Genomic DNA, 70,612 nt, shown 5'->3' on the forward strand with positions numbered 1-70,612 from the left:
AAAGAGTTGAGGAATTAGAACCCGTTTCTCAGTGAAGACTGTTGTTGATGACCGAGTTCCAACTGCTGTGACAGTTGTACATCTGGTTTGGAGCAGCTTGGTATTGAAACCAAAGGACACCCAGTCCCGGGACACACAGTCCCTACCGTATTCTCCTTGAGCTAAGGACACACAGTCCTCGCCCAACACTCGTGGTAAGTCTTCAGGGCAGACTTCCAAACCCTCACAAACTTGGTCACCCGGTGATCCACAATTGACTGCTGGATTGCTCTAGACCTTGACGCCTAACCGTCTGGAGGATGCACAGTCCTCAAAGTTAAAAGGCTTCAGTCCCACCCAGGAACAACTTCTTCAGTGATGCTCAATCACTAGGTTTGGTTTGTGGTTTCGGTGGGTGGTGTATTTCCTCACTGATGAATTACTCTCGAAAGCTCTGAGGAATTTGGGTTGCTCTTATGACAAGTGTCAGTTTCTAATGAAGCAGCCAACCAGCTAGTGGTTGTGGGGGTGGCTATTTATAGCCTGGGAGCATCCCGACATGATTTGACACTAATGCCCTTAAATAATATGACCGTTGGAGTGGATAAGACCAATGACTTGGCGTGGTTATCGAAACGGTCGGAACCCTCAACTGTGAGAGTCCTCATGTCACTCATATTCCTCACTTGAGGCTTTTGATAGGATTAGGCTTGGGTTGAGCATCATGAGGAAATTCACTACATAGTGTAACTTCGACCCCCTTTAACAGTACGGTGTTCCTATTCATCAATTGCGAAGAAAGTAAAACAGAAAACGTAAATCTTCACACTTCAATTTCTTCAGAACGATTTTCTTCAAGAACCACCGGTCTTCTCAATATGAGTATCTTCATGAGGAATATCAATTTCATCGCAGATTCCTCGCGATTCATTTCTTCAGCTTCAGACCAATTTCTTCAACTGAAGACATATATTTTTAGGGGTTGATATTCTTCAAAAATCTCAAACTCCTCAATGACTTATAGATCGTGTGTACACTTATAAACACATTAGATACTTAACCTATAAGTCTTCAAACCACCAAAATCACTAAGGGGCACTAGATGCACTAACAGCGCTGCCCTTCACAACGGTCCGATGGACACGGGTGGAGTAGTGGCGAATAAATGCCTACGTTACAGGTAACGTATGCCTTAAATGCTAATAATGGTGTACGAAAATGTATGACCGTTTCTCTCCAGGGAGGTTACGTTGTATGGAATGGAATCCAGTCGGTACGATTAATACGCTCCGAATGCTCGTCACCGACTGGATGATGGGGGAGTCGTCACCGACTGGATGAGGGGAGGTCCACAGTTCAGTCGGAACTATCTAAGGGCCTTGTGTTGGAATTATGCCCTAGAGGCAATAATAAATATAATAATTATTATAATTCCTGTATCAAGATAATCGTTTATTATCCATGCTATAATTGTATTGAATGAAGACTTATATACATGTGTGGATACATAGACAAAACACTGTCCCTAGCAAGCCTCTAGTTGGCTAGCCAGTTGATCAACGATAGTCAGTGTCTTCTGATTATGAACAAGGTGTTGTTGCTTGATAACTGGATCACGTCATTAGGAGAATCACGTGATGGACTAGACCCAAACTAATAGACGTAGCATGTTGATCGTGTCATTTTATTGCTACTGTTTTCTGCGTGTCAAGTATTTGTTCCTATGACCATGAGATCATATAACTCACTAACACCGGAGGAATACTTTGTGTGTATCAAACGTTGCAACGTAACTGGGTGACTATAAAGATGCTCTACAGGTATCTCCGAAGGTGTTCGTTGAGTTAGTATGGATCGAGACTGAGATTTGTCACTCCGTGTGACGGAGAGGTATCTCGGGGCCCACTAGGTAATACAACATCACACACAAGCCTTGAAAGCAATGTGACTTAGTGTAAGTTGCAGGATCTTGTATTACGGAACGAGTAAAGAGACTTGCCAGTAAACGAGATTGAAATAGGTATGCAGATACTGAGGATCGAATCTCGGGCAAGTAACATACCGAAGGACAAAGGGAATGACATACGGGATTATATGAATCCTTGGCACTGAGGTTCAAACAATAAGATCTTCGTATAATATGTAGGATCCAATATGGGCATCTAGGTCCCGCTATTGGATATTGACCGAGGAGTCTCTCGGGTCATGTCTGCATAGTTCTCGAACCCGCAGGGTCTGCACACTTAAGGTTCGACGTTGTTTTATGCGTATTTGAGTTATATGGTTGGTTACCGAATGTTGTTCGGAGTCCCGGATGAGATCACGGACGTCACGAGGGTTTCCGGAATGGTCCGGAAACGAAGATTGATATATAGGATGACCTCATTTGATTACCGGAAGGTTTTTGGAGTTACCGGGAATGTACCGGGAATGACGAATGGGTTCCGGGAGTTCACCGGGGGGGCAACCCACCCCGGGGAAGCCCATAGGCATTGAGGGTGGCGCACCAGCCCTTAGTGGGCTGGTGGGACAGCCCAAAAGATCCCTATGCGCATTGGAAGAAAAATCAAAGAGAAAAGGAAAAAAAGGAGGAGGTGGGAAAGGGAAGAAGGACTCCACCTTCCAAACCAAGTAGTACTCGGTTTGGGGGGGGAGACCTTCCCCCTTGGCTCGGCCGAAGCCCTTAGGGGTCCTTGGACCCCAAGGCAAGGCTCCCCCTCTTCCCCCTATATATACGGAGGTTTTAGGGCTGATTTGAGACAACTTTGCCACGGCAGCCCGACCACATATCTCCACGGTTTTACCTCTAGATCGCGTTTTTGCGGAGCTCGGGCGGAGCCCTGCTGAGACGAGATCATCACCAACCTCCGGAGCACCGTCACGCTGCCGGAGAACTCTTCTACCTCTCCGTCTCTCTTGTTGGATCAAGAAGGCCGAGATCATCGTCGAGTTGTACGTGTGCTGAACGCGGAGGTGCCGTCCGTTCGGCACTAGATCGTGGGACTAATCGCGGGATAATTCGCGGGGCGGATCGAGGGACGTGAGGACGTTCCACTACATCAACCGCGTTCACTAACGCTTCTGTTGTACGGTCTACAAGGGTACATAGATCACCCATCCCCTCTCGTAGATGGACATCACCATGATAGGTCTTCGTGCGCGTAGGAAAAATTTTGTTTCCCATGCGACGTTCCCCAACACCTTGTCCTTTATGAAGGGTAGTCCTTGGGTAGGACCTATAGGGCAGGCCTATGACCCTACCCTGGGACTATAACCCCATCAATACCCATCGGTACTTGAAGGGTATAGTGATGTGAATTAGATCTCTCGTGCTAATGAGATGATGGCCATGACTGGGTATATGTTTACTCTTGGAGGTGGTGTTGTTTTCTTGAAGTCTTGCAAGCAAACAATCTTAACGAGATCAACAATGGAAGCAGAACTAACAACATTAGACATGTCTGCTGTCGAAGCATAATGACTTCGAGATCTTTTGATGGATTTGAAAGTGGTTGAGAGGCCAATTCCGATTATCTTGATGAACTTTGTCAATCAGATAATTATTGTCAAAGTAGAGTGTTCACAGGACAACATGAAGTCCAACAAACATATAAGAATAGGATGAAGGTTGTGAGACGTTTATGAAACTCCGGAGTGATAGCGTTGGATTATATCCAAAGGATCTGGCAGGTCACCTTACTAAAGGGCTATATCGTGTTGTGATAGATAAGACATCGAGGGAGATGATTATGTGGCCCACATGAGTTGCCATGGCGGTAGCCTAATCTATGTGATCGAAGATCCCGTGAAGCAGGACCAACACTCTCAAATACTATGAAAGGGTCGATATGGTTGACTAGAGGGGGGGTGAATAGGCAACGACCACTTTTTAAATAATCTTAGCAAGTTAGGGTAAACAACATACGGGTTCACAAATATTACAACAATGGGGTGAACCCTAATGAAGCTAACAACAAGAGCTACTAAGACAAGTAAGAGATAGACGACAACATAAGCATACACAAAGTAAAGGTTAGAGATAACCACAAGTGGAACCGATGGAGACGAGGATGTGTTACCGAAGTTCCTTCCCTTTGACAGGAAGTACGTCTCCGTTGGAGCAGTGTGGAGGCACAATGTTCCCCAATAAGCCACTAAGGCCACCGTATTCTCCTCACGCCCTCGCACGATGCAAGGTACTGTGATTCCACTATAGGTGCCCTTGAAGGCGGCGACCGAACCTTTACAAACGAGGTTGGGGGAAACTCCACACAAAGCTTGGAGGCTCCCAACAAGACCACGAAGCTTCACCACAATGGAATGTGGCTTCGAGGTGACCTCAACCGTCTAGGATGCTCAAACACCCAAGAGTAACAAGATACGCAAGGGATTGGTGGGGGAATCAACTTTTCTCTTGGTGGAAGTGTGGATCTAGGCCTTCTCAACCAATCCCTAAAGAATCAACAAGTTTGATTGGCTAGGGAGAGAGATCGGGCACTTTTGAGCTTAGGGAGGAACAATGGAGCTTGGGAGGGCAAGAGATAGGGTTCCACAGCTAGAAGAACCCTTTATATAGTGGGCGGGAAAATCCAACCGTTTTCCCACTCACAGCCCGAGTCTAGCGGTACTACCGCTGGATGCAGCGGTACTACCGCTAGCACTCCAGCGGTACTACCGCTGGCTGCAGCGGTACTACCGCTGGCCCCCCGATAGTGCATAAGCACTACCACCGCCAAGAAAGTCTTCGCAAAAAGGTCCATCCACGTACAACCGCTAGGCAGGCGGTACTAAGCTCCTCGAGCGGTACTACCGCTGACCAGGGGCGGTACTACCGCCAGCTAGCGGTACTACCGCTAGGGCCAACGGTACTACCGCTAGTCCCAGCGGTACTACCGCTGGGGGACCATTTGCAAAGAAGAAGCAAACACAAAGGCGGGAGCCACTCCAAAGATGTCGGCAAGGGGGAAAATATGTGAAGTGTGCGCGTGCAAGATTGATTCCACCCAAACCTTTCCTCTACGGTTCCCTCTTAATAGTACGGCTTTCCTATGACTCAAATAAAGAGAATCATAGAGAATGCCGTGCTTCTGTTCCATGAACGAGGGGGCGAGTCGTCTTGTGCCGTTGACGTGTGTTATCTGAAATCTTAACACACACGGTTAGTCCTTTGCGGTACTGTCATCAATCACCAAAATTACTTAGGCATAAAGTATGCCCCAACAATCTCCCCCTTTTTGGTGGATTGATGACAATACCGGATTTGCACAGAGAATAATATGAGAACAAAAAGATAGAGATATATGACAATAAGGAGCATATGACTCACAGCATATGATGGAAATAAATCTCACACAAGTTCATGTCTCACAAAAGATAGCAAAATAGAAGCAAACCAAGTTCAAAGCAAAACACGAAAGATAAGCAAAGCAAAGCAAAGTTCGACTCTCAAAGCAAATCCAGCTCCTAGACTCTCTCTGCCTTTGGCACAAGACACCAAAAAGGGGCACACCTAACGCCACAGGTGGTTACTCCTCATCCTCAGCATCGCCAGACTCGTCCGTACACTCCGGATCGTCCTGCTCCTCTTCATTGTCCTCTTCCTCCTCAGCGCCAGACCACTGGTAACCTTGAGCCCGCATCCAAGCAGCCTCTAGAGTGATGTCGTCCTCTGATCCCTGGAGATGTCAACATCAAGAGTCCTTAGGACACGCTTGTGCCTCTCACGGTTCTCCTTCTAAGCCACGTGCGTCTGATACTGGCCCTTGGCCTGCATACAGAAGAGAGTCTTCATCTTATCATGCAGTTTCATGGCCCAAGATGGAATGGCAGAAGAGCGGGACTGAGAGACGGTTCCTCTGTCAGCAGCAGTCTCTGTGTCAGTGTCCATGTGCTGAGATGAAGTTGATGGGTTGGCACATTTGTCCTTGACGCCAAGCTTGACAGGATCGTGCACAATGTAGTCAGCCTGAATGTATAACTCCTCATGCGGATAGGTGTCTTGCCACTTCTGACGGATATAAGCAAACAGGTAGGTCCCGTAGATGGGAACCTTGCACATCATGATGCAGTTCCAGAGCTCAGTGAACATCACATCAGAAATATCAAGAGGGGCAGACTCCTTAGTCATAGCCTCCTCACAGAGCAGTAGCATCTCAGCCAGAGAGCCATGTACCTCGTCGAAGTTGCCAATGCAAGGAAAGAGAGTGTTGCGGCAGATCTGATGCATGATGTCCAGATGCCTGGGGGAGCACACCTTTCTTCACATAGAGTTGCTGCAATCTGTCCTTGACGGAAGCCCTATCAGTGGTAGCTGTAGCATGAGGACGCGACCCAAGTGGAGTGTCAGCGCCCTGGAAATCAACCTTGAGGAATGCCATGAATTCACGCCAGGTACCGGTCATCTTCTGAGTCCCAGTCATCCACACCATGGAGCGCTCGTCATCGGGAGAGAAGTGATACGTGACATAGAACTAGGCAACAACATTGGGGTCAAAGTCTGTCTTGAAAGAGATGATCTCCTTGATGCCCAGTTTGTCAATCAGAGAGAGAGCATCAACAAAATAGTCCATGTTCCGCTGAAGGTGAGCCAGGTCAATCCACTGAACAGGGACAAAGTTCTTCTTGAAATGGTTGACGATATCACGGTAGATCCTGCAGTGATCCCTTGCCCAAACATGCTCGACATTCTTGATCACAGCCCGCTCTTGGAGATAGTGGTTTTGAGTGCGGAATCGCAGAAAGTCCATAGGGGGCATGGTGCGGAAGTTGATCCCCTTGTCCTTGTGAGCGGTCTTCTTGAAGGCCTGCTTTTTGGGTTGCAGACCTGAAGTGGCGGAGCCCTCTGGAGCCTCTGGATTGCGAAAATGCTTGGACTGTGTGTCCCGTGGAGGGTTCGAGCGGCGAGCACCACCTGTGACACAAAACACGCACCGAAAAAGAGCGACAAAAAGGAGTCAAGGCAATTAACAAGAAAAGGCAGAAAAGTAAACACTCATTGCCAAGCACATGAGAAGAGTACACGGAGAATCCTCCTGGCGGTAGTACCGCTACCCCTGGCGGTAGTACCGTCGGGGTCCTGGCGGTAGTACCGCTACCCCTGGCGGTAGTACCGCTGGGGTTTGATTTTTCAGATCTGAAAATATGAATAGAAACCATAGAGATGCCTACATGGATTTTACGAGGGCCATGGGCTGTGTACGATCACTAAGAACTCCACCACAACCCTAACCACATGAGGACCACAAGTATCATCTAAATAAGCACATGCCTAGTCAAGAGAGTGCAAGTTTTAGATCTAATCCAAACATAGTTCAAGTGCTTGATCTAAAACATGTAAATCCTAGGGCATGGCAAAATAAACAGCAAAGATTCATAGGACCTACACTCCCCTCAAATATCTCCTTCATGCCATCCAAGAACAAGGCAAAGACATGGATCCAAACCACCAATGCTCCTAACCCTAGAACAAGAACATCAACCAAGAGAAGAAGGGGAGGAGCTTTACCGGGGAACATGGCACTTGGAGGAGGAAGGAGAAGTGGAGCAAACCCTCCAACTCAACAGAGAGAAGGGGCTCCACGAATAGAGATCGAAATAGGGGGAGTTCGGGGTTGGGGAGGGAGGAGCCGCGAGGAAGAAGAAAGATGCAGGAAAAAACGGGCTCCCCCTCCTTTATATAGCCCAAGGGGTATGGGCCAACGGTAGTACCGCTGTGGTCCTGGCGGTAGTACCGCTGGCTGCAGCGGTAGTACCGCTGGGTCCTGGCGGTAGTACCGCTCCCCCTGAGACAGCCCTAAAAATTTCCTAGTTAGGTCGTGGTAGATTGGGATCCTGGCGGTAGTACCGCTACCCCTGGCGGTAGTACCGCTGGGGTCCTGGCGGTAGTACCGCTACCCCTGGCGGTAGTACCACTGGGGTCCTGGCGGTAGTACCGCTACCCCTGGCGGTAGTACCGCTGCAAATGTCACAACGGGACCTAGGAGAAGAGAAGAACGTGGGCAAATGACAAGTTAGTAGAAAAAGAAGATAGCACCAGAAAGATATACTGACTTGTCATTATATATCCTTTCTTCTATATGAGAGAAAGGTGGGGGGCGGTGGCCGAGGCCACCTATGTTTGAGACAAAGGTATGACACCGCGAAGAATTATCCTTGGGTTCATGACCAATGCTCGTCTTTGAAGCACAAGTGCCATTTGACAACGGCTAAAGTGAAAGACTAGATCGATTTATGCATAATGGGGGGAGGAAAGGTTCATTGAGAGAACAACACTCCCCCTATGTCCATGCATGCATCTAGAACAAGATAGAATGCATAGTGAGGTGCAACGTGCCTAGCTTCAATCCACATTACTTGAATCAATGATATTTAACTCATGCCTTAACTCCCGGAACCTTGCTTCATCTAGGGGCTTAGTGAAAATATCTGCAAGTTGCTCTTGAGTGTGGATGAAGTGAAACTCAATATCACCTAGCTTGATATGTTCATGAATGAAGTGATGGCGAATATCAATATGCTTGGTTTTGCTATGTTGCACTGGGTTGAGGGAAATCTTGATAGCACTTTGATTGTCACATATAAGAGGCACTTTGTCACAACTGACACCGTAATCCTTTAAAGTTTGCCTCATCCATAGCAATTGTGCACAACAACTTGCAGCTGCCACATACTCAGCTTCGGTGGATGATAGAGAGACGCAATTCTGTTTCTTTGAAGACCAACTTACCAATGAGCGACCAAGGAATTGGCATCCTCCAGAAGTTGACTTCCTCTCCACACAATCTCCTGCCCAATCTGAGTCAGAATAGCCAACTAGATTGAAGTTTGCTCCTTTGGGATACCAAAGGCCAAAGTTTGGGGTATGAGCCAAATATCGAAAGATTCGCTTAACAGCCATATAATGACTTTCTTTTGGTGCGGATTGAAACCGTGCACATATCCCTACACTCAACATAATATCCGGTCTAGATGCACAAAGGTAAAGGAGGGATCCAATCATGGAGCGATATACCTTTTGATCCACTGCTTTACCATTGGGATCACTGTCAAGCTTGCATCTTGTTGGCATGGGGAACTTGACCGGTTTGACATCTTCAAGCTTGAACCATTTGAGCATGTCTTGAGTGTACTTGGCTTGTTTGATGAAGGTCCCTTCTAGGACTTGTTTAATCTCGAAACCGAGGAAGAACTTCAACTCTCCCATCATGGACATCTCAAATTTCTCAGTCATTAGTGCAGCAAATTCTTCATTGAAGGAAATGTTAGGAGAGCCAAAGATAATATCATCAACATATAGTTGGCATATGAACAAATACCCTTTAACCCTCTTAGTAAAAAGAGTGGGATCTATCTTCCCAATTTCAAACCCACGATCTTGTAACAACCTAGTAAGATACTCATACCACGCACGTGGGGCTTGTTTAAGGCCATAGAGTGCCTTATTAAGCTTGTACACATGATTGGGGAGTTTGGGATGTTCGAATCCCGGGGGTTGTTTGACATAGACCAACTCATTTAAAGGACCATTAAGAAAGGCACTTTTCACATCCATTTGTTGTAATTTGAAGTTATGATGAGAAGCAAATGCAAGAAACATGCGAATAGATTCTAGACGAGCAACAGGGGCAAAGGTTTCACCGTAGTCGATACCCTCGACTTGGGAGTAGCCTTGAGCCACCAATCTTGCCTTGTTTTGAATCACAATCCCATTGGCATCTTGCTTGTTCTTGAATATCCATTTGGTCCCGATGACATTATGTTCCTCCGTTGGCCTAGGCACTAAATCCCAGACTTGGTTGCGCTCGAAGTTGTTAAGTTCTTCATGCATGGCCATAAGTCAATCCTCATCATCGAGCGCTTCCTGTACCTGTTGAGGTTCACAATACGAAACAAACGCGTGATGCTCACAATAATTCCAAATCTGTTGACGGGTGGATACTCCCCTTTTTAAACTGCCAAGTACATTCTTCATAAGATGTGACTTGACTCTCAGCTTGTTCGCAATCTTGGCTGCTCGACGCTCCAAGAGTTCTTCATTGGATAAGGGGGGATCATCGACTTGTTTACTTTGCTTGCCCTTGCGTCGTGAGCCTGCCTTGGCACCGGCTGTTGGTGTTGCAGAAGGGAATTGTGAGACAGTATCCTGAACATCTTGTCCTTCGACTTGAGCAGGTCCACTAGTTTGTTCTTGTATTTGTGGTCGCTCTTGATCTTGATCTTGTGATTCTACTTGGTCTGGATCTCGTGGTTGCACTTGATCTTGATCATGAGCAGGTTCGGAGTCTTAGGAGAGTGCTTGAATATCATGAGACACATCATTATTATTGGGCAATTTATCTTTGACCTTGAGCTTGTTCATTTTGTTGAGAGTCTTCTCTTTGTTCATCGGAAGCGTGTGGGGCTTGTGGAGGTGATGGCTCCACTTGAGTAGAGCATTGTCCTTCTCCTTCGGCCACAAGGGGTTCCTCAATGGGGAGTATTTGACCAATCCCCATTCTTCTTATGGCTCGGGGAGGAATTTCATCACCTACATCACAAAGACCATTTTGCTCCACTTGGGAGCCATTATTTTCATCAAACTCCACGTTACACGTCTCCTCAATGAGTCCGGTGGACTTGTTGAGGACACGGTAAGCATGAGAGTTTGTAGCATAACCAACAAAGATGCCCTCATGTGCTCTAGAATCAAATTTAGCTAAACGTGCACCTTTCTTGAGAATGAAACACTTACAACCGAATACCCGGAAGTACTTGAGATTGGGTTTGTTTCCAGTTAGAATCTCATACCGAGTCTTGTTCAAGCCTTTGCGAATATAGAGCCGATTGGACGCATGACATGCTGTGTTGATGGCCTCTGCCCAGAAGTTATATGGAGATTTGAATTCTGCCATCATTGTCCTTGCAGCGTCTATCAAGGTCCGGTTCTTCCTTTCTGCCATGCCGTTTTGTTGAGGGGTATATGGTGCTGAATATTGGTGTTTTATTCCTTCATCACCTAGAAACTCATCCAAGGTGTAGTTCTTGAACTCGGTGCCGTTGTCACTTCTAATCATCAAGATCTTTGCTTCATGTTGACGTTGGGCTTCATTAGCAAAGTTGATGACAGTTTGTTGAGTTTCACTCTTCTTTTTGAAGAAATATACCCAGGTATATCTTGAGTAGTCGTCAACGATCACCAAGCAATACTTTCTGCCTCCAAGACTATCAAATGATGGAGGGCCAAACAGATCCATATGGAGAAGCTCCAATGGCCTCTTAGTGTAGATAAGAGTCGTTGGACGATGAGCAGTTTCATGAATCTTTCCTTCAATGCAGGCACTACAAACACGATCTTTAGCAAAACTCACATTTGTTAGTCCACGAATATGGTCCCCTGTCAGAAGACTTTGCAAAGATCTCATATTGACATGAGCTAAACGGCGATGCCAAAGCCAGCCCACATCAACTTTAGCCATTAAACACGTCGCGGTCTTAGTGGGTCGCTTTGAGAAGTTCACCACATAAAGACCATTTTCGACATATCCAACATAGGCTACTTTAAGAGTCTTGCTCCTCAGGAGGACCACAGTATCAAGATTAAAGAATGTGGAAAAACCCATAATTGCAAGTTGACGAACCGAAAGTAAATTGTAGGCAAGTGACTCAACAAGCATGACCTTCTCAATAGATAACTCTTGAGAGACGACCACCTTACCAAATCCCAATACCTTTGACGAGGATGCATCGGCGAATTGGACATGGGTGGGCATAGATGGAGAAGGATTCACATCCACCACTAAGTCCTTGCTTCTGGTCATATGATTTGTTGCTCCACTATCGAGCAACCATGACACCCCACCGAAAGCAAACTCCTGCAATAGATCAAGGCTTGGTTTTAGGTACCCATTTTTTAATGGGTACTTTCATGTTAGAGACAAGGGTCTTAGGAACCCAGATAGCCCATTCAATATACTCATCGTAGGAACCAACAAATCTGGCATAAACATGCCCATCACTAGCACGACATAAGACATAAGAAGAATTGAGTTTGTCGGCTGTATTAGTAGGAATGGTTTTGCCCTTCTTGAGGTTTCCATAGTCCACCTTGTTCCTGTTCACCTTCTGAGTCCCCTCACCCTCTTTGACAAAGATGTCCATGAGGGTAGGAGATCGTTTGTTCCTGTTCCTCCGTTTACCTTTTGACTTGGAGGTAAGTCCAAGTCCCTCCTTTCCTACAACACCTTTTTGAGTGCTCATGAGGTCGTTCAGGCTCTTCTCACCTTGTATGCATGCCACAAGGCCCTTCTCAAGTTTCTCCTTTAACTTGGCATTTTCCTCCACAAGATGTACATGCTCACAACAAGGATTAGTTGCACAAGCATTATCAATTAACACAAAGGGAGGACAAGTAGAGATCTCCTTGGTAAGCTTTGCTTGGAGTTGATCATGAGACTCTTTCAGAGAGAAATGAACACATTTCAAGACCTTGTGGGCCTTGTCAAGTGTGTCAAACTCCTCTTTGAGTCTGTCATGGCCAACCCCAAGAGCATACTTTTCAAACTTAAGCATACGAGTAAGAACAACATCATGATCTAGTTTCTTTTGCATTTTAGCGCAGTCATCGTTATATGACTCCTCAAGAGCCAAACGAAGAGTGCGCTCCTTTTCTAGAGCAATAGATAATTCAGCAATTTCATCGGCATAGTCACGATTGTGTCCCTGAAGCTCGGAGATGGTCTCCTCATGAGACTCAATGAGGTCAGTGGCCTCACCCAGTTGTTCCAAGAGAGCAACAAAGGGCTTCTTGGATTCTCCCTTAATAGTGCACAGAAACTTGTCAAGATCATGCTCACTAAGTTCCCCAACATCACTATCATCAACATAATTTTACAATGAAGGAGCAGTAGCGATGTTGGTCTTAATGATGGGGGTTACCTGATTGATACCTTTTGCCATGAGGCACTTGGTGATGTGGTTCTCGTTGGGGCGTTGAAGAGGGACACCTTCTGGGGAGAGGTAGTGGCAATAGCAACAGTTGTCGTTGCCACTGTATCATCATCATCATCATCATCGGAAGGGTACTCTTCAAGGGCCACCATCCCTTTTGGGTGGGGTTTCTTCACAAAGTTGTTCTTGATTGGAAATGATTTGGTTTTGTCTTTGCGAATGAGCTTGCCCCCGTTGTCTTCCCTTTTCTCATAGGGACATTCGGCCACGAAGTGACTCACGTTACCACAGTTATAACATGTCCTTACTCGTTGTTTGGGTTTGAATCCACTTGAGTTGTTCTTGGTGGAGGTGGGTCTTGAGTTCCTCTTGTTGCCCTAGAATTGCCTTGATGCAAGAGCCATGTGCTCATGATAGGCATACTTTGTGTCTTCAGGGCAGCTCTCCTCTTCCTCATCCTCTTCTTCTTCTTCTTCAAGCATTGCTTTTTCTTTCAACGCAAGGTTGGGTGAAGTTGTCTTTGAGCGAACACGAGCAAGTGCATTGTCGGCTGTTTCGTTCATGATTGACATTGCAATGAATTCATCCAACACCTCACTTGAAGACAAGGAGTGGAAGTCTGGCCACTGACGAATGACAGATGACATGGCTTTGTTGAAAGGCATGATGGCTTTGAGAAACTTGCGCTTGACCCATGCATCATCCACATCCTTGCTCCCATGATCCTTGAGTGCCACAGCAATAGCAGTCACCCTCCTATAGAGATCACGAGGGTCCTCGTCTTCCTTCATCACAAACTCATCGGCCTTATCAAGTATCACTTCATAGTTGGATTGTTGAATGCTTGAGCTTCCCTTGTACAACACCATAATATGCTCCCAACAATCCTTGGCCAAAGTGAAGGGACGCAAGTGAGGAAGATCTTCAGGTGGCACTTCGGTCTGGAGAATAAAGAAATCAGAGTGATTGTATTGATTGTCTGCATCTTCTCTTGGAGTGAGGTTGCTTGGATCATGGGGATAATATCCTTGCTCGATGATTCTTCACAAGTTTGTTGAGTTGTGATTCAAATGAGACTTAATAGAAAATACCCAGTTAGCAAAGTCACCTTTTACAAGCTTAGGAGGAGGACCAACAGGATTAAGACGCGGTGCGGGAACGGATCCTCCATAGACCATGGGGGGTGGAACTGAGGCATATGTTTCAGTCCCATCCTTTTCGTGAGATGAGGAAGGTCGCATACCTTTAGCCGCTTCCTTAGAGGAGTTGGCCTCCGAATCGGTGACGGTGGGTTTAACCACTATCGCCGGTTCGGGCACTATCGCCGGTTCGGGTGGACTTTTAAATCCCTGAATTAACTATTTTAGCATGGTCTTGACTTCGTTCGTCAAGGACGTCTTGAGGGAGGCCATAGCCGTATTCAAGTCGTTCCTTGTGACCGAAGTCAAGTCCATGGCCTCGGGTTGCCCATGGTTAATTCCCTCTTCGCCTTCCATACTCTTCCGGTGGTTAAACCCTTAATAAAGAGACGTGGCTCTAATACCAATTGAAAGGATCGATATGGTTGACTAGAGGGGGGGTGAATAGGCAATGACCACTTTTTAAATAATCTTAGCAAGTTAGGGTAAACAACATACGGGTTCACAAATATTACAACAATGGGGTGAACCCTAATGAAGCTAACAACAAGAGCTACTAAGACAAGTAAGAGATAGACGACAACATAAGCATACACAAAGTAAAGGTTAGAGATAACCACAAGTGGAACCGATGGAGACGAGGATGTGTTACCGAAGTTCCTTCCCTTTGACAGGAAGTACGTCTCCGTTGGAGCAGTGTGGAGGCACAATGCTGCCCAATAAGCCACTAAGGCCACCGTATTCTCCTCACGCCCTCGCACGATGCAAGGTACCGTGATTCCACTATAGGTGCCCTTGAAGGCGGCGACTGAACCTTTACAAACGAGGTTGGGGCAAACTCCACACAAAGCTTGGAGGCTCCCAACAAGACCACGAAGCTTCACCACAATGGAATGTGGCTTCGAGGTGATCTCAACCGTCTAGGATGCTCAAACACCCAAGAGCAACAAGATCCGCAAGGGATTGGTGGGGGAATCAACTTTTCTCTTGGTGGAAGTGTGGATCTAGGCCTTCTCAACCAATCCCTAAAGAATCAACAAGTTTGATTGGCTAGGGAGAGAGATCGGGCACTTTTGAGCTTAGGGAGCAACAATGGAGCTTGGGAGGGTAAGAGATAGGGTTCCACAGCTATAAGAACCCTTTATATAGTGGGGGAAAAATCCAACCGTTTTCCCACTCACAGCCCGAGTCTAGCGGTACTACCGCTGGATGAAGCGGTACTACCGCTGGCTGCAGTGGTACTACCGCTAGCACTCCACCGGTACTACCGCTGGCTGCAGCGGTACTACCGCTGGGCCCCCGGTAGTGCATAAGCACTACCACCGCCAAGAAAGTCTTCGCAAAAAGGTCCGTCCACGTACAACCGCTAGGCAGGCGGTACTAAGCTCCTAGAGCGGTACTACCGCTGACCAGGGGCGGTACTACCGCCAGCTAGCGGTACTACCGCTGGCTGCAGCGGTACTACCGCTAGCACTCCAGCGGTACTACCGCTAGGGCTAGCGGTACTACCGCTAGGCCCAGCGGTACTACCGCTGGGGGACCATTTGCAAAGAAGAAGGAAACACAAAGGCGGGAGCCATTCCAAAGATGCCGGCAAGGGGGAAAATATGTGAAGTGTGCGCGTGCAAGATTGATTCCACCCAAACCTTTCCACTACGGTTCCCCTCTTAATAGTACGGCTTTCATATGACTCAAATAAAGAGAAACGTAGAGAACGTCGTGCTTCTGTTCCACGAACGAGGGGGCGAGTCGTCTTGTGCCGTTGATGTGTGTTATCTGAAATCTTAACACACATGGTTAGTCCTTTGCGGTACTGTCATCAATCACCAAAATTACTTAGGCATAAACTATGCCCCAACATACTATTTGGTAGGATGACTACTATCTTAGTGTATTCGAAAGCTCATATAAGCAAGGTGCTATCCACAGAGCGATTTTTGGAGGAATACACATATATGAGCCCGAGTGCTGGTCACAATCTATGAGACTGAGGTGATCTCTAGAAATCTCATGAACAGGTAAGGAGTGTGACTAATATGCTCCACCTGAGGGGTCATCCTTCGACAACCTAGTACTATTAACACATGTGGTAAAGCTTCTTTATTTGAAACTGACAATTGAAGGCATAGTCCATAGTTCAGTTGTGAAGGAGTGTAGTTGCTTGCTCTAGGTAAAGTTCAACCTTAACATGTTTTCACTGAAATACTCGTATATCAAAATAGTGATTGGAACAGAGGACATAATGGGCCCTCGAAATCTGGTGGGGGGTTGTTGAAATCTGGGGTGGGCTTTAGGCCCATTCAACAGTTTCTGAAAATCTCTAAAGGCCCATGTAGGTGTCGTGACAAGGGAGTGGTGGGAAGTGTAGTCCCATCCCACTAGATAGGGAGGAGTTGGACCTTCTTATAAGGGATTCATTTCCACATGTTATTTGAGCTTGAGAAGAGAAGTGACCCTCGTGCACTCCTCCATCGCCGCCCGCCTTGCCACACCTCATTATGACGCATTGTGGGTTACGAGAATGAGCCGGGTCAAGAATACATACGCGTTTATTTTTTCCGGTCACAAATGGACAGTCCCGAACAGAAGAGCCACAATCTAAGATGTCGGATCGTGGGCTATTGCCGACTCGGACGTGGATCCAGCACACGTCTCTCCATCCGGGCGTGCATATATATATGAGGCGTCGGCCAACCCTAGCCGCCATGATAACATATCACATCTGCTCCACGCGCACCGCCCCTGTTGTTCCTTTTTCTACTACTGTCGCCGACGACTCCATCATGTTAATGGCGTATATGGTTGATGGGAGAGCGGGCCTTCAAAACCCCGCCTCTCCGGATCCTACACTATACTCCCTAATTTTAGAGCTTTCCCCTTTGGTTGAGGTATGCAATTCTAAGCCTTAATTTTGACTCGATCAACCCTTGGTTGTGGCAATGAAATCTCTAACTTCTTTACGCTCCCCATTTTAAAGCCCACACATTCAAGTGAGGTCATTAATTTGAATTGGATATACAATTGATTGGGTCGTTAACCCGGGCTTCATGGTGTGATCTCTCTAGAATGGGTCCCTTGATAAGTACATAGGTGGTGTGGCCTTGGTTGATAAAACGGTAGTGTCACCCATGACACATTTAGCATCAGCATAACAGATGCATCCAACAATATAAGTAATTTCCCTTTGTATTTGTATTAATTAAAAGACGTCCTTCAGTCACATGGTCAAGAAAGATGCATCCAAAAACCACAATAAAAAAAGTAAAATGATACATTCAGGAACGGTTCGGTACGATTTGGTCATACCAAACATTCCTCCCACCAATCACTTCCTTGATTTCACCTTCGGCCCACTGTTCCCCTAATCTCTGACCATAAGCTCACACATCCATCCATAACCATGATTTCGCAAACTATGTCAGTAGGAATAGCATATCTGATATAAAAAACACTACATTGTATCCCCCACACGCCAAACCAAATACCATGTAAATAATTTTCACAACTCTAAAAATATTACCACTTAAAAATAAAAACAGTACAAACCGAAGAACATAAGCGGCACGGCAAAGCGCGAGATGCCCTTCTAATAATTATCAAATATGGAAGTTCATAGAAGTTCAATTACTAACTAGACTCGATAATCTCTCCTAAAAGCATCTTAGCACAATTATAACAGGAAAGTCGAGAGAGGTTTAATATGAAAGTTTAGAGAAGTTCAGGCAATGCTTGTTTCCAAAATTCCAAGAATTATGTTTTACATTTGTGAAGAATAGATATGGTATTGGTGATTCTGAGCATCCAAAAGGTGATTACGATATCCGCTACCAAATTGTAGGATGTGCTGTTAGTATCAGCTCCTGACGTTCTTTCATTGTAGTAAAATAACAATGATGCGTCTAGGCAACATCAACTAGTTACTGCACTTTGGCCAGCAACAGTATAATACCATAAGAATTTTCCTAAGGCCTCAATTGGAATTGTAGGATGTGCTGTTAGTATCAGCTCCTGACATTCTTTCATTGTAGTAAAATAACAATGATGCGTCCAAGAATTATGTTTGCATAGCATAGGAATTTCCTCCCTTTGAGCTTTCCAGTTCAGAGAACTGAATTTGACACTCCAAATCAGAAGACACCAATCAACATTACTAAGAAAGGGAACTTCAGAAATATTTTCCTATGTATTTGTATTAACTAAAAGACGTCCTTGAGTCACATAGTCAAAAAAGATCCATCCAAACACCACAACAACAAAAAAAGGAAAATGATACACTCACGAACGATTCGCTATGATTTGCTCATACCAAACATTTTTCCCACCAGTCAATTCTTTGATTTTCATCGTTGGCCCACTCTTCCATTAATCTCAGACCATAAACTGACACATTCATTCATAACCATGACTCCATAAACTATATCCGTAGGAATAACATATCGGATAAGAAAAACACATTTCATTGTATCCCCCACACGCCAAACCAACTAGCACGTAAATAATTTTCACAACTCTAAAAATATTACCACGTAAAAATAAAAATAGTACAACCCAAAAAACATTAGCAGAGCCGCAAAGTGCGACATGCCCTTCTAGTAATTATCAAATATGGAAGTTCAGAGAAGATCAATTACTAACTAAATAAACTTGATAATCTCTCCTAGAAATATACTAGCGTCTCATCACAATTATCAACAGGAAAGTACAGAGAGGTTTAATATGAAAGTTCAGAGAAGTTCAGGCAACCGCTTGTTTCCAAAATTCCAAGAATTATGTTTTACATTTGTGAAGAATTGATGTGCTATTGGTAATTCTGAGCATCCAAAAGGTGATTACCATATCCGCTACCAAATTGTAGGATGTGCTCCTAGTATCAGCTCCTGATGTTCTTTCATTGTAGTAAAATAACAGTTCAAGAATTATTATGCGTCTAGCCGTCTAGGCAACATAAAGTGATTACTGGAGTTTGGCCAGCAACAGCATAATACCATAAGAAATTTCCTAAGGCCTCAATTGACATCCCAATTCCAATAGCAGGCTATATATATCAAGAGGAAGAACAGATGTCTTGGATTACAGTTAACCGAGAACAGGCTGATCAAGAAATATTGCAGTAGCAAAGATCAACAAAGATCGCACATCAAATCCATGTCGCTCCAATGATTCCTGGACGAGCGGAAAAATAAATCGAACGAGCGCGACGATCAACCGACCTTGCAGCTTGCACCCCGCATTCACGCGTCATCCCCAATGCCCGCCTCGTCGCTGACCGCCGTACTCGACCGGTTGTCAGAGAGGCTGCAGCGCTCCAGGCCCTGCACTGCCGCGTGGTCGAACCCCGTCTGGTCGAAGAAGTACCGGCCGGCCTCCGGTGCGCCACATCAGGCCCAGGCACAGCACCGCCTCGGCGTCCACCCCTGTCTTCTTCTTGTCGTCGCCGAAAACCCTGGGGTCGGAAAAGAGGAGGCCGGTGCGCGGCAGCACCCACGGGCCCGGCCCGGCGTCGTTGTCCAGGGCCGGCGTCTTCTCGCCGTAGTCCGTGCGCTCGAAGAAGGGGTTCGCGGTGGACCTCTCCGACGGGTCCGCCTCCGCGTCGCCGAAGGCACCTGCCTTCTCGTCGCAGGGCACGCGGCGGCAGAAGATGCGCCGCTCCAGGCGCAGCACCGCCTCGGCGTCCACCCCTGTCTTCTTCTTGTCGTCGCCGAAAACCCTGGGGTCGGAAAAGAGGAGGCCGGTGCGCGGCAGCACCCACGGGCCCGGCCCGGCGTCGTTGTCCAGGGCCGGCGTCTTCTCGCCGTAGTCCGTGCGCTCGAAGAAGGGGTTCGCGGTGGACCTCTCCGACGGGTCCGCCTCCGCGTCGCCGAAGGCACCTGCCTTCTCGTCGCAGGGCACGCGGCGGCGGACGATGGGCCGTTCCAGGCGCAGCACCGCCTCGGCGTCCACCCCTGTCTTCTTGCCGTAGTCCGTGCGCTCGAAGAAGTGGTCCGCGGTGGACCTCTCCGACGGTTCCGCCTCCGCGTCGCCGAAGGCACCGGGCACCCTGGGGCGGCGCAGCAGCGGAAGAAGCGCGGGCGCCGCCGCAGCGGTGACGGTGAAGTCATCGAGCTTGCGCTCGAAACTCACCCGGCTCGGGCGCGGTAGCCCAGCAACACGACGCGGCGGCGGCGGTGGCATCGGCGGATGCATTTCTCTACTCTCCCGTCTCTCTCTCTCGCTTCGCTCCGAGGAATTGCGGCTGGTGGCGTCTGCGGTTGCGGTGGCCGAGCGGTGAGCAAAGAGGAGGAGGAGGAGGACGGACCGGGAAGATTGATTTGGGGGGGGAAATCCGTTGGTTTGACCTGGCGGTTAAGGTCCACCTTGCCACGCTGGAAGGAACCCGGCCGGAAAAAATAATATGAACTAGGCTTGCCTACTCCAGTTCCGGTGCTCCTCACCGTCAATTCTTCATCGAACGCTTTGCAAGATATTTCTTTCGAGCGTCTCTTTTCTAACGAAAACAAATCACTAAAGTCATGGGTTGGTTTGAGGACCGAAAGTCATGAAATGTCATGGTTTCATCCCAAAGGTATGGGTTGGTACCATCCTTATGTTCAGTTGACAATAAAAAATGTCATGGGTTGGTCTCGTCCCGATGTTTAGTTGGAGAGATGCAATGAGAAGAATCTGATGTCACTCACCTCTTCGATGTAAATGATGAGATTACATCTCTAAACAAATAGAGTTCTTTGCATTTGACAAACCTATAATTTAAATTTTCAACAACATTTTCTTTCTATTTTTAACACATGCAAATAAAAATATATGATCATGAGTACATACCAAATATTTACAAAAAATAATCACGAAAATGAAAAAATAACCACGAAAAAAATAATCATGAAAATGAAAAAAAATAACCACGAAAACTTTTGTTCGGGTGCGGGGGTGAGCACGGTGAGAATTGCTTGGTTATTTCTTTTTTTCTTTGCTTTCATGGACGAATGACGAGTGGATTCCTCCAAATCGACGGAATCACTTGGTGAAGCATCTGCAGGGAATATTCCCTGCATGCGGATGACTCAATTTCGGTTCCTAACCCAACTAAACACGAGAACGAATGTAGGGATGGAAACAACCCGTCCGATTCCACTTCGTCCTGAAACCAAACACACCCTAAACTCCCGTATTCTCATCCTCCCGTATGTATTCTCTTCATCCCCTTTCTCTTTCCCTTCCGACAGCCGACGCGGCGGAGAAAGCCAATAAACCACCAGCTGCCGCCCTATCGTCTCGATCTCGTTCTACTCCTGTCGACTTCCCTTCTCCTTCACCCCACCGGCAACTTTCTCCCCAACAACATGTCGTGGTAGCACGAGCTCGGGATTGAATCGAATGGAACAGTCAGTCAAGAGGAGGTGTGTGTTGTGGTGGTGTTGCTGCCTTTGAAGACCGTGACGACGGCACGACGGAGGCCGCGACGCACTAGGAGGACGACCGCCATCCAACGGCTCTTTCACGCGCGTCGCTCCGTCGCCAGGGACCCGGCACCATGCCCATGCCCGGCAAGGTCGCCCTCCTGCGCGCTATGACACGTACGTTAACTCATCTTTGTATCCTCGTCCTCTCTACTATTTTGTACGTCGTCATTTGAGCTACCTATATGTAGCTACTAGTACCAGAGCACACATGCACAAAAAGAAATCGCAGATTAATTTGATTCATGTTGTGTGTGATCTGTTAAAAGTTGAAATTTTGTTGTGCAAATTTCTAGATCGAAACTTGTTTTACCATGTCCTAGATGCTTAGCTACCTGAGTTTAGTTTTTACATGTTGAGTGCATGTAATTAGATTTTTTATGAAGATGTTTATTTTGCGCCAAGAACACGGGCACACGAATATTCTGGGTTTTGGATTAGGCGCCAACACTGCTTTGCTAACATAGCAAGGTTAAAGCTATGTAGGTCCCTAAAACCGAGTCCTCCCATCCTCTTTGGAACACACATCTTCCACCACGCCATCCAGTGCATTTTCTTTTTCAGCTCATCATCTCCCCACCAGAAACCCACAATTTCATCCGTTATAGCCTTGCAGATGTTCATCGAAAGATTAAAAACTGACATGGCATAAGAGGGAATTGCTTGTGCCACTGCTTTGATCAAAATCTCTTTTCCTCCCAAAGATAGAAGTTTTTCTTTCCATCCCTTTAGTTTTTGGCATACTCTATCAACAAGTTGCTGGAAACAATCACTTCTGTCAACTCCAACCATGGCTGGTAGCCCGAGATACTTGTTAGTTAAAGCCTCGGTTAATATATCCAGTGTACCGCAAATGTTTTCTCTTACTAGAACTGTTGTATTGGGACTAAAAAATATACTGGATTTACCCGTGGATACCATCTCACCAGAACTTTGGCGATACATATCAAGCACCTTTTTCAAAGTGAGAGCACTTTTCTGGATTGCCTTCATTAGTATTAATGAATCATCCGCAAACAGCAAATGTGAAACTGAAGGTGCATTTCTACACACTTTCACTCCCTCTAGTCCCCCATTTTCTTCTTCTTGCAAGAGCATACTAGATAAACCTTCAGAGCAGATCAGAAATAGATACGGGGATAATGGACCCCCCTGTCTCAAACCCCGGGATGGTATTAGTTCCTCTGTTTCATCACCATTAACTCTGATTTTATACCTTACTGAAGACATACATTCCATCATTAACTCTACCCAGTGCTCATGAAACCCCATTCGTTGCATCATTGATTTCAAGAAGCCCCATTCAACCCTGTCATATGCCTTGTGCATATCCAATTTGACTGCACATAAGCCATCTGAACCATGTGTTTTTTTCTTTATAGCATGGAAGCATTCATAGGCCACGAGTACATTATCAGTGATAAGTCTCCGAGGAACAAAAGCACTTTGGGTGGGTGAAATGACTTCTGGTAATATCTTTTTCAACCTATTAGCCAACATCTTTGATATGATCTTATAAACAACATTACAAAGACTTATTGGACGGTACTGCATGATTGTTTCCGGTACCTGAACCTTCGGAATAAGAACGATGTTTGTAGAGTTCCAACCTTCAGGAATTCTTATGGAGTTAATAGCATCAAGTACTTCTTTTGTTAGTTCCTCACCGATAATGTGCCAAAAGCGCTTAAAGAAGACAACATGTAATCCATCCGGCCCGGGGGCCTTTAGATCACCAATCTGGAATAGAGCTTTTTTGACTTCTGTGGCAGTGTATGGGGCCATGAGAATATCATTCTTCTCTTCCGAGACCAATCTTTTTACTGATGCCAGCAACGTTGGGTCAGGCATGCCTGCTTCACTAGAGAACAAGCTGGTGAAATAATCATAAATCAGGGGTTTTATGTTATCATTACCTTCTACCCAACCATTGCTATCATTTTTAAGCGCTTAATAGTATTTCTTTTCCGCCTGGCAGAAGCGAAGTTGTGGAAGAAAGAGGTGTTGCGGTCTCCATGACGCAGCCAGTTTGCTCTCCCTCTCTGTACCCAGAACATCTCTTCTTGTTCCAGCAAGTTTTCAGTCTTTACTGTCAGCTCTTTCATTTTCATTCTGTTCTCCATCAAAGACGGCTTGCGCGCCAAACTTTCGAATTCCCGTTGGGCCTTCCTGATACGGGCTCTAGGCCCTTCAAGCACTTTCCTATCCCAGATATGTAAATCTTTATGCACAAGACCCAATTTCTCTTTGGACTTTGGGCATAGCCCATTCTGCATGGCCTTTTGCCAAGCACATCGGACAATGTCCTCTACTGCCTCCTCACTAAGCCATCTTGCTTCAAATTTCATCTGTCTATTCTTGGTGTTCTGGATATTTGCAAGGTGTTCTGTATCTAAAAGAATGGGCCGATGATCCGATTTTCCTAGCTCAAGGTTTCGGAGCGCAGCGAAGGGATACATTTGCGTCCACGTTCCATTACATACTGCTCGGTCTAATCTCTCTTTTAATCCACCTCTGAACCAAGTAAACTGACCCCCTTCACAACCCATATCCTCAAGCGAGCAATCCATCAGGGCATCCTGAAATGCCTTCATTCTTACTCGTGGTATAGGAACACCACCCTCCTTCTATAATGACACTAATATTTCATTAAAATAACCCAAAGCAACCCACGGGCCATTGTCTCGGCTATGTAAATCTCGCAGAATGTTGTAGGTCCTCTCTTTTTGGTCCCAACTAGGTTCCCCATAAATCCTAGTTAGGCGCCAGAGATTCCCATTATCCTCCTCAATATCAACATCAATGAAATCAGAAGTCGTAGTCCGGGAGTAGATCCTCACCTCCTTCTTCCAGACTAGCATTAGACCTCCACTTCGTCCATTGCTAGGAGCCACCAGGTTGTGGTCCATTTTGAGTTTCCTCATCAAATTTTCTGCCTTGTCAACATCCAGATGTGTTTCGGACAGAAAAAACACATATGGGTTGTGCTGCCTCTGGATATCCAGAAGCGAGCGCACTGCCGGGCCTCCTAGGAGTCCACGACAGTTCCACCTTATTATTTTCATGATGTCCGGTCAGTCTCCATATTAGAGGCCGCCGATATTTTATCATCCAGGGATTGAGCAACTTCCAGACCATAAACTCTCAGTTTCTTCTTATTCATGGATTTCTGTGGTGTGGTAACCTCCTTGCCTCCCAAAGAGCTAGCTGAAGTATCATTTCCTATGTTGCCATCAAACTGATCAACTCTCCCCGCCACCAGTCCAGGTCCTGTGAGCAGAGGAACTCTAGACTCCTTTGGTTTCTGCACCAGGTATGTAGCATTCCTTTTCCCTAGCAGAGTCGACGCGCCATCCATGTTTGCATTGCTCTGTTCAATCTGTGCGTTAAAACACCAACTCCTACTTGGGTCATACACCTCAGTCTCTGTCCTCGTCGGTGGTTCATCCTTTTCCGGCGTATCATTCACATCAGGATCATCATCATTAGGGTCAGCTCTTCCTTGTCCCCCAGTTCTTCCACCTCTTTTACCACGACCTCGTCCTCCTAAGTCATTGGAGTCCTCCGCATCATTGTATCCACGACCATTACCTCATCCCCCTCGACCGCCTCCTCTTCCTCGGCGAGTAGCCATTATGAAGGGACCCCATTCGAATTTTGAGGTGTCATGCTCACCAGTCCCACATTCCTCATACCAGTGTCCCATAACACTGCACGCATGACAAAAAGTAGGAAGCTTCTCATACTTCACCAGGTATTGTTCTGTTACACCTGATTTTGTGAAACTCACCACACGAGTCAATTTCTTACCCACGTCCAGTTTAACACGCACCCGGATAAACTCACCAACAAAACCATTTGGTAGTGTCACTTGCACTTCCTAGACTTCACCTATTCTTTTCGCGAGATTTTCAAGAAACTTCTTATTCTTCAGAACACCATCAGGTAGCTTATGAATCTGGCACCATGTCTCCAACCTCTCTAGTTTAACTTTCTCCGGGTTCGAGAAACCATCGTACTCAACCAGGATTAGAGCATATCCATTAAAATCCCAAGGCCCTTGGTGCATGGCCTTATTCCAATCAGCCAGGCAATTGAACTGGATCGAAAACAGATTTGGGTTAATCCTTCTCCACATCACCGGCTGAGCAGGATTCCACGCAGCCCTCATATCGGCAATAAGGGCACTTTGGCTAAAAGTTTTCCCAGACAACAGGCGGCCGATGGCCAGCCACTTTGTTTGGACCTCTGCTGCATCCACCTCGTCTTCCCAGACGAGATCATCGATCTCATCATCCTGCAGGGTTAGACGCGCAATCAGGCTGCTGGGGTCCTCCTGCTGCGCCTTGGAACCACTTGCATCTCACAGATCAGCCATCTCAAGATCTAGATCACTCCGAAGCCTTGAAAAACCCTAAACCCTAGTTCCAACACACCAACCACAAACACCAGGGAGATGTCGGGCCCGGGGCGGAGAGGGTACGGGGGAATCACGGGGCACGATTGATAACCGGACGGGGGAACTCTCGACAGGAGTTGCCGGAGGACTAGAGAACCCTAGGTTAAACCCTAGGGGAGTATGCCGAGTACTCCCGTTTATATGGAGTATCTTTTCCCCTTTCATCTTTCTTTAGTTTAACTGAGCACTCGCGGTCTTCAAAATCTGTTTAGGGGGCATTTGATCCGGTTTTGCTACTTCATCAGTCAGGGTTATAAACGGGCGTTCCTCTCTCTATCTCTCTCGAGTTGTCGGGGTGATTGGTGAATCCTAGCCGTGCGATCATGCCGAGATATTTCTTGTACAGCGCCGTCCGGCTAAACCCACCCGACCATCCGCTGGGCCGCCAATTTGGGAGTAGCAGGGCAAAGGCCTACAGGAGGCGTAGAACCCTCTCCAGGTCTCGGCTCTCCGCCGTCGCCATGGGCAGCGCCTCCAAGCTGCTCTCCTCCCTCTTGCTCACCTCCTCCCCGCTCCGTCTCCGGCCCTCCGCCGCCGCCTTCGCGCTCATCCTCTCCTCGCGCACCGCGGCATCCCGCCGCCAACACCTGCTCTCCTCCCCCTCTCCCCTCCGCACGCTCTCCACCTCGGCCGCCGCCGCCGCCGCCTCACCCCTTCCCTACAGCTCCAGCTCCGCCTCGTCAACTCCACCGCCCCACGTCCCTTTCCCTGACTGGTCCCGCCTCGTGGACCGCCTCGCGGCCGCCGGTTACGCAGCCCGCGCCCCCTCCCCCGCCGACGAGCTCGCCGTCCCCTCCGGCAGCGGCCTGTCGGCCGAGGCGGAGTCCGCTGTGTCCTCCTGCCTGGCCTTCGCGCGCGACCGGCCCGACCTTCTCAGGTCAAGTGAATCACTTGGCCATCTGTCCTGCTTTTTTCTTTTCTTCTTCACGTTGCTGATTGATTGGGTGTGACCGCAGGTCGCTGCCCACGAAGGATGTCGAGGTTGTGGTGTCTAACGTTGCACCGGCTCTCTTCAAGAGAGGGGAGGAATCTGCGCAGCGGCTGCAGCAATACCTCGCCGGTGAAGATGACAATGTGAGTTCTTATCCATTTTGCAAGTTGGTCACATACTCACATCTCACTTGTGGAGTGGTTTTCTAGTAAGGTTACAGTAGATTTTACAAATGTGTGATCATCAGTCAACTAGTACCCCCTCCGTCCCAAAATAAATGCCTTAACTTTGTATTAGCTCTAGTACAAAGTTACACTAAGCTTGAAACACTTATTTTGGGATGGAGGGAGTAGTGGGTTATTATTTTGGTTAGCTCAAGTTAATACATATGTTTGCTCTGCCGGATTTGTAGCCATATATCGTGAACGATACAGTAGAAAATATAATTAAGAAGGAAAGACCAAACATGCCACTCAGTTCAGGGGCACTCCTCTGTATAATTCCAATAAAAATTTGAGCATTTCAGTTCATCATTTCTCACTGAACCTTTATCACACCCCTTGTTGCTTTTATGATGGATGATGTTGAATGTCAGATAGGAATACTCTATTTTCTTCAGTTCCGATTTCGCCAGGGATAAAACTGTGGTTACATGGCATTTTACAGAAAGTAATACGAGGCAGTCAGTATATATGTAGTTAGAGGAAAACATCCATCACACCTTAGCCTTACTGAATGCAACTTGCAGTCTAACGAGCTGTGAACAACAGAGCTTAACTAGCAAATGCATGACTTGTACTGTTAAACACAGCCAGAGGGGCACAGAGCTCAACTAAGAACTTATTTAACTACCAAGTCACAAAACATAACGTGCGCCAGCTAGAGGCATGAAGGCATGGCAGCTGGTGTGGGGGTTGCGTCATCGGGAGGAAGCGTTGGTGGTGATTAGGGCCTCAGTGTTGTGGAGGAGGGCGGAGGAGGCTGGAGCTTTAAGAGAACAAATTCAAATCCTTCCTTTCTGGATAGGGATTAAGGCAAAAATGTTTCTCATTACATATATAGTTAGTTATTTGACTTGGGATTTGGGTTGAGATGTTCTGTGGTAGAAGTATTCCCATTTATTTCATTTGTTGAAATTGAATTCGAAAGGGGGATTCTTGGGGATAGACCATAAGCATATCCTGTATGGGAACAACAGATTTCTTAAGAATTCTTGCAACAGATCTCAGTTGCCAATTCATAAATGTTGATCCACATTATGCAATGTGATAAAACTGTATTGGTCAAGACACTAAAGATGTGATAACTTTTGCCAGGCAATTCAATCAGTCAGAGCGGAAACTGTGGACATCGTTCGGTACTTGTTAAGTTACACATATGGTTCGTCAAACAACTATTTGGAAGACAAAGAACTCACTGATTCAGCTGTGAGAAATATCTTGGCTGAGCTAGTTAATTTTAGTGGACTTCCCCACACCTCCAGTTTTGTGGAGTCAACAGTTGATAATCAACCTGAGCGATTCTCTAGGCATCCAGGACAAAATGTTGAGATGAAACGTGGTGATTGGATTTGCACAAGGTATATTGTGGATATTTTTATTTATCAATTGAACAGTTGCATGCCACATCATCTTACTTTAAAGTGCCAACTCATTTCTACATCTTCTCTTCCTAGATGTGATACAGCTAAAATATACACACTTGTTTTCTTGTGCTGTAGAAAAGAGTTCTTGCACAAGCATGCATCTATGTAATAAATCATTTTTCATTTTTGACCGTTGTTGTTTCATAATCTTTTATCACTTGGCTTGTTTTACCTTTGTGTATGTTTTATCATCTATATTCTTAACCAACATTTAACTAAACATGGCCAGTTATGTGCTATTCTCATAATTTTGTACAAAGCGGCACAAAACTCGCATCTGTAAAATAAATTCACAACTACTTGTATTGTTGGACACATTTGAGATTATTTGCTACTGGTTTGTTCACTACTTATTTGAAATATTTTACCCTTGTTCATGTATTTGGTAATGTTGACTCTAAATATGCTCTGCAACCTACAGATGTAGCTTTATGAACTTTGCAAGAAATGCGAGGTGCCTTGAGTGCAATGAGCATCGGCCAAAGAAGATGTTGACTGGCGGAGAGTGGGAATGCCCTCAGTAAGCTTCGACTTCCTAACTTCGTTTTTGTGCTTTGAAGTGTATTTATGCTTCGAATGGCTGACTTTGTATTGTCCTTTTGCCAAGGTGTGAATTCTATAATTATGGGAGGAACATGTCGTGCTTAAGATGTGCTTGCAAAAGACCAGCGACAACTGCATCTGCTGGTGCTGGTTTAGGCGGTGTGGCGGATCTTCTTAGTGTAACCAATGCTGGTAGATCTGACATTGAGAGAAAACTTGCTGAAAATGATGAGAAGGCAGAAAGATGGTTGAGCAAAGTATCTCAACTTGACGATTCTGCTGATTTGAGTAGTCTGGCAGCTGATGAGGATTTTCCTGAGATTATGCCTATGAGGAAGGGGGTCAATAAATTTGTAGTTAGCACACGCAAGACACCATTGGAGAGAAGATTGTCAAGTGCACAGTACAGCAGTAATAATAGCCCTCAAGCAACAGCATCCGACTCCAAGATTAGTCAAACTTTAGACAGGATACTTGGGCGTTCTGCATCTACCTCTGCCCCAAGCAACCAATCTGATAATGGGGGTGTAGATGCTGGGCCTCCCAGGAAATTAACAGGCCATCTTGGTGATATCGACCCTGTTCCTTTTGTGCCATTATCTGCTGATCTGTTTACCAAGCCACAGAATGCAAACAGTAATGAACAGGCAGATACGGACTGCCAAATAAATAAGGAAACTGGAAGTTCCACACCGGATACCACACAGGCCTCAACTGGGAGGAGGGATGTCGATAAATCGCTAGATACTGCTGAGAAATGGTCCAAGAAAGTCGCAGAACTCGACAGTGTAAATGACCTTTCAAGTGCTATTTCTGATGAAGACTTTCCTGATATTATGCCAATGAGGAAAGGAGAGAATCGGTTTGTTATTAGTAAGAAAAAAGACCGGTCACTGGCATCACCGCAGTACAAGAGGCGCAGTGTGCTTGAGCAGGCTGACAATTCCGATTTCGTCCCATTTGTTCCGTTCCCCCCTGATTATTTTGCCAAGAAAGATGCGCCAGCAGAGAGCACTCCAGATACAGGAACAGTATCAGAAAGTCCTCCATCAGCTGATAAGCTACCAGAAACAAATGCTTCACCAGGAAATTCGGGAAATAGCCAAAACACCTCACAGGTGATTGGCCCTCAGCGAAGTAGCAACATGACTAATGAGAACTGGAATAGAAATTACTCTCAGCAGAGCTCGAGTACAGGTGGTTATACACAGGGTGGAAGCAGCAGCCAGCAGTATCAACAGCAACCTTATGATGTGGGTGATCGATCGAGTCGAACTTCGAATACCAGTGCTTGGAACCCAAACTACTCCCAGGGGACGTTTAATGATGGAAGAGGAGGATCTAGCAACTATCAGCATCAACAGCAACCCCAGGAGCTAGGCGATCAATCTATTAGAACTTCGAATACTGGTGCTTTGAACACAAACTACTCACAGGGGAGGTTTAATGATGGCAGAGGTGGATCTAGCAACTATCAGCATCAACAACAACCTCGTGAGATGGGTGATCGATCTAGTGGAATTTCGAATACTGGAGCTTGGAACACAAACCACTCACAGGATAGTTTTAATGATGGCAGAGGTGGATCTAGCAACTACCAGCAACAACAGCAACTTCATGGGATGGGCGATCAATCTAGTGGAACTTCAAATACTGGTGCTTGGAACACAAACTACCCACAGGGCAGGTTTAATGATGGCAGAGGTGGATCCAGCAACTACCAGTATCAGCAGCAACCTCATCAGACGGGTGGTCGACCCAGTGGCACTTTGGATACCCACGCTCCAAACTCAAACTACTCTCAGGGGAGCTTCAACGAGGGCCGAGATACATCTACTTATAATCACGGCAGCTACTCTACACAACCGTCTTATGCGCCCGGTTACAGTAATAATAGCAACAGCAATGCTTGGAGCAGCAACAACAACCAAAATTGGAGTGGTTCACATCCTGATACTAGGGCTACCACTACCGGCATTGGTTCCACAAACCCTAATCAAGCAACAGGCTACTCAAGCTACGGAAGTGGAGGTTATACTGGAAAGAGCTTAGAAGGCTCTGCTGTGAAGGACCCTGATCCTCTGGACATGTCCGAGGAAGCCAAGGCCGAGAGATGGTTCAGGAGGGCAGCCCAGATAAAGGACATCTCCGAGCTCGCCAACATCCCCGATGAGGACTTCCCTGAGATAATGCCGATGAGGAAGGGGGTGAACAGATTCGTTGTGAGCAAGCGGAAGACGCCGTTGGAGAGGAGATTAACCTCTCCTCAGTACAGAAGGAACCTGCCGATCGTAAGCTCTGAGCCGGACAAAGATGGTAGCTGAAAGCAGGTATATTTATTCCGATGCAAGAGCGAAGAGTTTACACATGGATATGTACTTCTACTTCCGATCGTGATAAAATAAGCAGCAAGGCGAAGAAATCCACGCGGAGGAGACAGCTGAACGCCCAGAACATTTTTACTGTATCCTAAAGTTTTGTTCTCGACCAGTAGGGATTTGCTGTGTTTCATTTGTTACGTGTATCAGTTGTATGCATGTGTTGTCGTACCTGAAACCGCGAGTGCAATCATCAAATAATTTGTACGGCGGATTTTAAAGGGGTTAAAAAAAACATAAGTACAAAGTTTTATTAGAGCTGCGACAATTAACTTGGATCGAAGGGAGTACTAATAAAAAAGAGCTCCATAGAATTATGGAATGGAGGGAGGACGTGTATAACTCAGGTGATATATTCTTGTAAGGCCTTGTTTGGTACTAGGGTTTTGAGTGGATTGGTGAGGATAATTGTCATAGGGATTGGGTGAAACTCCAACCTTTATCCAATCCCTTCAAATCCTCATTTATCTCCAATCCATTAGGTAAAGGTAGTGTATTGGGTATTGAGAAAAATGCACTAGAGTTCTGGGATTTATGAGAAAATATGGGGATGAAACAAGTTAAATACACTAGAATCAAACGTTGTTTTGGGATATGAGGGGGTTAAAGGTTTGACCGGGATAATCACCATTAACTCCTTAAAATACACTAGTACCAAACAAAACCTAAATAAAGGTCACTTCTTTTACCCGGGAAAAATAAAGAAAGAAAAGAAGTCGCTTATTCGTTAATATAAGCGTTTTGCCTTGTCGCAATCACGAGGTTGCATTAAGCATGACCCAACGAAAATGTAGTCGCTTATTCGTTACCGGCAAGTCTTTTTACCCGTTCCGTAATACAAGATCCTCGTGACTCACACTTGAGTCACATTGCTTGCAAGGCTTATATGTGATGTTGTATTACCGAGTGGGCCCCCAGATACCTCTCCGTCACACGGAGCGACAAATTCCAGTCTTGATCCATGCTAACTCAACGGACACCTTTGGATATACCTGTAGAGCACCTTTATAGTCGCTCAGTTACGTTGCGACGTTTCATACACACAAGGTATTCCTCCGGTGCCAGTAAGTTACATGATCTCATGGTCATAGGAATGAATACTTGACACGCAGAAAACAATAGCAACAAGATAACACGATCACATGCTACGTTTATAATTTGAGTCTTGTCCATCACATGATTCTCCTAATGAGGTAATTCCGTTATCAAGTGACAACACATGCCTATGGTCAGGAAACCTTGACCATCTTTGATCAACGAACTAGTCAACTAGAGACTCACTAGGGACAGTGTGTTGTCTATGTATCCACACATGTATTTGAGTTTTCAATCAATACAATTCTAGCATGGATAATAAACGATTATTATGAACAAGAAATATAATAATAACTAATTTATTATTGCCTCTAAGGCATATTTTCAACAAAACAATCCTTGCAACCGTGGTCACAAGCATCGTTGTTTTCTCCCTGATGGCAACAACACATCCCCTAGTCTCATGTTTCTGTCACTCAAGCTAGAGATCGAGGGCATGAACCCACGATCATGCATAATGTTCCATCTTGGAGTTACAATCTACTACTCGGCCAAATCAATAAATAGCAACGGAGAACATGCATGAATTACTAAGGAACGTAATATAAAAAGATAATCAAATATATAACTCATAACAATTTGAACATAATCTCATAATCCATCGGATCCCAACAAACCGAGCATAGCAATAGCAAGAGAATTACATAGATGCCTTGATCATGTAGGGAACCTCACAATGATTAAGCATTGAAGCATAAGACTGGAGAGAAGACATCACATAGCTACTGGTCATGGACTCATTGTCCAAGGAGGACTACTCACGGCAGGTCCGGGAAGCGTCCATGGTGGTGGAGAAGCTCCCGGAGGTCAATCCTCCCTCCGGCAGGGTGTCGGGAAGAGGTCTCCTGACGCTCCCGATCTCGGAAGCGTTGCGGTGGCGGAACGATGGAGAAATTCGTGATTCTGGATCCTGTATGGGGTTTTCCTTGCCAAGGGGTAAATATAGACGAAAGGAGGGCACCGGAGGGCGTGGGACCCACCCAGGCGGCCTCTTGGTGCGACCAGGGCGTAGGTCGCGCCCACAGGTCACCTGGGCGGCCCCTGCCCCCCTCTGACCCATCTTCGGTGACCTGGAAGTTTTCGGTACGCTGATTTTATATATTTTTCTTGGGATTTTTCGGGCTTCGGAAAATTGGGTAAAAGCCCGTGCAAAATAGACATGAGCAGACAGAAACTGGTACTGGGTGCACTCAGTTACTAGGTTAGTCCAAATATGTGTAAAATGATATAAAAATATAGCAAAACATATAATAATGTCACCCAAAAGATCATGGAACAAGCATAAATTATAGATACGTTTGGGACGTTCAGGACCCACATGAACGTGGATAGTGGGGGCAAGGCCCCACACCCCTGGTCAAGGCGCACCAAGATCCCCCCTTAGAAGGAATACGATCATATCCCGAAGGGATAAGATCAAGATCCCTAAAAAAGGGGGATAACAATCGGTGTGGAAGTGAAAGGATGGAATTTCTTTCCTCTCGCCTTTGCCAACGCCCCAATGGACTTGGAGGGAAAGAAACCAGCCCCCTCCGCCCCTATATACCATGGGGAGGCGCATGGGAGCTTAACCCTTGCCCGTGGCGCAACCCTCCCCCTCCTACACCTCCTCCTCCTCCTCCGTAGTGCTTAGCGAAGCTCTGCGGGAGAACCACGAGCTCCACCGCCACTACGCCGTCATGTTGTCGGAGCTCTCCCTTAACTTCTCCTCTCCCCTTGCTGGGTCAAGAAGGAGGAGACGTCCTCGGGTTGTACGTGTGTTGAACGCGGAGGCGCCGTCCATTCGGCGCTTGGATCGGATCTTCCGCGATTTGAATCGCCGCGAGTACGACTCCATCAACCGCGTTCTTTGCAACGCTTCTGCTTAGCGATCTTCAAGGGTTTGAAGATGTACTCCCTCTCTTTCGTTGTTAGCATCTCCTAGATAGATCTTGGTGACACGTAGGATTTTTTTGGATTATTACTACGTTCCCCAACAATGAGGTGAACCGAGTTTTCTCTTCGTCTGTCCCTCCGCGGGACCTCGATCACTCGGGCAATATAAGGAGGCGATCAGATCACCCCTACTTTGATACGAGCTGGATCCGTCCCACCTCACCGGTTGGACTGTTGGAGCTCTGAGCCTACAATCGTCCGAATCACTGGATCTATCTTCCCGAAAGATATTCGATCTTATCGAAGGCAGACATACCGGCATGTCCGGGCATTCGGAATTCCATGATCTTGAATCCATAGTGGTTATCTAACAATCCGAATGACGCAGCCCCTGGCAGCAACCTCCGTGTCCCCGAGACGCCAAGGCTACCAAAGGGAGTCATTCACTCGGCCAGAAAAACCTCTACTGATTCGGGGGCTACTGACGGGGTTGTACATTAGGGATAGGCCTACAAACCTGTTTCCATAGGCCCACCTAAGGCCCCGTACGAACATCATTGTCTTACAAGTCAATGTAGTCTCGACCTCACTCGATAACTGTGTCCTCACTCGGTTACATGAGGTCACTCGGATCGCCTAATGCCAGTCGGACGCCCTCCGACACTCGGTTTATAACAAGGCGGGGACAACGAAGAGACTGCAACGGCTAAGGACTTAAACTACCCAATGAAGTGCAGTGAAGGCCCGCTTTACCAGTAACACGCCCGAGTTATAACAACAGTTTCTAGTAACTTTCGTAGTTATTAGCATTAATTACCCTTATAATGAAGCTCGTCCGGTCGCGGCGCACTCTATATAAGCCACTCCCGGGCTCCTGCTCAAGGTTCAGCACCTTGTAATCTTTCATACCCCATAAGAAAAAACTAGCCTCAGGGCTCGAGACGTTGGGTTGTTACCACCTTCGAGTGGGGCCTGAACTCGTACATCCGCGTGTATTCTCTACGCCTAGTTAGACTTCGCCCCTTCGTTCGTACCCCTAGGTACTATTGTCAGGGTCATTCCCACGACACCGCCACACCTCTTCTGGAGAAGGTACCGTAGGCGCAAATCCCTTTTTGTAAAAATTGTTCAAGCTTGTGAGGTCAATTGTCGATATTTTACTCAAAGAAGGAATACCGCGGGCTTGAAGGGATTTAGTGCATATCAAAAAATCTCGATAGCTATGCGGGTAATTTCATACGGCGTTCCCGCTGACTATACCGATGAGTACCTTCACATTAGGGAAGATAGTACAATTGAGTCCGTGCATAGGTTTGTCGGGTACTCTAAATGATATGAATGTGTTGCAACAGTCTCATTTGCTTGCTAGGCTTGCTATCAATGTGTTGGAACGGTCTCATTTGCTTGCTAGGCTTGCTAGTGACGATGTTTCACCTTGCAACTACACTATCAATGGATATGAATATACAAAAGGTACTATCTTACAGATGGTATATACCCTTCTTGGTGCACATTTCTGAAGAGCATCAAAGACCTCCAAAGAGGAAATAGTCTGAATTCGCAAGGGCACAAGAGGCAGACCGAAAAGACATTGAAGAGCATTTGGGGTTTTGCAATCTAGGTTTGCCATTGTTCGTGGTCCTGCTCGGTTATGAGACAAGCTATCCTTGAAAACATCATGACATGTTGTCTTATTCTTCACAATATGATTCTCGAAGATGAAAGAGGCATGAACTTGAAATTCTTCTATGACAATGTGGGTAGCCGTGTCAAACCAGCTAGAGACCCTAACCTAATTAGAGCTTTTCTTCATACCTACATGGAGATTTAAAATGCAAACACCCACTGTCAACTTCAGAAGGATCTCACTGAGCACCATTGGCAAAGAGCTGGGCAGTAACACATTCCATTTTTCCATTCATTTTCGTTGCATTCATGTGTGACTTGTATACGAGACAAGTTTTGTATTGAACTTTTTAGTTTGCTACGGCGATTTGCATAATTATTGTACTTTGGATGATTACTCTATTTGTAATATTGACATTTTACTTATATTGCACATTTGTAATTCTGATTTACGGGATCTTCGGTTTGCGAGGTGGACACTGGTGCCGCCCGAGTAGACCCCGCATCGTCGACCCGTAAAAAAGCATCTTCTATGAATATCCTTTGTTACGAGTTCGATTTGCGGGATCTGACTCTCCCCACGCCCTTGTCGGTCCGCAAAACCCTTTTTTTGCAAATTGTAAACGATTTTTATGAGTTGGCTTTATACAGGGTCTGTTAGAGATGCTCTAACCGGAACAATCCACATTAACTTTTTAAAATACAGCAGTACCAAACAAGATCTAAATAGAGGTCGTTCTTTTTTACCCAAGGAAAAAGAAAGAAAGAAAAAAAGTCGCTTCTTCGCTAATATAAGCGTTTTGCCTTGCCGCAGCCACGAGGTTGCATCAAACGTGGCCCAACGAAAATGCAGTTACTGTCCAATGCCAAGCCCAGAAATGAAACCAGGGCCTGCTTTGGATCCTAGGTTGACAGGAAAATCCTCGAATTTCTGTTTTTTATACACACGAGGAGAAAACCTACTAGACGAAAAATCCGGTCCAGCAACAGTGGGCTACGATCAGCAAACCCTACTCGAACGGCCCATTAGCCCAACAACCCCACGCCCACGCCCACCCCACCCCTCGCGAGGTCATCAAAACCCTACCCGCGGCACACATTTCCCCCCACTCCCCCCATCCGCCGCCGCCTCCGCGCCTCCTCCTCGCTCAAGGTACCTTCCCTCCCATCCTCTCCCTCCATCCCTCCCTCCTCTGCTCCATCTCTCCCGTCTTCCTAGGTCAGTCCGTCCGGCCGCCGGTCCTCCTCACGCCGCGCAGCTCGTCCACCAGTTCTTCCGTTCGTTTCGCAAGGTCTGGTTGGTCTGGATCCCGATGATAGGCCGCCGCGTCCTTCGGTTCGTAGCGTAAGGTCACCGGCAGCTGCCTAGTTCCTAGGGTTTCGCCGTCATGGGTGTTCGAGTTGCGTTCGTTTTGCGCGAGTCCTTTCTTTAGATGCGGGCGAGCGCGCCATGGGACGACGCATGGTTTGTTGTTCCGTGATCTGGATGCGTCCATTACCTCAACCGCAGGTAGTTTTGTTTCGCAACCTGATTATCTGCCTGCTGTTCGTGAGATCTTGCACAGGTCCTGGGGCACCGAACACGGATGCGCTGTTGTAGTTTCGATGGCCTAATATTTACCGTGCAGTACAAGTGTCGTTGTGTTTCTGCTGCCGGCAGTTACCCAGTAATCACCCAGCCTTTTACGCTTAAGGTGTTGTGTTTTTCTATGTTTGTCTACAGTAGGATCCTGAGCACAAGTACTGAGGCACGGTAGCCGTTCTGGTTGCTCAGTTGCCATTTATTTGTTGTGCAACAGAAACATGGGAACCCGCTTTGCAGCAGAGATTGAACTCAACTTTCTGCCGCCAGTAGTCGCCCAACATCACTCGTTTGATTCTTGTGCGAGATGGACATTGTTTGTGTCCAGAGTTTCTCCTGTGAGTAGACTTGATAATCAGCTAACTTTTGTGCCTAAAGATAGTAAGAGGTCCACTATGTCGAATCTCACAACCTGTAGTTTTTTCACTTGGACCAGAGCACAAGTACTGAGGCACGGTAGCCGTTCTGGTTGCTCAGTTGCCAATTATTTGTTGTGCAAGAGTAACAGGGAACCCGCTTTGCAGCAGAGATTTACCCCACTTTCTGCAGCCAGTAGTCGCCCAATATCACACACTTAGTATCCACAAGGGTACACAATTTACACCCCGTTGGTCATTATGAGTTTTGAGGATTGTGTGTTTGTGCTTGTTCCATGCTACCGAGCCTGCTTTGTTGTTGATTGTTCTTTTGTGTCCGCTTCCTTGCTTTATGTCCTTATTATGAAGTGTTGCTAATGTTTGTTCTGATCTCATTTTTAGGTAGGAGCTTGTGAAAGTTCTCCAAGGCTGAGAAGATGGTTCTGAAGTAAGTATATACTAAGTTTTTGCAAATAAGCATGCCTTCTGTACTTAGTTTGATAGTAGTGATATCTCAAGTATGGTTTTACAATTGTTGTCTTCAGTGCTCAAATTGTTGTTTCATTTGTTCTACAGGACTGAGCTTTGCCGTTTTAGCGGCCAGAAGATTTACCCAGGGAAGGGTATCAGGTTCATTCGTTCAGATTCACAGGTAAACTTTGTTTTATATACGTCACCATATTGTTTTTGAATGGACTAGGTCATAAGTATTAAGTCTAGAAGATTTTATGTTGATTCATCTTCAAACAGTGACAACCGACTAATGATTCAAATATTTTGTACTTCAGGTTTTCCTCTTTGCCAACTCAAAATGCAAGCGCTACTTCCACAACCGCTTGAAGCCTGCAAAGCTTTGCTGGACAGCAATGTACAGGAAGCAGCACAAGAAGGTATCACATTTTGCCTGCTAAGATACTAATTTTTGGTCTAATGTTCTCCATCATGCAGTTACTGTATTATCCCTTTTTATGCCAAAGAAATGTTGCTAAAACTTACTTGCATGAACCTGGTTGTTTTGTGATTTGCATTTCGCCTGTTCTTGATTTGAGGGCAAATTCCTCCCTACAGTTTGATATGCTTTGTGCATTGGTATTATTAAGAGACAATTACATCACATTTGTTATGTTATTTATAGATGCATACACTGCTTCTGCTAGCATGCTTGTATTTATGCGTGCAATTCCTTCTGCAACAAAGGATTATTTTTTGTTTTTGGTTACTGATTTGTCCTGTCCTGCGTATTTACTGGGCTGTGCTTTGATGTGACAATGCAGGACATCCATGCTGAGGCTGCCAAGAAGAGGCGCCGCACCACCAAGAAGCCGTACTCACGGTCGATTGTTGGTGCCACACTGGAAGTTATCCAGAAGAAGAGGGCTGAGAAGCCTGAAGTCCGTGATGCTGCCAGAGAAGCCGCTCTTCGGTACATTTTCCATCTTCCTATATGATTATAGCGAACTGTACCAGCATTGTGTCTACTCATACATCTTCTGTTGCAGAAATCGATAACTTTGTATCTTCTAGCAACTGTTGGTATTGTTGTTTGCTTTTCAATCATCTTACCCTTGATTCATCATGTTGCAGTGAGATCAAGGAGCGCATCAAGAAGACCAAGGATGAGAAGAAGGCCAAGAAGGCAGAGGTGACCAAGTCCCAGAAGTCACAGGGGGGCAAGGGTGCCGTGCAGAAGGGTTCCAAGGGCCCAAAGCTTGGCGGTGGCGGCGGCAAGCGTTGAAAGTCGATTACATCATAGACATAGAGTTGTGCTGCCTAGCCTTGTTTCTTATCCTATCCTACTATCATAGACCTTTCTCAAGTTACCTTGCCCTCTTGAATTTGCACCTTTTCTGTGAGGCTGAATGGTCTTAACGTTTTGGATTGTCTCGATGAGTTTATTTACAATGAATGGTACTTGTGCTGGTTCTTATCACAAGTTTTCTCATCGCAATTGCCGTTGTGCAGAAGTGCCCAGTCTTATTTCTAATTCTGTAGCTACACTGAAACGGTCTTGCTACTTGGATAATAAATGGAAACCGATTCCTCGGTTACACTTAAACTTAAACGCGGCTGAGTTATACTCCCTCTGTTCCAAAATATAGAACCTTTTAGGGATTTCACTAGGAGACTACATACGGAGCAAAATAAGTGAATCTATACTCTAAAATATGTCTATGTATATCCGTAGTTTATAATACAATCTTTAAAAGGTCTTATATTTAGGAAAGGAGGAGCAGATTTATAAGAGCACGAGCAGTGAGCGGATAACTTGCTGCGAATACTTTAGATGACAAATTTGGCTTTGTTCCTTTGCTGGTGGTGATTCCAGATCCAGGGCTGTTTTAGTCCAAGTGTTTCTATTTCATTTGCTGGTGGCGCTCATTGTTTCTACTTGGATAAACAATGGTCTTCCAGCCCGTGCTCTGCTTGTCTGAGGTGTTGCTGATGAGAGGACGGAGATGGAGCGCGGTGGTGATGCCTGAAGCGGATTTGAGCTGAAGGTGCTCATAGTAACAATGGTATTCCAGCTCATGAGCCGGACGGGGATGCGTTGCTGTTGGAGTGCGGTGGCGATGACTGCTGCGGATTTAAGGAAGAATTGGTATTGAAGGGCCGGTTGGCGTTGGCCCTGGAGCCGGCGTGGACTGATGCTCCTTAGGCCTTGGATTGAGGTGGATATAATCCGCTACAAGTTAAATTTCATCTTAATTCCTTTTAATCCTTTTGAGAAGAGGTGGAACCGAAAAAGGCCTTATGAAGTTAGATCCAGATCAAACCGTTAGGGGTCGATCGCTATTGCGGCTTGTTAATTGCCTCCTGGCTAAAGGTTTCTTCAGCGTGAAATACTATTATGAATACAAGTAATATACTTCCTCCGTTTCAAAATACATGTTTTAAACTTAGTATAACTTTATACTAGAGCTAAGACACTTATTTTAAAAACTTTGTACTAGAGTTAACACACTTAAAACACACTTATTTTGAGACAGAATGATACGTGGTACATCTTAAAACATACTCCTTCCGTTCCTAAATATAAGTCTTTTTAAAGATTTCATAAGATGACTAAATACGGAGTAAAATGGATGAATCTATATTTTAAAATATGTCTATATACATTCATATGTAGTTTTCTAGTGAAAACTCTTAAAAAACTTATATTTAGAAACGGAAGGAGTAATCGTTTTTGTATTACTCACATCGTTATGACAAAATTGGCTACAGAATAACTGACATATTTCTCTTGGTCATGGACCCGAGCTGTAGCTACCAGGGTCAACAGTCGACGACACTGCAAGCGGGCAATTTCCTCACACGACTATCTTCCAGCCGCTGCCTGACCTGCATGGCGTCGCCCCATCTATCAGCACCCGCATACGCATTGCTCATCAGCGTGTAGTCCCCGCTGTTACCGCCGTCCAGCTCCCTGAGCCTCTGGGCGGCCACCTCGGCGACGCCCAAATCACCGTGCGTTCTGGCCGCCCCCAGCAATATCCTGTAGACGACGGGCTCAGGAGCGACGGGCATCTCGGCGATGAACCTCAGCGCCTTTGTCAGCCGACCGGCGCGTCCCAGGAGGTCGACGACGACGCCGTAGTGCTTCATCTGCGGCTCCATGCCGTGGACCGACCTCATGCTGTCGAAGTGGCCGAGCCCCTCCTCGACGAGCTCCGCGTTGGCACACGCGATCAGCACGCCCAGGATGGTGACCTCGTTCGGCCTGAACCCTTCGGCGAGCATGGCGCGGAAGGCGTTCAGGGCTTCCTCCTCGGCGCCGTTGTTCGCCAGCCCCATTATGATCGAGTTCCATGACAGGGTGTCCTTCTCTTTCATTTCTCTGAAGACCTCCAGCGCCTCCTTGGTGCTTCCGCATTTCGCGTACATGTCGATCAGACAATTGTGCAGGATGGTGTCGGCTTCGATCTGATTTCTGCTCACGTAGTCATGGATCCACCTGCCGAGATCAAGCGCTCCTAGGTGCGCGCAGGCAGAGAGTACGCTCGCGAGCACGACCGCATCTGGTTTCACCTTGGCTCTCTGCATCTCCCTGAAGAGTTCCAAAGCATCAGAGAACTGACTAGCTTGCGAATACCCAGATATCATAGAGCTCCATGAGATCAGATCTTTGCCAGGACTTTCCTCGAATAACCTTCTTGCCGAAACCAGATCTCCGGCTTTTGAATATGCGTTGATCATTGCGTTCAGTGTCACGACATTCCTATCCTTCATGTTAAAGCAAATCTTTTCTGCCGATTGCAGCTGCCCACGTCTGCCATGGTAATCTATCAAAGTATTGCCCAAATAGATATCCACCTCGATGCAGTAATCCTCTATGTATTTAACCAAACAATCTGCCATGCTCCAATCTCCTATACGAGTGCATGCAGAAACAACCTTGACCATAGTGACCTTATCAGCTCTCACTCCTTCGTCGTGCATCAACCTGAATAACTTCAGAGCCTCTTTCAATCTATTGCACCGGCTATATCCACATATCAAAGAGTTCCAGGACACCACATCCTTAACCAGCATCCCATCGAAAACAGATCTTGCACAGCACAAATCACCACAGGCAGCATACAGATGAATCAACGAATTGGAAACAAAGATATCTGAAAGAAGCCCGAATTTCAGTACATGGCTGTGCATCTGTTTCCCTTCCTTGAGAGCACTAATCCTTGCACACGCCTTCACTACGAATGGAAACGTCAGGTTGTCCGGCTCCATACCTTTTCCTCGAGCCTTCTTGTAGAAAGCAACTGCATCTTCCGGTGCATCACTTTGAGCAAGCCCCCTGAGTATGATATTCCAAAGGTAAGTTGTTGGTGCTTCAATCTGCCCATATACTTTATAAGCAAGAGCCATATCAGGTTGTAGAATAGCATAGAATCTGAGAATCTTGGACATTGCATATTGGCAATTGTACAGCCCAGAAACAATGAGATGGCCATGAAGCTTCTTTATGGCTTCCATCACTACAATGCTGAAAAGAAACAAGAATTTTCCATTAACTGTGGGCCAGTGAGGGGAAATGCAGTACTGCACATGTCATCCAACGCCTCTGCTTCCTGCAAGGGATTACCAAGATAAGTAAAAGAGCGACAAAGACTATACCGCGAACTAGTCATTTAGAAAGTGGAAGAAATGAGCATACTGTCGATGCTTATTAACAACATATTATACAAAAAAAGCGAGTAGTGGACAATGAGATGGTGGTTTCTAAATACAAAGCTCATATGATTCAACAATCATTCAGCAGCCAAGAAGAAATAAACTGAATTCTTAGTTCTTTTAACTTTGCATGAAATATATAAAAGGCAAAAGAACACAATAAACCCACCATAAAGTAGGAAGATCCAATCGCATTTGGTATAATGCAAGGAGACAATTCTAATGATGGAACAAAAACTCTTAAAACTGCGTGGAACTTCTTTCTATGATTTGGTTCTGGTTTACTGACTCTCACCAACCAAAGCAAGCCCAGGAACCTTAACAACACTCCTCTCATCTACTAGCTTCCTTGATCTTTCAGCATCACCAAACCTTCCAAGCTCAGTAAACATATTGGATACAACCACAAAATCAGATCCAGATTCTCTTTCGATGTCTAGTATCTTCTTCATTGCCCTCTGCCCCATCTCCACTTCCCCATACTTACTGCAACAACCCAGCAGTGTCCTCCACACGACTGAATTAACCTCCATAGGCAGACCACTTATTACTTGCTCGGCCTCTGATAACCGTCCAGCCCTACCTAGCATGTCTATGATACAACCAAAATGCTTGATCTCTGGCGTCAGATTGTACTCATAAACCATGCATTTGAAAAACAGTACTCCTTGCTCGACCAGCCCACCATGATTGCAAGCATTGAGAACACTTAAGAAGGTGACTCTGTTAGGCCTAATTCCAGCTCTTCTCATCTCTGCAAACAGTTCAACAGCCTCCGTTGACAACCCATGCATTGCAAACCCTGAAATTATTGATGTCCATGACACCAAGTTTCTCCTATCCAGCATTTCATGGAAAATCTTCAGTGAGTTCTTTATAGACCCAATCTTGGCATACAGGTCTATGAGCGAATTCCCAACTCGGATGTCCAACACAAGAAGCCCCTTCTTCTCACAATAGCCATGCAAGGCCTCACCCAAAAGAATCCTTCCAATATTAGATACCGCAGGTACAACCGCTAACACAGTTATCTCGCTTGGATCAACGGCTTCAGCCATCATGCGGCGGAAGAGAGCCACGGCCTCTACAGAGCGACAGGAACGCGTGTACCCATCAATCATCCCGGTCCACGAGACAACATTCCTACAGGGCATCCGCTCGAAGAGCAGCCTCGCATACTCAACCTCGCCCCGCGCAGCAAACCCGGTGATCATCACGTTCCAAGTAACCGCATTCTTCGCCGGCATCTCGTCGAATGCGATCCGAGATTCTGCCAGGCACCCGCACACAACGTAAGCGTTGAGGAGGGCGGTGTGCACGTAGGCGTGGAACTCGAACCCCTTGCGAACGGCAAGCCCGTGCAGCTGCGCGCCGGCCCGCGGCCACGCCAGGGCCGCGCAGGCCCCAAGGGCATGCACGAAGGCGTAGGTGTCGTCGGCGGCGTGCCGGCGCGCGTCCCTGAAGAGGCTCAGGGCCTCCTGCGGGAGAGGGCCGCGGGAGTAGGCCTTGAGGAGCGCGTGCCACGGAGTGGGACGGCGGTCGAACACCTGGCGGGCAACGAGCTGGGCATGGATCTGGAGGAGAGGGCGCCTCTCCGCCTGGTGCCTCAGGAGAAGGGCCACCAGGCCCCGGACGTGAGCGTCTGCGGCCGCGGCATCATGGGAGGGTCGGCATCCCTGCCTCAAGACGTCAGCCGGGAACCGCGCCATGAGGGGTGCTCCGTCTTCTCCAGCCCAGCCCTACCCAACGGCCAACGCCTCTCTCATCTAGTACTTAGAATATGTCACGGCGCAATGGAGAGAGAGAGAGAGAGAGAGAGGGCGCATACCTTGTCTAGAGAGAAGGCGGAGGAGGCTCGGCTCGGCTCGAAATCGTCCGAGGCTTTCTCCCTCCCGCGCCAGCGTCCGAGACAAAAAGATCGTGTTTTTTTGCTTGCCCTTCCCGGGCGTGCTACGTTGCTCTGTCGGCAGTTGACACGAGGCAACTCGCCGCCCGATCCTCACTCTTCGCCCCTCCTCGATGTTGCGCAGGGTCCTCGCCGGAGCGATCGCGCGCCTCTCCGGCCCCGGATTCTCCAGCCTTCCGCCGAGGAGACGGCCTCTCCTCCCGCCCAACGCCCCGCGGCTCTCCACCGCGCGGGAGCCGGCCGGCGGCGGCGAGGGCAGCGAGGGGGAGGATGACGACGACCCGTTCTCCTTCCCGGACCAGCAGCAGCTCCCGCCCGAGGTGGCGCGCGGCGTGGACGCCGTCGTCGCGGCTGCCGAGGGCGCCCACTTGGACGCCGCGCGCGCCGGGGCCCTCCTGGAGCGCTGCGGCGCCGCGGCCTCCGAGACGCTCGTGGTGGCCGCGCTCTCGCGCCTCCGCAACAGCTGGGCCGCCGCGCACGCCGCGTTCCGCTGGGCGGGGCGGCCGCAGCCCGGATACGCCCCGGGGCGGCACGCGTGCCACTCCATGCTCGCCATCCTCGCCAGGCACCGCCGCTTCGACGACGCGCGCGCCCTGCTCGACGAAATGCGCCGCAGGTCGCTCGCGTCACCGAGGGCGGTGCTCCTCCTAATCCGGCGCTACTGCGCCGCGCGAGACGTGGCGGGCGCGATCGCCGCGTTCCGGTCGCTCCCGACCTTCGGCTTTCAGCCCGGGGTCCCCCAGTTCCATGGCCTCCTCGGCGCCCTCTGCCGGTACAAGAACGTCAAGGACGCGGAGCACCTGCTTCTGTCCAGTGACAAGGAGTTCCCGTTCGAGACCAAGGGCTTCAACATCGTGCTCAACGGCTGGTGCAACATGGTCTGCAGCGTGCGTGAGGCCAAGAGGTTTTGGACCGTCATGGAGCTCAGGGCTGTCGCGAGGGACGTTGTGTCTTATGGGAGTATGATCTCGTGCTTCTCGAAGGCCGGGAGCTTGGACTCGGTCATGAAGCTCTTTAACCGCATGAAGGAGGCTGGCATCGTGCCAGACCGGAAGGTCTACAATGCAGTTGTGCACGCGCTCGCTAAGGGACGGTGCGTGGATGAGGCAAGGGCGCTTGTCCGGAGCATGGAGGAGAAGGGGGTTACACCGGACACGGCGACTTACAACTCCCTCATTCGGCCTCTTTGCAAGGCTCGTCAGGTCCAGGAGGCAAGGGAGATGTTTGATGAGATGGTAGGAAGGGGGCTGTTGGCATCGGTGAGGACATTCCATGCGTTGTTCGATGTTGCTACGAGCCCCACTGAGGTCTTTGATCTGTTGGATAAGATGAAGGCACTACATTGCGAGCCAGAGATGGACACTTATATTATGTTGATCCGGAAGTTCTGCAGGTGGAAGCAGCATGATAGTGTGGAGAAACTGTGGAACGCAATGCCTGCAAATGGGTTGACCCCTGATCGGAGCGCGTACATTGTGTTCATACATGGATTGTTCTTGAACGGGAAGCTAGAGGAGGCAGCAAAGTATTACGAAGAGATGAAAGCCAAGGGATTTTCACCAGAGGAGAAGACTGAATCAATGATACAGGCGTGGCGTTCAGGCAGAGAGCTTGCCAAGGCATCAGCTTCTGTCGGCTCAAGACGCGGCTCGGTGTCTCTCAAAGTAACTCGTAGAGAGTGGTAAAGATGAAGGCCACTCGGAAGTGATCTATAAAAAGAGACACGGGTGTTGTTTTGGAGTAACTGGTGGGCATTTTGGAGAGAGATTATTTGGTTATTCAGAAAGACGAGTCTGATTACTTTCAAGTGATCTTCATCTACTTTGCTTTGGCCGGTTTGGTCAAGGAAGCCATGCTTGCAAGGGCCCTTTGGCTTTTGTTAGAATTGTCAGCGATGACCTCAGCTTAGGGTATGCTGTTCGGTTTCCTTTGTTCCAGTCTGTAATCAAACTTTCTTCCTTCTAACTGAAGGCGCAGAGCTCCTGCCGTATTCGAAAAAAGTATGTTTGCGCAGTTATTTTCATTCTCATTGGATTGCTTGGCTGTAGATTTGAATTAGAAAGTGCAACCTATGGTTTATCCTGTTTAAACTTGGACATGCTTCACTTTGCTGTAACCCTTCTTTTGTAGCTTGTAGTTTGCACCAAGTACCTGTTCAATGATTGGTTCACAACATATAATGACTGTTCACCATATTCATACTGGTCTGACTCCTATACTTTAGCATAATAATATGTGCTTAGATTTTACGAAATAATGATTCATACAGATCATTTCATATGGTTTGGTACTAAATACACATTTTCAATATGTATCTTTATTAAATATTAGCAGTTCGATTTTCATGCTTACAACTATTCCATTAGTGTACTGGCATATTCACATATAATCATTTAGTGACCACTGATCCCACTGCAGAATCCGCCGCTATGTAAGTTTTAGGTTATATAATTTTCTTCTTGACAAACATATTGTTCTCTTTCTGCCAGTCAGCCATTGCAACCTTTCTGATAGCATTAATTCAGTGCATGTGCACACTAAATAGTCCAGCAACAAGAGCACATTGGATCGAAGCTGGGTCGGGTTGCCGCCAGCCTGCTTGTAATCAATGAATCTGTTGATTCTGAGGTGAGAGTTTACCAGAATTCCAGTTATATCTGATCAGTTAGGTGTTCTTTTCTCTGCTATCCCGTGGCTTCAGTTAGGCCTTGTAGCTAGTGGATTAGATCATCATACTAATGGATAATATGGTACGAGTCAACCAACTTATCATCGCATCTGATGTTTTAATACCTTTCTGTAATATCCTGTAGGATATCCCTGCTAACAGCAAGTGGCTTGTTCTGTCAGTTGTCACTTAGAGTACATAATATCCTGAACTCTGTTATGCAGTCCAGTCTCCAAAAGATGGTGTTGATGCAAGTTGCTTTAAATTTTGTTGATAAGACGATGACAGGTAATGGATACAGTTATGGTGGAAACAACTTACTTTCCCTGTGCAAGCTACATCCAACTGAACCATGCTTGTCATACTAGTGTCTACTGTCAATTTCATGGCATCTTATAGCTGCTAGCCTGCAAGTGTCGCTAACTCATATGACTCATGATGCAGACTAACTTAGTGCATGATCACGTCCCAACTTTAACCGATAGCTGCGTGGTCGACAACCAGTTGCAGTCTGCCTGTTCATGTATGCACTGAATGTTACCATTATGCTGTTAATATCTGAACCCACTATAACTAAATTCGGATAAACACCAAATATATTTTTGAAAACAATTGGAAGAAGTGAAAAATGAAATATCAGCTGTGAGATAATCATATATTACCTCCGTCTCAAATTAATTGTGTAGATTTTTCTAGATATAGATATACATCGGTATCTAGACAAATCCAAGACAAGTAATACGGGACGGAGGGAGTATATATTTCAGATTTGTTCAGATCAGATTGATCAAGGGTCGGGACGGAGAGAGTATATGTTTCAGATTTGTTCAGATCAGATTGATCAAGGGTCAGAAGAACAAGTTTGGTGTTTAGACTTGAGATTATATGGGAATAAAATTACATGTTTGTTTAGAATACCAAATTTATAGATCGAAACCAAAGAATAAATACTGCTACAAGCCTACCACCACATCTTCAGAATCATGCCTGGGAAATTTCTATCTCTTTCTAGTTCAAAGTAAGTATTTGTCTAATCACTTCTATTTCAAACATAATTTACACCATATCTTTCTTCTTCCATCTCAGAATGGTGGCAAGATTGTTTGCCACATGGGTCTCATCATCTGAGGCGAGTTCATCGACTGCAGATAGCCGCTGCCGTCGTGCACAGGCATCGCCGCTGGATTCACCATCTGCCCCATGTTCATGTAACAAGTCTGCAGGTCGTCCATACTCAGGCCGGTGAACCAGTCGCTGTCCTCCTTGACCGTCACCATGCCTTCCCTGGCCTGCCGCTGCGCCATGTCCATGAAGCCGTGGTGCTGCTGCTGCAGGCCGGAGGCGTTGTCGATCTCCGAGGAGTCGTGCGTCTGGAAGCTGTCGGACATGGCGTCGGTGGCCAGCGCGTCCATGACCTCCCCATTCTGTCCCTGCACCACAGCCATGTCCTGCTCCACCTTGACCTTGTCCCAGTTGTTCTTCTTGTTGTACAGCCGGCACAGCACCCATTCGTCCAGCTGCAAATGATAGCCGCACATGAGAAACAAAAACAGAGGATCAGCAATCAGCATCGATCGAGCAGCGGGAGTGCAATGATGATAGACGGACAGGTTTGGAAGACGGTGGGCTTAATTACCTTGAGGGATCCCTTCTTGCCGGGTGTGCGGTCGGCTTGGGCGATGCGGTACTCGTGCATGATCCAGTCGGTCTTGACGCCCCTGGGCGCCCTGCCGGAGTAGAAGACGAGCGCCTTCTTGATGCCGACGGTCCTGCCGCCGCTCTCCCTGGGCGCCACGGGCTTGTCGGCGCCCGTGGCCTTCCAGTAGCCGGTGCCGGCGGAGCGGTTGGGGCGCGAGCCGTTGGGGTACTTGCGGTCGCGCGGCGTGAAGAAGTACCACTCCCTGCTCCCGAACAGCGCCCTCTCTGCACGGGAACCCGCGGCCGAGGTCAGCACGGCGCACATACACATTGAATCAGACAGATGGTGGGAGGAGTAAGGAGAGGAGGGAGGGAGGAAGAAGGGGGACACGCACCGGGCAGATCCCAGGGGTTGAACTTGTAGAGATCGACCTCGGCGATGATTGGCACGGGCTGCGGCTGTCCCGCCACCTTCCTGCAGAGGTAGTGCACGACGAGCTCGTCGTCCGTGGGGTGGAAGCGGAAGCCCGGCGGCAGGTTGAGCTCCGCCTCCGCGTCCCTCCGCCCGCTGCTCCCCTCCGCCTCCGCCGTCATCGCCTCGGCCTTCACCATTGCCGTCATCATCCTCCCCCTCCTCGCTCGCTCGCTCGCTCCACCGGCCCTCCGCGGGCGCCCGGCGTTGAAAGAGAAGAGAAAGGCGGCTGGCTGGCTGGCTGGATGGTTGTGATACCGCCTCCTGGGGCCTCCTCTTTTGATGATGGCTCGTTTCCTTGACGACCAAGTACGGTTTGTTGGGCGGGGCGCCCGTGGCGGCTATATACGGATACGGGCCCCTGCCCGCGGCACGTGGGCCGGGTCGGGCGAGCTCGTTCGTGGGCTTCTTCCGTTGCTTGATGAGGACGGGCGTGGGCTGCAGCAGCTGCGCGGAAGGTTCCCCGCGGAGACGAGGGTTTGACCCCCGCGACGGCTGGGCTGGGCTGAAAGAGACGGAAGAGTCAAAGGCGCGACAGCCAGGATGGATTTTCCGGGCGGAAAATATATCCCCGCGACCAGCCTAGCTCGGCGGCTCCTCGAATGCCCGCGCGTCTACGTGCGTCCTCTCCTCTCCTCTGTGCTTTCGGACCTCCAGTTTGCATTGCACCACGTGTGGATTCCGCTTCTTGGCTGTGAGCTGCCGGCAGCCATGTTGTAAGTAGTATGCCATGCGTGCATGTAGGCTTTCTTTCCGTCGCGCATTGGATTTTTCTCCGGGAAGAACTATCGCGCCTCCATTTTTCTCCGCGAAGAACTATCGTGCCTCCATCAAAAGGTTCAAGGATCACGCTAGAATGCCAGATGACTCTTCAAATCTAAGACAAAAAATTTAGAACGAAGCAAGTATACAAAAAGGAAACATGGATACGAACCATCCTTTACTACGGACAGCTTAAACATGAGAGAATGCAAGCAAGCACATGTTTTTTCTTTTTTAATTAAGTGGTCAATCGACCGATGCGCAGGAAAGTTTGAGGGAAGAGTACATACACGTTCTTTTCTTTTCTTTGCACGTGATTTTCCTCCATTCACCAATATGCAGATGTTTTTGGTATTTTAATGTGGATTACATATGAATTAAAGTGAATCAGCAAACACACTAAAACGTTCTACTATGTACTTCATCCGTTCCTAAATATAAGACCTTTTAGAAATTCTACTATGGACTACATACAGAGCAAAATGAATGAACCTATGCTCTAAAATATGTCTATATACATTCGCATGTAGTCCATGATGTAATCTCTAAAAGGTCTTGTATTTAGAAACGGAGAGAGTACTACGTGTACATCCGATCGATAAAAATATATTTGTGAGCCGAAGGAGGGAGTAGATGATATGCATGCACGGCATGACATTGCACTGTGTCCAACATGGATCATCACCGTACTACCGGCCAGCATAGTTAATTCCCATCTCGGCCACGGAAGGATATGCTTGGAACATTATTTATCTCCGCAATTCATCTATTCCCCATGTCGATCGACAGAACAGAAGGATATGCTTGGAACATCACAACATTTAAACAATTCAAGCGGATAATACTGAAGCGTGGCTTGTTCATACCGAAGCATACCTAGTACCGCCATCTGTTTACCTAGTCAGGGACACCTAGAGAGACAAAGGAGTAGGTGTATCTCCTCTTAATTATCCCTAGTAAAATAAAGAAAACTGGCCCCAATCTGCACGTGCCTCACCGGATGGCCATCCCATCTACGTGCGCTGAACCTGAACCTTACCCGGGTGCGCCTCCAGCCGCGACGGCGGGGTGGGGTGGCGAGCAAATCCTCGCGCCCGGCGGAGGTGCGGTTGGTCGGCCAGCCGTGTAGCACATAAAGAAAAAGGATGGCGCCTTGTCGACGGCCGAGGTTTCTCATTCCCCCGGTGGCGGACTATGGTATGAAATTGCAGCCGAAAAGGACGGACGGGAAAGCGATGGACTTTTTGTCGTGGCTGACAGTGAGCTTCCGTTTTCCCATGGGCGAAAAATGGGTTGGGTTGTTTTTTTTCTTCTTCAGTTTAATTTAATTTACAGATTGTAGTATGTTAATTTGGTGTCAGGTTACCGCACTTGGTATCGCACAGCCACAGCTGGTGACTGCCGGGATTAGAGCTGTGGTCCGGTGGGTTGGACATTGTTAACGCCTTGTTTGAAACCATTCAGATTATATAATTCAGTTTTCATAATCTATTTTGTTTTTAAACATGACAGATTATGATGTAGATTATAAAAATTAAATAAATAGATTATTAAAAACTCACAACCTACTCTATCCCAATTAAAATCAGATTATGGGTTGCTAATGATCCATTATTCTTGTAAAGTTGAAGATAATTACATTTCTACCACCGTCACCCTCCTCTTTTTAGAAAAATGCAGAGGACAGACAAGTCATGATGCAATGTAAAATCTGGATTACAGTTTATATAATTTGACCTCCAAATATATCCACCTACATTAATTTTATAAATCAAATTATGTAATCTATCTTTATAATTCAGATTATTATAATCTATTATGGTTCCAAACAGGACCTAATGTCGCCTTGCATGCATCACTGACCGTGTCTCGGCTATCCGAACGACATGGAGCACTCAGGATATCATCCACCGATGCTTTGGTGGGCCCTAGGTAGTTTTCTATGGAAGCTTGTTCATGTTCTGTTCCATGAACTATTGCAAAATTTGAAACTTAAGACTCGTGGCAGGAGATGTGCGGACAAGTTAAGTACATTTCAGCATTGCAGTTGTGATTTTTTACATGTGGTGTGCTCTTAGAAAATGAAAGTTGCGTTACCACCGGCTTTGCCAATATCCAAACTCCACACCATAGCCAGCAGTGTTGACAAGCGACGGTTCCGTAATTGACTAGGGGTTATTTGGTACAAAGCCTAGGAATGCCATATTTTATCATACTTTTTTTGAAAAGGAAGGAAGATCTCGTGCAGTCATTTCATTAGTTATTCATAAAGATCTTATAAAATCTGGTGGTCTGTTCGATGGTCTTTCGCAGCGTCGGCCTTGCATAATTCTTCTTCAAAGCTATCTTTTAGAGTCAAAGATGCGTTGTCCTTGACGCGGGAGGCTGAGTTTGGCACGTGCCTTCTTGTGTATTCACACATACTCTACGATGTGGGTTGGTTCGACGTTTGTCTTCGGAGAAGTCGAAGTGCTTGCTTGGAGATTAGGGAGGACGATGACGCCTGTTGGGGAGAAGTGATGACGATGAAACCGGTGTGTGATGTTGGTGAGACCCTCTATGTGAGGTGTGTGGGATATTACGCGAGTGCCGCTCAACGGTTTGTAACCGTTTTCGTCCAGGTTTCCATTTGTTAACCGGACAACTCTTCTGCTTAATTAATGAATGAGGTAAATCTTTTGCCTTCGTTTAGAAAAAAATAAAGACCTTACAAAAGAAAACATCAGTAAGTTTGAAGTCATCATCTTGGTAACATCTGTTGCTACTCTCATGCACTTGATGAAGGGGTGTTGATTGTCCGAGCCGAATATTAAACACACCTTGCAACAAAGTCTAACATCTAAAACCGAAGGCCCCAACCAAGCCACTTGTCAGGTCTGGGGCACACATCGGTCCGACGCACTCTCAGAGGCCGCCGCCGCCGTTTTCCACCAATCCATCTTCAGAGTAGGTACCGACGCATCAACCTTGCCACGCCTACCGTCGACGTCACCACGCCGCCGTCGATGGAGAGGAGGTAACACCGCTCCACCTCAGGGCCCCTCCAGTCAGCACCTCTCGCATCGTCGGCCACCTGTCGCGATGTCGTGCAAGTCCAGCCCCGGGAAAGCATGCATGAAAGCATAGTCTTGAAGACGACGCCCTCAGGAGAGGAAGCGACATGGATTGATGCCATCGTCCGACCCTGTGGTGGCTTTCACCCGAAAAAGGTGACCTGAGAGCGAAGGAGGCCGGAGAGCTTCACAACGGCCCCCAGGAGGAGAACTGTAAGTTTGCAAGCCTAAGGGAAACCTATCACACTTTTTAAGGCATTGAATGGCAAAACATTTTTGAAGAACTAATCTTAGATAAGCGTGACAAGAAATGTGTGGCAAAATATGGCATACCTAGGCTTAGAACCAAACATCACCTAAATCGTGATGAGAGGCGATTTGGCAGAGAATCGTTAGCGATTTCCTCTAGCAAGGGTTGGTCTAGTCATCCCGGTTTTGGTGTCCCAGTGCTTTCCTCATTGTCCAACTCCATCACCATGAGCTTGTGCCCTTGCTTGCGATCATCTCTCTCAGTACGGTCTCTCGAGATCGAGGTGTCGGTTTCTTCCCCCCATTCCCAATCCCAACACACCAGTGTAAGCATCTCACATGTTCTAGGGATCACAACCATACACCACCTAGAATGTCTATGAGCGTTTGAGATCCATGGCCAACATGACTGTCACATGTGGAGCAGAATGTCGTAGGAAGCGATTGCCGTCCATGAAATGTGATCGAGGACAAGGAAAATATTCATTTTCAATCATCTCAACACAAAGAATGCTAGAGCTTACAAAGTCGCCCGTGGTACTCACAAGACTACAATTGTGGACAACCCCAAGGAGGTCTCTAGTGTAGAACTTGCTCATATGAACCGCGACTTCAACAAGATGCACTCCAAGAATAAATTGAAGACCAACGATAGCGCTACTCAAGATCAAGCAATGACCATCAAGAGGTCTAGCCCAAAGGAGAGTCGTTGCTATAATTGTGGACAATACAGAATCTTCATCACCAATTGTTGTGAATCTACCAAGAAGAGTGCACAATCTCCAAGAAGAAAAAGAATGGACAATTATGATAGGAAAGAAAGAAAATACCAAAGAGAAAGGACGCACAAAGAAAGCTGAATACCCCCAAGAGATAATCTAAGCACAGGTCACATGAAAATGTTGGTGACTCGGTATTCAGCTCCTAATCCAGGTCAAACTACTACACCGTCTTCAATAGTGATGATGAATGTGTTGCCGTAATTGCACTCGTCACCACCAGACCTCAATCTTTATTTGACCCTCCAAATGAAGTTGGTGGATCTGCAAGAGGCTTCATGGTCAACAACCCTAACACAACCCGAGTTCATCGATTTCAATAGCTATGATGATGATTTGCTTGATGAAAAGAAACTTGATATTTTGAGTCACGACACACTTGCTAAAAATGTGTGTGAAGCAAGAAGAGTTGATTATAATGCGATGAGCAAAAATGAGGCTCTCACTAGTGAGATTTAAAAACTAAACTCAAAATACCAAATTCAACCCCATGATCATAAAGAGGCTTTTAAGGTTTTAGAGGCTAAACCTCAAGATGCTCAACTTGAAACAAAATCATGATTGCTTGAAAGCCCTTAATGGAAATCTTTGTCCTATGAGTGCATCTCATATTTCTAAGAAATTCCTCACTACCAAAGATTCAACTCAAATCACTTGAAATGACTCAAACCATGCACCCACTTCGTCATTCGATGTAAGCACACCGATTTCTACATCCTCACATACCATGGCATCCAATATTCATGGTTCAATGGATTCACTAAATTATGTCTTAGCCAAATTGCACTTGAGCAAAGAATGCTATATTTAAGGGAACCCTATAAAAGGGATTTTACAAGAGCTTCACATGAAGCGAGAAATTCAATGGGATTTGGCACAAGTAAGCACAACATCATCGCGATGAAGGTGCTGGTTTTGTATGCAAATTCAAGAAAAATGATGACCCTCGGGTCTCGAACAATACCCCGAGTCACAATTTGTGCCTCGGTATGATAAGTATGATCCTACCACATTTGAGAGACAACTGGGGAGAATACCCATGCTATTGGTAGCTTACACCCCATGTAAAAGTTAACCAAGAATGAAGAAGGGCAACTGATTTCTAAATAGTTGGTACAACTCAATGATATTAATTGTGATCTATTTGAAAATTTTCTTTAAATATAATATATCACATAAAAATTATACATGAAAAAAAATCATGTGATGAGAAATTTTAGGAGTATGTAAATTTTAGAATGGAAACTTTGTAAAAAAAAAGCTTGTAAGCTTTAAAATGAAAACATATATTTGGTTGGGTCAAAAGTGTGTAATGTATATGTAAAACCTCAATTTGCATCCTACAAAAAATCTCCATTTTCTTGCACATAAAATAATAATTTTAAATGACTCTTTTAGGTTTGAAGGCATATGCTTGGCTCTAAACTAATAAAGCCCCAAATGACTCATGTATACAATACGCTGAAGAAACAATCACTACTTATAATCTGCGTTGGATTTTTCCACGAAGAGGAGGGGAGATGCAACACATTAGAGATAAGTACTTACTTTAGTGAGAACAAAAGTTATCAAACCAATAGGAGTATTAAGCAAACTTTCGTCGTGAGCACCTGCAGACACACAACCAAACACTTGCACCAAACGCGGGAAAGAGGGTTGTCAAGCCCCTTGAACTCGTTACTTGCAAGGATTAAGTAGTGATAGATAGATAATATAAATATGAATATGAATAATAGATAGTAAATGACACCAATATTTTTATGTTTTTTGTGATATAACTTGAGTAGACCCACGGGCATAGTTTTCACTCGTGGCTTCTCTCTTGAAGATAGCATATGGTGGTTAGACAAATTACTGTTGGGAAATCAACAGAAAAGCGCATAGTCATGACATATTATTCAAGGCAATGATCATGTATATAGGCATCAAGTCCATGAGGAAGTAGAACGAGTCTTTCCTACATCTACTACTATTACTCCACTTATCGGCCACTATCCAGCATGCATCTAGAGTATTTAGTATGAAAGAGAGTAATGCTTGGGGTAAGATGACATGATGTAGACAAAGCAAACTCAATAAATTTTATTAACCCCGATGTTTTATACTTCATGAAAGCAATAAAAATACGTGTCATGTCCCTTTCTGTCACCGGCATTGAGCACCACAAGATTGAACCCATCACAATGGACCACTCCCACTGAAGATAAATCAATCTAGTTGACCAAACCAACCCGATAGACCAGAGAGAAATACGAAGTTATAATAATCATGCATAAAAGAATTCCAAGAAGACTCATTTAATATTCTTGAAAAATATGATCATAAACCCACAATTCATTGGATCCCAACAAACACAATGCAAAGAAGTTTACATAGAATAGATCATCGCGGGAATCGGGTGAACTTTGTATTGAAGATCATATAGAGAGAAGAAGTCATCTAGGTACTAGCTATGGACCCATAGGTTTGTGGTGGACTAGTCACACAACATCATGGAGGCAGCAAGGTTGATGTAGATGGCCTCCATGATCGATCCCCCCTCCGATAGGGCACCAGAAAAGGTCTCTAGATGGCCTCCCGTTGGAAGAGAGACTTGCAGTGGTGGAATAAGTGTTTCAGGTGGCCCTCCGATGTTTTCCCAATATTTGAGAATTTATATGGATGGAATTAGGTAATATGGAGACACGAGGGGTCCACAAGGTAATAGGGTGTGACATCCTCGACTTTTGCTACAGTGATGATTGTAATTAAGCAACAGTGATCCTGTGCTAATGATGCCACGTCATCGTGAATTATATCAATGTTGTCATGTTGGTTGAAACCGAATCGAAATTCGAAACCTTGAGATTAAGTCAAGCGAGAAAATATTTTATGTTGTTAAAATAAAAACGTCGGGGAGTTATACAGATTACCTAGCGAAGTATACAAATGAATCAGGCACTTTTGGAAATATATATTTAGAAGTGGAGCCTTAAATAAGATAGAGTAGAGAAATATAGTAACAGAAAAGAAATAAATAAAAAGAAAGAAGTAAAAGTACATATAGTATATTATAAAAGATAGTAAATAAAATAAGGTACAAAAAAATTAGAAATAAAAAAAAGGAAAAAGGAAAGAGAACCCCCCCCACCCCCTCGCCCAACTCGGCCTAGAGGCCCAGCCGGCCACGCCACAGCCGCCCGCTCAGGACAAACCCTAGCGAGACCTTGACTCTCCCCCCCGCTTCCCAGTGCCGCCGCCAGGGGATCGCCACCACCGACCGAGACCTACCGCCCCACCTCCCCCTCGGTCTCTCATCCCCTTCCCCACCTACCACGCAATCGAGAGCCACCCCACGTCCCCCCCGTTCCTATCGCAAGCACCCCACCCACCCCACCGACAGATCTCCCGTCGGCTTCCTTCGTCCTCCCTGGAATCGAGAGCCCCAGCCCCTCATTCCCAACAGCCACCGCCCCCCGTGCGCAACCGCCAGATCCACCCGAGCCTTCTCCCTCCTCCCGATTTTCCCACCGAGCCCCAACCCCAGTTCGGCCTCCCTCTCCCTCCCACCTCGCCTTCTCCCTTCCAGGTCCTCCCGCCGGCGGCCCCTACCCCTCCTCCCCTCGGCTCCTCTCACCTCGTGCCGAGAGGAACCTCCCGTCGGCCCTCCATCCCCCATCGAGAGCCTCCTCGCGAGCACTACCCCCCCCATCTCGCCGACGACCTCCCCATTTTCGGGAGCCCCATCCCCGCCGGACGACCTCCCCATCCCCGGGAGCCCCATCTCCGATGGACCTGGCCGCCCCTCCCCACCGGCGCCTCAGTCGGGGGCCCCACCGGCCACGGCGGCCCCGTCACCGGGCCCCTCCCCGCCGGTCCTCCTCCGGCCCACCGCGACCCCAGCACCACCGACGGTCACGGCCACCTCGGGCTCCTCCTCGCCGGCACCGCACCATCGGCCTCCTCGTCATCCTCCACAACGGCCGACCCCGAGCCTCACCACCCCGTTCCCCGGCAACGCCGGTGAGCCCTTTTACGGGCTCCTCCCACCCTCTCCTTCCGTTTTCCGTCCCGGTTCCGTTCCGGAAGTTAGTTTCTCTTTCCGGCGCCGTTGAGGTCTTGTAGGTGTAGTGGAGATTTGCCCCCTTCCTCTCTGTTGAGAGATGAACAGAGAGATGACAGAGATGAGAGTTAGAAAGAAATAAAAACAAATGATGTATTCCGTAGGTATGTATGTATGTATGTATTTGATGACCGTATTTACGTATATATTTGCATATATAGGTATGTGGAGGAATACAATATTTGTATGGTTATGTATCTGTGAATAAAAATGTGTTTTTGGCCTAAAGCCACTTACCGGTGGGGCCAATGCACCTCGCTGTCTATGAGAGGGAGGCCCAACACCCCCTTTTAAAGAAAAGTAAAAATTAAAATATAAAGATAAAAATAATGTTTTTATTAAATAAATAAATAGATATATTAGTTAATTAATTAATTAGAATAATTTAGAATATGACACGTGGGTCCCCCACTAAATTAATTTGATTAATTAATATTTAATCTTAATTAAAACTTGTGCCTATGACGTTCGGGACCCGCTGGTGAGTTGACCAGTCAACTGTTGATGTCAGCATGACATCATGCTGATGTCATAATAACATTTTATTAAATTAATTAAATCTGTTTTTAATTCCTAATTATTGAATAGAACTTTAAAAATTAATATTAAATAATCCGTAAGTCAGATCAAAATATTTTCAACATAAAAGTTGATCAGCAGAACGAGACGAACCCGGATACACGGTGCATTCGTCTGTCACGCGTCCCTAGCATAGCAAACATGGAACATTTCCATCATTTCAAGTCTGACCGGTAGTAGCCCGAGACCCGGAAAATATCGTCAGATATTCTTCCGACCCGTCTATGACGGATGTTGCTGCGTTAGCTCATGTCTAGCGTGCATCTTGCCATGTCATGCTTTGTGTTGCACCGTTGCTATTATTTATTGTTTCTTCCCCCTCTTCTTACCAGTAGACCCCGAGACTGACGCTGCTGCCGAGTACATCTACGACCCTGCCGATCAGTCCTTTGCCGCAGAGCAGGAAGGCAAGCAAACCCCCCCTTGATCATTCCTATATCGCCTATGTCTTTCTTCCTACTGCTTGCATTAGTATTTTGCTACTGTTGTAGTTAGCTCCTATATCTGATGCATAGCCTATTTTTGATGAACTACTACTTTCAGGCCTATACTTTAAATCTGCCTAGTATAGGTGGAGCAGTCATCCCCTCAGACCCCGTAGTCCAGTTGCCCCGCTTGTTTTCAATCTCGATCCCTGACCGACGAGACAGACCCGACACAACATATACACCCCCCTTCGTTGTACGACGCTACAGAGATACTATCGGGTACCAAGGGTGACACCTCGCTAAGTACTCCTGATGATATCTTTGTAGTATAGCTAGTCGGTCGTGGTTATCGAGGGTGATTCCTCTTTCACCATTCCCGATGACGCCTCTGTCGTGCAACCCCTCAAGTGTGGGACCCCCGAGGGTGATTCCTCAAAGCCCACCTTGATGGGCACATCGTTCGGAATCCAACGAGGGTGATACCTCGGATTCCCCCCGATGTTACAGCCACACAGTTACTCGACCCTGTAACTAGGATCTTTGGTGTTTAGTTGTAAGACGGGTGGATTCCCGTGAGACTGTGTTGTTGGACTAATTAAAATGTTAATGGATTTGGGTATTTGATCTGGGTTGGTGGGAGACCTTTTCGCACTAACCGGCTACGCGGGAAGAATTATGGGTACTCGGCGTCGCGGTATCAGCCGAAGCTTTTCAGATGCCAGCAATGTAGCGGCGCGCGCCCGAGTGGTCCCGAGATGCATCGCTCTTGTGATTAAGGGATGCTAGGACTGACGTCGGCCGCCTACGCCACGTGCAGGAGCGCGAAGGGGAACTGGGCCCACGAACCCTTTGTGCTTAGGAGTTAGACCGGCGGGCTGGCCTCTCTGATTAGTCTTAGGTGGGGCTGCGACGTGTCGATATTCCGAGGCCGGACAGGACCCAGAAAAGTATGTCCGGCCAGAGTGTTATCGAGCATGACGGGACATGTGGTGCACCCCTCTAGGGATGAAAATTAACTATTCGGATAGCCGTGTCTACGGTTACTGGACGACTTGGAGTTGTGCCCCGATCTTATACAACTACAATTGTTACTTAACTGGATTTAGTTTGCCTCGGGATTGCTTCCTTGCAGGGAGTCGAGGGAGGATCTTTGGGCGTGACCTCACTTTAATATTGCTGCAACAATATGACTATTAATGTTTTACCCCTGTTCTACTCTCGTCTGTTGCTGCAAGACCCTGAAGATGCTAGTCTTCGATAGGACTAGGCCTTCTCTCTCTATTCTCGCATTGCTGCAGTCAGTCCACATATAATCCCCCCTTCTTTGATACTGATGCATACTTAGAATAGTTCTGATGTAAGACTTGCGAGTACTTTGGATGAGTACTCACCGCTGCTTGGCTCCCCCTTTGTCCCCTTGATCCGTTGCTGCGATCAGATGATGGAGCCCAGGAGTGGAGTTTCCTGTCGATGTCTGCCATCCCGATGGTGTCTTCTTCATGGAGGCCGCTGAAGATAGGAGTAGTTTAGGAGGTTCCCAGGCAGGAGGCCTCGCCTCGTTCGATCGTGTTTCTTTTGTGCTAGCCTTCTCTAAGGCACCCCATGTTTTATGTCTGTACTCACATATTTGTTGCTTCCGCTGACTCGTGTGTTTATCGAGCTTCCGTATTCTATCCCTCGAGGCCCCTGGCTTGTAATATGAAGCCGATGTTATTTTATTTGTGTCTAGAGTTGTGTTGTGATATCTTCCCGTGGGTCCTTGGGTTTGATCGTACGCATTTGCGTGTATGTTTAGCGTACGATTAAATCGAGGGCGTCACAAGTTGGTATCAGAGCCGACTGCCTGTAGGTAGCCCCCTTTCCAACTCCTTGGCCGAAGTTGAGTCTAGTGTTTGAAAAACTTTACTAACACTGATGTTGTGGCTTACGGGCCCACATCTCAATTGGGTGGTATTAGTATATTTTACTCCTTTCCTACACTCTGGGCTCTACTCTCTTTTCTCTTTCGGGTTAAAGATTTTACTAACTCTAACATTAGGTTCTCGAAATCACATCTACCTAGAGGGCCCCGTAATTCCAGACGATGGCTTAATCCGTCAGGATACTTTGATAGTACTCTCTGATGTTTCTCTCGAGAACTTGTGCCCATCGCTCTTGCGAGTTTCCTTCCCCCTTCAACCCCTGTGGATGACCGCATACAAATGAAATTCATATTTTCTTTCCAAATGCTCTTGTTTTTACGAGATGCAACGAATTATCTTATCGAGGATTCATCCATCATCAGTTCTCATGGGTTTCGAGAGTTCTTCGAATTACTACTCGATCTTCCGAAATCCTCCCTAACCTATTGTCCATGACCTTTCTCACCTGCTTGCATTATGGTTAAATCCATATGTCTAGCAGCATTCATTCAAATCCTTTGTGATTTTCCTGTGATCTTATTGATTCTACCTTTCTGTGAATGCACACAATCATCTGTTGTGACTCATAAATTATCTACCGGCTCAGTCGTCCTTCTAGACCGAGCTGGTTCTCGACAAATCAATTTTTGGTGGGTTGTCCATCTAAGTCCATTCAACCTACTTGTATTTGATCGGAGCATCTGATTATGATACGCCAACCTAGAAATCATAATTCCTTTGGTAATTAAGTATCGATATTTTTCAGATGTTCTATTAACATGATGCATTGCATCCTATATACCGATACTCACATCAGATCTTTGTGGACTGCCAGACTCATTCTGGTTTATTATCCGACGACATCTTTTGCTTTCGAAAATTCTTGTGAATGCTTCCCCTGACACATGATGCCATTGGTAAACTGTGTCTTCTCCCTCTGATAAATTCTAGCCTATACTTTTGTCGGCCATGCGTTGTTGTCAAGCATGTGATAATTACTCTTGGAGTGTATGGTATATGTTCCTAAGATGCCCCTATGGGTTGAACCTATGCCTTACTAAATCAATATGATTCGAAGAGTTTTCACGATTCTTACTCTTCTGGTGTTTTGCCAAATGTTCTTTCAAAGCTACAACTTGATCAAAGGCGAGGAATAAATGGCAGGTGATGCATTGATGAAGTGGGAGTCGACCTTGAACTTTGTGTTCATGCCCATGGAAACGACGTTGATCCTATCATATAAATTTCTCGTAACAATAATCATTCATTATGTGGTTTAAATCTAGTATCTGTGATCTTGTCCTTTACAATCGTGGTTCCGACCATGTTGTCCTACCTTGGCTTCATTCTCAAACGAGTTAAAGTACTTGTCTTCTTCAGATCAATACATCGGTCCAAACCTTAATGTTGATCTACCTCTGAGTATTATTCCTTGTAGCTCGACCATATCGCGGAGCTATGGAACTCCTTGCGAGCCCCTCATCAAGTATGATATTTTCCTTAATTCTAGTTGCCTCGTGTTTGAGTTGTTGGACATGCGAGTACATCGATAACTGAATCGAGTACGTATTGCGATTCAACAATTTTTAGTAATCTTCCTTGTTTATGAGTTTGTACTCGATCCTGTCATTCCAAGCTGTTAAGCTACATCATCATCGTCATGTTGGAGCTCGACCATGCTATCTATACCCTTCATCCCTGGAACACAATTCCAACTGTGCGTTAAGCTTGCATCGAGCTTTCCACATCATGTTGGTTGTCTTGAAAGGCAATCTCAATTCTAAGCTAGCAGTCTTATCTGTGTTTCCGACAACCTGTAGCTTCACCATTCCTTTGCTTGATGTCGTCGCTGATCGATTACATCTTCGTGAAGTTCTCGACAATTGTGCCGTGGTCATCGTCAGCATTCCGAGCTCTTGGAGGGTATCGATCGAATGCATGATGAGAAATGCCATCCTTGCCCCTTGATGATTTGTGTTTTCATCAACAACCTTTTTGCCTCCCAGCCAACACAAACATGTTCGTGTTTGGTGTTGTCCCTTAAGTTCCTTGCTTTTCAGCTTATGTTATCCTCTGCCTTGAAGTATTACTATCTTTTATGTCAAGAATGTCGTGAGGATTGCATGCCTCTTAAGAATTCTTGATATAGTAATACTTCTCGCCATCACCATTCATTCTTGGTCCCGTGTTGTTTCAAACCGGACTACCGACAAGTGAACTCTGATGTGTGATTCCAATACTTTTGTCAACCCTATCACCTTGAGGTTAATAACAGATTGTTTCCTCCTTAGTGTGTTGGGTGTTGACTCATCATTTTAGCATTGGTCGTGCTACTCATTCCATGTTCCCGAGTGCACCCTTTGACCAATGTTTAATTGTTGTTGTTCCCTCGAGCATACGACATTATACCATTTGATTTGACAAATGCTATCTCTTTGATATTATAATTTTGGCTGTCAAAATTTTGAGGGATTGTTGTTGAGCACATCGGCCACACCCTCAACTTCTTTATGTTCCACGATGAAGCTCTTGAAATCATTATCCTTGTGCCTATCTCATGAAGAATATGTGGATAGTAGAAGTGTATTTCCCAAAGTTCACGTGCACTCTTTTCGCCGTGAATATGTGAAAGTTTTGTTTCGCTTCCTCTCGTGAAATACCAAATCATTCACGCATGTGCAAAGTGTTATATGTTTTGAAGATTTGTTGTCTTCACTTGATATAATTTCTCTTAGCACGCCAAGCCACTGACTGATTTGATCAAGGAAAATAAGTTCTTTCATAAGAGCTAATCCAGACTTACACATGGAACCTTGTTATCCTTGATGATGGTTCCCAAAATGAGAACCCAGTTGCCTTTTGAGATAAGAATTTCACGTGGGCACGAATGTCTTGACATGGTGTTCATGTGTCTTACAATCAAACTCATGATTCAAGGATTACTTGTGAAGTTCATACCCTGAGAATCTTACATCTTCATTTTTCTTCTCAGGCATCTTGAGTCTGAGGTATCCTAACACCAACCAGATTGGAATCTCGGGCAGATATGATGGTTGTGACATTTTCCCAATAATTATCACTTTGGCCTTTATGTAACCGGTACAGTGATGTCTTGTCTGGCACACCGGGCCGAAGGACCTATTGTTATAAATTCTCCCATATGTAAGATTCACCATCCTTTCATGCGGAAACTATATGACTTATTTCATTAATTGACCCTCATGAATCCTTTTTGTGTACCCATTGGTCCGACCTTTATCTAGTGACCACGTCGATGCTACCCCGACGGATGTGGTACTTCAAATTTCAACAGGAACATTGGAAGTGCAATGCTAAATTGTTCCTGATCAATTATCCAGACCACGTGGTATGGGTAAACATCTTGATTCTTCTTGCCTCTTTATCAAAATGGTTATGTACTTGATGACCTATCTTGTATACCATACTCTATGTTTACCTCGGGAATGGTATACTTTAATACCTGTGTGTGTGGACACATTTTCCTTCCTATTGGCCTGTTTGACCTTTCCTGTGGCATAACTTATCTAAGCGATGTTAATTCCCTGCTTAGGTAAAATTCTCGGTATACGACTCTGTTAGCAAGATCCTGTTACTATTGTGGATAACATTCCGGTAGCCGTCGGTGGACGAGAACTTTGCCTATTGGTCCGCCTCGTTTCGACGAGCAGGAAAATGGTTCTATTCGTCCCCCGCACTTGGTACTGACGTTCTTTCCAACATAACTGACAGGCTATCCTCTGACATGTCTTGCTACCAAGATCGTATAATATGTCACCCCTCTACCTACTCCCGGCCCACATGGTGGACCCATAACCCAAAATTCCACAGGATTGAAACCTGGCTCTCCTGTACACCTTTGACTCCAAAGTATCCTTTGCACTTGGCTCATATGGAATTCCCGAGCCACCATTCAATGGACTGATCACTCTTTGGTTAGATGTTATCCAACATGCTAAAGACCAAGTTCGCATTAATTACGACAATCTGAAGGCTGCTCAGTCTCGTCAGAAGAGTCAGTATGACCGTCATCCTCAGGATATGGTCTATCAACCTGGCGAAAAGACATATCTTCGTGTCACACCAATGAGAGGCGCACACCGTTTTGTAATCAAGGGCAAGTTAGCTCCTCGCTATATTGGTCCTTTCACTGTTCTCGGAAGGCGTGGAAGAGTGGCTTATCAATTAGAACTACCGGTGAACTTTTATCAGGTTCACGATGTCTTCCATGTTTCTCAACTCCGTCGCTGCTTCAAGGATCCTATTCGAGCAGTGGATCATGGTATGCTTGAGCTGCAACAAGACCTCTCTTATAAAGAGCATCCGTTCCGCATTCTCGACCAAGCTGAGCGTAAAACTCGTCGCAAAGTCACCGAGTTCCTCAAGGTGCAGTGATCAAATCATTTTGAAGATGAGGCCACTTGGGAACGCGAGGATCATCTTCGTGATGAATACCCCGAGTTTTTTCCTTCTACCTCTTAATTCTCGGGACGAGAATTCTTGTTAGTAGGGGAGAATTGTGACATCCTCGACTTTTGCTACAGTGATGATTGTAATTAAGCGACAGTGATCCCGTGCTAATGATGCCACGTCATCGTGAATTATATCAATGTTGTCAAGTTGGTTGAAACCGAATCGAAATCCGAAACCTTGAGATTAAGTCAAGCGAGAAAAGATTTTATGTTGTTAAAATAAAAACGTCGGGGAGTTATACAGATTACCTAGCGAAGTATAAAAATGAATCAGGCACTTTTGGAAATATATATTTAGAAGTGGAGCCTTAAATAAGATAGAGTAGAGAAATACAGTAACAGAAAATAAATAAATAAAAAGAAAGAAGTAAAAGTATATATAGTATATTATAAAAGATAGTAAATAAAATTAGGTACACAAAAACTAGAAATAAAAAAAAGGAAAAAGGAAAGAGAACCCCCACCCCCTGGCCCAACTCGCTAGAGGCGGCCACAGCCGCCCGCTCGGGACAAACCCTAGCGAAACCTTGACTCTCCCCCCGCTTCCCAGTGCCGCCGCCAGGGGATCGCCACCACCGACCGAGACCTAGCGCCCCACCTCCCCCTCGGTCTCTCATCCCCTTCCCCACCTACCACGCAACCGAGAGCCACCCCACGCCCCCCCGTTCCTATCGCAAGCACCCCACCCACCCCACCGGCAGATCTCCCGTCGGCTTCCTTCGTCCTCCCTGGGATCGAGAGCCCCAGCCCCTCATTCCCAGCAGCCACCGCCCCCCGTGCGCAACCGCCAGATCCACCCGAGCCTTCTCCCTCCTCCCGATTTTCCCACCGAGCCCCAACCCCAGTTCGGCCTCCCTCTCCCTCCCACCTCGCCTTCTCCCTTCCAGGTCCTCCCGCCGGCGGCCCCTGCCCCTCCTCCCCTCTGCTCCTCTCACCTCGAGCCGAGAGGAACCTCCCGTCGGCCCTCCATCCCCCATCGAGAGCCCCCTCGCGAGCACTACCCCCCATCTCGCCGACGACCTCCCCATTTTCGGGAGCCCCATCCCCGCCGGCCGACCTCCCCATCCCCGGGAGCCGCATCTCCGGCGGACCTAACCTCCCCGGTGGCCGCCCCTCCCCACCGACGCCTCGGTCGGGCCCCCCGTCACCGGGCCCCTCCCCGCCGGTCCTCCTCCGGTCCACCGCGACCCCAGCACCACCGAAGGTCACCGCCACCTCGGGCTCCTCCTCGCCGGCACCGCACCATCGGCCTCCTCGTCATCCTCCACAACGGCCGACCCCGAGCCTCGCCACCCCGTTCCCCGGCAACGCCGGTGAGCCCTTTTACGGGCTCCTCCCACCCTCTCCTTCCGTTTTCCGTCCCGGTTCCGTTCCGGAAGTTAGTTTCTCTTTCCGGCGCCGTTGAGGTCTCGTAGGTGTAGTGGAGATTTGCCCCCTTCCTCTCTGTTGAGAGATGAACAGAGAGATGACAGAGATGAGAGTTAGAAAGAAATAAAAACAAATGATGTATTCCGTATGTATGTATGTATGTATGTATGTATTTGATGCCCGTATTTACGTATGTATTTGCGTATATAGGTATGTGGAGGAATACGATATTTGTATGGTTATGTATCTGTGAATAAAAATGTGTTTTTGGCCTAAAGCCACTTACCGGTGGGGCCAATGCACCTCGCTGTCTATGACAGGGAGGCCCCACACCCCCTTTTAAAGAAAAGTAAAAATTAAAATATAAAGATAAAAATTATGTTTTTATTAAATAAATAAATAGATATATTAGTTAGTTAATTAATTAGAATAATTTAGAATATGACACGTGGGTCCCCCACTAAATTAATTTGATTAATTAATATTTAATCTTAATTAAAACTTGTGCCTATGACGTTCGGGACCCGCTGGTGAGTTGACCAGTCAACTGTTGATGTCAGCATGACATCATGCTGATGTCATAATAACATTTTATTAAATTAATTAAATCTGTTTTTAATTCCTAATTATTGAATAGAACTTTAAAAATTAATATTAAATAATCCGTAAGTCAGATCAAAATATTTTCAACATGAAAGTTGATCAGCAGAACGAGACGAAACCGGATACAAGGTCCATTCGTGTGTCACGCGTCCCTAGCATAGCAAACATGGAACATTTCCATCATTTCCAGTCTGACCGGTAGTAGCCCGAGACCCGGAAAATATCGTCAGATATTCTTCCGACCCGTCTATGACGGATGTTGCTGCGTTTGCTCATGTCTAGCCTGCATCTTGCCATGTCATGCTTTGTGTTGCACCGTTGCTATTATTTATTGTTTCTTCCCCCTCTTCTTACCGGTAGACCCCGAGACTGACGCTGCTGCCGGGTACATCTACGACCCTGCCGATCAGTCCTTTGCCGTAGAGCAGCAAGGCAAGCAAACCCCCCCTTGATCATTCCTATATCGCCTATGTCTTTCTTCCTACTGCTTGCATTAGTATTTTGCTACTGTTGTAGTTAGCTCCTATATCTGATGCATAGCCTATTTTTGATGAATTGCTACTTTCAGTCTTGTACTTTAAATCTGCCTAGTATAGGTGGAGCAGTCATCCCCTCAGACCCCGTAGTCCAGTTGCCCCGCTTGTTTTCAATCTTGATCCCTGATCGACGAGCCAGACCCGACACAGCACATACACCCCCTTCATTGTACGACGCTACAGAGATACTATCGGGTACCGAGGGTGACACCTCGCAAAGTACTCCTGATGATATCTTTGTAGTATAGCTAGTCGGTCGTGGTTATCGAGGGTGATTCCTCTTTCACCATTCCCGATGACGCCTCTGTCGTGCAACCCCTCAAGTGTGGGACCCCCGAGGGTGATTCCTCTAAGCCCACCTTGATGGGTACATCGTTCGGAATCCAACGAGGGTGATACCTCGGATTCCCCCCGATGTTACAGCCACACAGTTACTCGACCCTGTTACTGGGATCTTTGGTGTTTAGTTGTAAGACGGGTGGATTCCCGTGAGACTGTGTTGTTGGCCTAGTTAAAATGTTAATGGATTTGGGTATTTGATCTGGGTTGGTGGGAGACCTTTTCGCACTAACCGGCTATGCTGGAAGAATTATGGGTACTCGGCGTCGCGGTATCAGCCGAAGCTTTTCAGATGCCAGCAATGTAGCGGCGCGCGCCCGAGTGGTCCCGAGATGCATCGCTCTTGTGATTAAGGGATGCTAGGACTGACGTCGGCCGTCCACGCCACGTGCAGGAGCGCGAAGGGGAACTGGGCCCACGAACCCTTTGTGCTTAGGAGTTAGACCGGCGGGTTGGCCTCTATGATTAGTCTTAGGTGGGGCTGCGACGTGTCGATATTCCGAGGCCGGGCAGGACCCAGAAAAGTATGTCCGGCCAGAGTGTTATCGAGCGTGAGGGGACATGTGGTGCACCCCTGCGGGGATGAAAATTATATATTCGGATAGCCGTGTCCATGGTTACAGGACGACTTGGAGTTGTGCCCCGATCTTATACAACTACAATTGTTACTTAACTGGATTTGGTTTGCCTTGGGATTGCTTCCTCGCACGGAGTCGAGGGAGGATCTTTGGGCGTGACCTCACTTTAATATTGCTGCAACAATATGATTATTAATGTTTTACCCCTGTTCTACTCTCGTCTATTGCTGCAAGACCCTGAAGATGCTAGTCTTCGATAGGACTAGGCCTTCTCTCTCTATTCTCGCATTGCTGCAGTCAGTCCACATATAATCCCCCCTTCTTTGATACTGATGCATACTTAGAATAGTTCTGATGTAAGACTTGCGAGTACTTTGGATGAGTACTCACCGCTGCTTTGCTCCCCCTTTGTCCCCTTGATCCGTTGCTGCGACCAGATGATGGAGCCCAGGAGTGGAGTTTCCTGTCGATGTCTGCCATCCCGATGGTGTCTTCTTCATGGAGGCCGCTGAAGATAGGAGTAGTTTAGGAGGTTCCCTGGCAGGAGGCCTCGCCTCGTTCGATCGTGTTTCTTTTGTGCTAGCCTTCTCTAAGGCACCCCATGTTTTATGTCTGTACTCAGATATTTGTTGCTTCCGCTGACTCGTGTGTTTATCGAGCTTCCGTATTCTAGCCCTCGAGGCCCCTGGTTTGTAATATGAAGATGGTGTTATTTTATTTGTGTCTAGAGTTGTGTTGTGATATCTTCCCGTGAGTCCTTGGGTTTGATCGTACGCATTTGCGTGTATGTTTAGCGTACGATTAAATCGAGGGCGTGACATAGGGCATGCCCCGTTGCCTTGTCGTCTCCTCGTGCAACTTCTGGTTTCCTTTCGAAGCTTCTAGATCCTCTTTTGTCCATAAAAAAATCATCAAAAAGTTTTGTAGCATTTGGACTCCGTTTGGTAGTGGTTTCCTAAAAAGCGAAAAACATGCAGAAAACAAAAACTGTCACTTGGCACTGGGTTAA

At 46.7% G+C, this 70,612-nt stretch overlaps 6 protein-coding genes across 8 annotated transcripts; 3 read left to right on the plus strand and 3 right to left on the minus strand.

Annotated features, from left to right (window-relative positions):
- The first annotated feature begins 26,336 nt into the window (after positions 1-26,336).
- Positions 26,337-31,771, plus strand: LOC123444693 (zinc finger protein VAR3, chloroplastic). The gene is made up of 5 exons (XM_045121500.1): positions 26,337-26,829; positions 26,909-27,026; positions 28,200-28,462; positions 28,950-29,048; positions 29,136-31,771. Exons 1-5 carry the CDS (start codon positions 26,414-26,416, stop codon positions 31,393-31,395), a joined length of 3,156 nt encoding a protein of 1,051 aa, XP_044977435.1. The 5' UTR covers positions 26,337-26,413; the 3' UTR covers positions 31,396-31,771.
- A 5,368-nt stretch (positions 31,772-37,139) lies between these two features.
- On the plus strand, positions 37,140-39,931 carry LOC123444694 (60S ribosomal protein L24). 3 transcript variants are annotated; one of them, XM_045121501.1, is made up of 6 exons: positions 37,140-37,198; positions 38,386-38,431; positions 38,560-38,635; positions 38,772-38,873; positions 39,258-39,406; positions 39,568-39,931. In XM_045121501.1, exons 2-6 carry the CDS (start codon positions 38,421-38,423, stop codon positions 39,716-39,718), a joined length of 489 nt encoding a protein of 162 aa, XP_044977436.1. In that variant the 5' UTR covers positions 37,140-37,198; positions 38,386-38,420; the 3' UTR covers positions 39,719-39,931. The 3 variants fall into 3 exon arrangements, with proteins under 3 accessions (XP_044977436.1, XP_044977438.1, XP_044977437.1); XM_045121503.1 differs by lacking the exon at positions 37,140-37,198 and adding an exon at positions 37,286-37,337; XM_045121502.1 differs by lacking the exon at positions 37,140-37,198 and adding an exon at positions 37,296-37,390.
- A 1,210-nt stretch (positions 39,932-41,141) lies between these two features.
- Positions 41,142-43,416, minus strand: LOC123444695 (putative pentatricopeptide repeat-containing protein At3g15930). The gene is made up of 2 exons (XM_045121504.1): positions 43,322-43,416; positions 41,142-43,049 (listed from the first exon to the last, which is right to left on the minus strand). The coding sequence occupies exon 2, from the start codon at positions 42,952-42,954 to the stop codon at positions 41,257-41,259; it is 1,698 nt and encodes a 565-aa protein (XP_044977439.1). The 5' UTR covers positions 42,955-43,049; positions 43,322-43,416; the 3' UTR covers positions 41,142-41,256.
- Positions 43,252-45,147, minus strand: LOC123444698 (pentatricopeptide repeat-containing protein At1g09220, mitochondrial-like). Its single transcript, XM_045121506.1, has 2 exons — positions 44,981-45,147; positions 43,252-44,891 (listed from the first exon to the last, which is right to left on the minus strand). Exon 2 carries the CDS (start codon positions 44,859-44,861, stop codon positions 43,434-43,436), a length of 1,428 nt encoding a protein of 475 aa, XP_044977441.1. The 5' UTR covers positions 44,862-44,891; positions 44,981-45,147; the 3' UTR covers positions 43,252-43,433.
- A 12-nt stretch (positions 45,148-45,159) lies between these two features.
- LOC123444696 (pentatricopeptide repeat-containing protein At5g15010, mitochondrial-like) lies at positions 45,160-47,148 on the plus strand. Its single transcript, XM_045121505.1, has one exon. The coding sequence runs from the start codon at positions 45,172-45,174 to the stop codon at positions 46,741-46,743; it is 1,572 nt and encodes a 523-aa protein (XP_044977440.1). The 5' UTR covers positions 45,160-45,171; the 3' UTR covers positions 46,744-47,148.
- Positions 47,149-48,587: 1,439 nt separating this feature from the next.
- LOC123444699 (NAC domain-containing protein 68-like) lies at positions 48,588-50,201 on the minus strand. Its single transcript, XM_045121507.1, has 3 exons — positions 49,760-50,201; positions 49,363-49,649; positions 48,588-49,243 (listed from the first exon to the last, which is right to left on the minus strand). The coding sequence occupies exons 1-3, from the start codon at positions 49,986-49,988 to the stop codon at positions 48,809-48,811; spliced, it is 951 nt and encodes a 316-aa protein (XP_044977442.1). The 5' UTR covers positions 49,989-50,201; the 3' UTR covers positions 48,588-48,808.
- Positions 50,202-70,612: the final 20,411 nt, after the last annotated feature.

This window comes from Hordeum vulgare, chromosome 3H (genome assembly GCF_904849725.1).
Source record: "Hordeum vulgare subsp. vulgare chromosome 3H, MorexV3_pseudomolecules_assembly, whole genome shotgun sequence".
NCBI classification, from domain to species: domain Eukaryota; kingdom Viridiplantae; phylum Streptophyta; class Magnoliopsida; order Poales; family Poaceae; genus Hordeum; species Hordeum vulgare.

Coding starts and splice junctions, on each gene's coding strand:
- LOC123444694 (XM_045121501.1), top strand. Junction 38,636..38,771: donor TCATTCGTTCAGATTCACAG/GTAAACTTTGTT, acceptor TTTGTACTTCAG/GTTTTCCTCTTTGCCAACTC. Junction 38,874..39,257: donor ACAGGAAGCAGCACAAGAAG/GTATCACATTTT, acceptor GTGACAATGCAG/GACATCCATGCTGAGGCTGC.
- LOC123444699 (XM_045121507.1), bottom strand. CDS start 49,988: ATGATGACGGCAATGGTGAAGGCCGAGGCGATGACGGCGGAGGCGGAG. Junction 49,650..49,759: donor CAACCCCTGGGATCTGCCCG/GTGCGTGTCCCC, acceptor GTTCCCGTGCAG/AGAGGGCGCTGTTCGGGAGC. Junction 49,244..49,362: donor GCAAGAAGGGATCCCTCAAG/GTAATTAAGCCC, acceptor TATCATTTGCAG/CTGGACGAATGGGTGCTGTG.
- LOC123444693 (XM_045121500.1), top strand. CDS start 26,414: ATGGGCAGCGCCTCCAAGCTGCTCTCCTCCCTCTTGCTCACCTCCTCC. Junction 26,830..26,908: donor GACCGGCCCGACCTTCTCAG/GTCAAGTGAATC, acceptor GTGTGACCGCAG/GTCGCTGCCCACGAAGGATG. Junction 29,049..29,135: donor GGAGAGTGGGAATGCCCTCA/GTAAGCTTCGAC, acceptor CCTTTTGCCAAG/GTGTGAATTCTATAATTATG.
- LOC123444696 (XM_045121505.1), top strand. CDS start 45,172: ATGTTGCGCAGGGTCCTCGCCGGAGCGATCGCGCGCCTCTCCGGCCCC.
- LOC123444695 (XM_045121504.1), bottom strand. CDS start 42,954: ATGGAAGCCATAAAGAAGCTTCATGGCCATCTCATTGTTTCTGGGCTG.
- LOC123444698 (XM_045121506.1), bottom strand. CDS start 44,861: ATGGCGCGGTTCCCGGCTGACGTCTTGAGGCAGGGATGCCGACCCTCC.